Source organism: Nicotiana sylvestris, chromosome 6 (genome assembly GCF_000393655.2).
Source record: "Nicotiana sylvestris chromosome 6, ASM39365v2, whole genome shotgun sequence".
Taxonomy (NCBI): Eukaryota; Viridiplantae; Streptophyta; class Magnoliopsida; order Solanales; family Solanaceae; genus Nicotiana; species Nicotiana sylvestris.
Window position 1 is genome coordinate 108,803,559 of NC_091062.1, and position 72,089 is coordinate 108,875,647.

The 72,089-nt window shown below is 39.6% G+C and overlaps 2 protein-coding genes across 2 annotated transcripts; both read left to right on the plus strand.

Annotated features, from left to right (window-relative positions):
• Nucleotides 1-3,667: 3,667 nt before the first annotated feature.
• Nucleotides 3,668-6,077, plus strand: LOC104234849 (high affinity nitrate transporter 2.4-like). Its single transcript, XM_070149386.1, has 3 exons — nucleotides 3,668-4,580; nucleotides 4,733-4,848; nucleotides 5,230-6,077. The coding sequence occupies exons 1-3, from the start codon at nucleotides 3,771-3,773 to the stop codon at nucleotides 5,894-5,896; spliced, it is 1,593 nt and encodes a 530-aa protein (XP_070005487.1). The 5' UTR covers nucleotides 3,668-3,770; the 3' UTR covers nucleotides 5,897-6,077.
• A 25,266-nt stretch (nucleotides 6,078-31,343) lies between these two features.
• Nucleotides 31,344-33,752, plus strand: LOC138871079 (uncharacterized). The gene is made up of 3 exons (XM_070148932.1): nucleotides 31,344-32,422; nucleotides 32,570-32,711; nucleotides 33,576-33,752. The coding sequence occupies exons 1-3, from the start codon at nucleotides 31,344-31,346 to the stop codon at nucleotides 33,750-33,752; spliced, it is 1,398 nt and encodes a 465-aa protein (XP_070005033.1).
• Nucleotides 33,753-72,089: the final 38,337 nt, after the last annotated feature.

Genomic DNA, 72,089 nt, shown 5'->3' on the forward strand with positions numbered 1-72,089 from the left:
GGAGGCTTATGTAAGATAAAGATTAACTTAAAATTCTTTTATAATGAATAATGATTGTTTATATATAAAATTTCACTTTTAATGTAGAACCGGTATAGAGAAGCAGTGGAAGAGCTCGCTAGGAGTCAGCCGACCGATGAGCAAGGCCAGTCAATCATGCCATCGGAGGAAGAAACTCTCCCATTGTGGTTGAACGTGGTTGGAGGCGTGCATAAAGGTAGAGCATACGGCCTTTCCTCCGAGCGCAATTTTCATTGCCTCGCGTGTGGACTACAAGGTATATACTTTTTGGTTAATAAGCTCTTCTTTTTGTTAGCTGTATTTCGGAGTCAGTTAAAAGAATAACACATTCTGGAAATACAACCTTTTGATTTCATGTGTTTACATGTATGGTTCAATTCGGTTATCAAAAAATATATGGCTTAGATAATTGTAATGTCTGTTACTTCAATCAGGTTTTTTGTAAAGCAAATATTGTGAATTAAACCATAATGGAGAAGATGCTGCTATTATTGATCAGTTTCATAGTAGGACTCTGACCGAGAACAATTGATGTAGGATATATTTTCTGTAATGATAACGATGACAGTGATATAACATTGTTCGACAACTATTTATATGTATTGACTAGATGATCTGAGGAGCTCAATGTGGTGGTCATATTGATGGCTTGCTTAGTTGAAGTACAGTTTGCTAACTTTCTTTAGGCAAAGTGGTTTAGGAAGATACTATCCTCCTTTAACTAGGCTTCACTATTTTTGGTAGTAGTAGTAGTAGTAGTAGTAGTAGTTGAATGGACTGTCTCTCTATCTATTTTCAAGAACCTCTGTTCTCGGTCTGTCTTTTTTGGTGATTCTGTTTAGTAATATCAGTTTTATTGACTTCATTAGACATCTGGTTCCACTCTACATGCATATAAATTGACTTCCAATGAATTTACTCTGAATCATCAAGAAAGATGACCCTTTTTCGCCTACAATCTGGAATGGTTTGCTCAATTTTTTCGATATTTGCTTTTAATCCATGAATTTGGATTTCCCTTTCTTGAATTCTTTTCCAACTTGCTTAATATTTTACGAATTCTGATGCGGAAAAAGATTGACTAACTACGAATTATTTTTGTGATGCAAGTCGTTAAAATGTTGCTTGGATAATGTTATACTATAGAGGTTATGGGTGAGGCAGTGATTCTTCTTGAATATGTGGAGATCTCTTTACAGATTTTCAATCTACACTTAACCACATGACTACAATTATTATGACTTATCTAAATGCCTTGTTCTGCACTCTTTGAATTGTACTAGTTCTGTGATATGCATTGCTGTAAAGTGTTCTTCCCATATCCTTACCGAAAGGAAGGTTGGAGATTCAAATGAGATCCTTATCTGCCTGGAGAGGTTCTTTCAATTGTGGAGTTAATACATTAGAAGCTCTTCACAATATTTTGCCACATATTTAGTCTCTTCAAGATAATTATGAAATTTAGGGCATTCCTCTATTTTTTGTTTCTGTTATCTCCAATTATTTCCAGTTCTCACTTCCCTGAATTACTCTAGGAATTTGACCTTGCCATTTTGTACTAACTTGGGTCTTTATGCTTGTCTGATAGTATGTTCCTTGGTTGAAAATGCTCATGTTTTCTGTTTTTGATGCTTCCGTGTAGTGTAGGAATCAGGAATGTTTAGTCCAAAGTCATTGCATTGCCTTAAAATAGTGTTATTCAATTCTAACTCTTCGTGTATCTTTTTCACTTCTCTTTTGTGGATTACAAGGTATTGGTACATCCGCCACCGTGCAAAATGAGGACCTTGAGGAGATGCGTCGAACGATTCAACAACTTTCTAGGAACTATGCGGATGAACGAGAAAAAAGAAAGCATGAAGAGAAGATTAGAGACGCACTTAGGAATGACATTGACTCCCTCAAGGCTCAAGTGAACCACTTAATCGGCCTGCCCCGCTCTCCGCCAAAAAGCCACATTTATGTAGAGGATGAAAGTGATGGAAATAATACAAATGATAAAGAAGATGAGGGGGAATCCGAAGATGAGTGATTTTATGTTTGGTTGGATTGTTGTTTAGTTGGATGTTAACTTTGAATGTTGCATTTTGATGTTTGGTTGGATAATTTTGATGTTTGATGGGATAATTTGGATGTATGATGGGATAATTTGGATGTTTGGATATAGTTTATAAAGTTTTGTTGTTGTTAAGTTGAGTTTTATTGTGGTAGCATTTTAGTTTGTATTGTAATATTCTGCTGGTAGGTGGTGCAACAAAAAAATAGGCATTGCTTGCCAAAAATGTACCAGATTTATCGCGGGACCTACCGATAGAGTCTGTTGGAATAACTATTCATTTTCAATCCAGAATTCTTAATTAGCGAGGGAGTTCGTCGGTAGACTTGAACCAAAATTTCAGATTTAATTGAAAATACCGACGGATAGCCATCGGAATATGAATTTATTCATATTTTTAATTTTTATATTACTAAATTAAAATTCTAAACTTACCGATGGTGTTCGTCATTATTATTAAATTATTATTTTTAATTTACCGACGGATATCTGTCGGTATTGATATTATTAATATTATATTATTTTATAATATACCGATGAATATCCGTCGGCAAGTAAAATTATTTGACCAATTGCTGTCAGAAATGTACCGATGACTTTCCGATGTGGTCTGTCGGTAAGTTACCGACGGATTCTGTCGGTACATTTTACCGAGGAAGGATTTACCTACCAACCACTCACCGACGGACTTCCGTCGGTAAAGCCTTGTTACCGACGGACATCCGTCGGTAACTTACGTCGGTAAACAGGTGATTTTTAGTAGTGTATAACGTCCAAGTTTTCGTTATAATATATATTTTCTACATGTAATAACACTTCATTATAACAACCAAAAAATATCGGAATAAACAAGACTGTTATAAAAAGGTTTGACTGTACTACCTTAGCGCATATTATATGCATGTCTTCTAAGATATTTTCAAGTCCCATAAATAAATTTAATAGTCTTATCTCCTTAGATGATTTACTTAATCCAGATGCCAGTTATTAGAACAATAAAGGTAGACTGAAAGAAAGTAATAAATGACTTTGCTTTTCTAAAATGTCAGATATTACTAAACTAATTCAGTTTGTCAAAACTATAACTATTTCGGACCAGAGCTAATTAGGAATGAAAGAAAGCCAGGAAGATATTGTTTTGTTGGTAAAACAAGAAATATTGTAAATATATATTACAATAAATCATGAAAGCTTAACAAAGCACAACGGTAAAGATTTTACAATGAGTGTTTTTAGTCCATAAAATCTCAGCACCTGCCTTTTGAGGGAATAATTAGATGAATTAAAGTATGATTGATTTGCATAAGAAACCCTGCAAATTGCGAAAGATTGGTTTGATACTTGTACGCCAGAAGGGTAATAGATGTGGTATATAGCACTCCAGCTAATTACCGAAGATACCAAGAATGGTCAGCGAACCTTTGGGATATACCATAAGGTCGCACTATTCATATTCAAATGCGGCGAAATGGATTCCTTAAAATTAATTAATCAAATATTATATCATCAGTTGTAGCCATTGGCAGTCGCTAATCAGTTGGCCTTAATTACATAATCTCAACGCTTTGATACCTATATAAACACTCCCTCTGCATACTTTCCAGGAACCAAACCAAAGTAATACACATCAATTTTACTTTTAACATTTTAATCAATCTTTGTGCTATCAGTTTTTTTTCCTTAAGAAAAAAAAATGGCTGATATTGAGGGAGAACCAGGGAGTTCTATGCATGGAGTCACTGGTAGAGAGCCAGTTCTTGCTTTTTCAGCGGCTTCTCCGATGGTGCCAACCGATACCACGGCAAAATTTTCAGTACCAGTTGATACTGAACACAAAGCCAAGGTTTTTAAATTTTATTCATTTTCAAAGCCTCATGGTCTTACTTTCCAGCTCTCCTGGATTTCTTTCTTCACTTGTTTTGTTTCAACTTTTGCTGCTGCCCCTTTAGTTCCTATCATTAGGGACAACCTTAATTTAACCAAAATGGATGTTGGTAATGCCGGAGTTGCTTCCGTTTCCGGAAGTATTTTATCTAGGCTTGTTATGGGTGCAGTTTGTGATATGTTAGGGCCAAGATATGGTTGTGCATTTCTGATTATGTTGTCAGCCCCAACTGTATTTTGCATGTCATTTGTGTCGTCCGCTGGAGGATATGTTGCTGTCCGGTTCATGATTGGATTCTCGCTAGCAACATTTGTGTCGTGCCAATATTGGATGAGTACTATGTTTAATAGTCAGATTATTGGACTTGTCAATGGAACAGCTGCAGGATGGGGAAATATGGGTGGTGGTGCGACTCAACTTATTATGCCAATTCTGTATGATATAATAAGAAGAGCAGGTGCAACTCCATTCACTGCTTGGAGAATTGCATTTTTCATTCCTGGTTGGCTTCATGTTGTAATGGGTATTTTGGTATTGACTCTTGGCCAAGATTTGCCTGATGGGAACCGTGGTGATTTACAGAAGAAGGGCAATGTTTCTAAAGATAAATTTTCCAACGTCAGTACTCCGATTAATTACTCCTTCCATCTCTTTAAAAAAGAAAATCTAATATATATATATATATATATATATATATTTTTTTTTTTAATTTTTTAATTTTTAAGGGAGAAGAATTTTAGCTAACATACTTCATGTTTCTGCTATATCAGATATTGTGGTACGCTGCAACAAACTACAGGACTTGGATCTTTGTCCTTCTCTACGGATACTCTATGGGAGTTGAACTGTCTACGGACAACGTAATTGCGGAGTACTTCTTCGACAGGTTCTTTTCTTATAGTATATATTTAACTTATGAGTTTAACTCTATGTTACTCGGACTCTTCAAAAATGTTGTTGGGTGCGTGTCGGATCCTCCAAATTTAGTGCATTTTTGGAGGATCCGATACAGGTGCGGCTAACACTTTTGGAGAGTTCGAGCAACATAGATTTAACTTCTATAGACAGTAAAAGATATGTATTAGATCCACAATTACAATATAATTGTCCATATGAAGAGAAATTAGTAATCTGAAAAATAAAACACTTTACTTGCTATATCGAAAAAATGAATTACTAACTAATCGTATAAATTTTATTAATAAAGTAAATATATTTACCTATATATAGCTCCCTAACAGAATTTAATTTGTGGAAAAACCTACAGATTTGATCTAAAGCTTCACACAGCGGGAATTATTGCAGCGACATTTGGTATGGCTAATTTATTAGCTCGTCCATTCGGAGGATTTTCTTCAGATTACGCAGCCAAAAGATTCGGCATGAGGGGTAGACTTTGGGTCCTTTGGATACTACAAACACTCGGAGGAGTATTCTGCGTCCTGTTGGGCCGTTCAAATTCTCTGCCCATAGCCGTCACATTCATGATCCTTTTCTCTATTGGTGCTCAAGCTGCTTGTGGTGCAACATTCGGTATTATTCCCTTCATTTCTCGCCGATCATTAGGTATAATCTCAGGAATGACTGGAGCTGGAGGAAATTTCGGTTCTGGATTGACACAACTGTTGTTCTTCACGAGCTCAAAATACTCGACAGCAACAGGGCTAACTTACATGGGACTAATGATCATAGGATGCACTCTTCCTGTGACTTTCTGTCATTTCCCACAATGGGGAAGCATGTTTTTCCCACCAACAAAAGACCCCGTTAAGGGAAGCGAGGAACATTATTATGCCGCAGAGTACACCGAAGCTGAGCGGCAGAAAGGTATGCACCAAAACAGCTTGAAGTTCGCCGAGAACTGTCGATCAGAGCGGGGCAAGCGCGTGGCATCGGCACCTACTCCTCCAAATTTAACGCCTAATCGTGTCTGAGTTTCTCTGATTTGATAATTTTCTCTAAGGGGATGGATGATTGTCAATCTCTTATTGATGGTTCAATGAGTCTCAATAAGTAGAGATTTAAAGAATGTACCCTGAATTTTCTTCTCTGTCTTTTTTTTTTTGTGTGGTTACATATCTGGATTTGAAATTATATACGAAAAATTTTCAAGTACTATAAATTGGCTTTCGCAGGTATGAATTTTTTCTTATTCACATATTTCTTCACGTAATCCTTAAGTTACCTTCTAAAATGGTTAAGCTACAACTCCTGGTATCATTTTTCTTCTTACATTATATGCGACAGAATAAGTCATCTCAAGGTTATATTGTATTCACTTCCTTATTTCTCATACCAACCGAGGAGAAGTTTTATTTTGTGTCTCGTACAACTTACACTAGTTGTATGAGGTTCATTTTTGTCTCACAAATTTGTGGACCCCAATCTTGCACTTCTGGGTCCACAAAACTGTGAGACAAAAAAAATTGCCTCATACAACTAGTGTCAGTTGTATGAGACACAAAATAAAATTTTCACCAACCCACAAACATTTACGTTATAAAAAAAAATAGTTTGCACGCGTTCACTATGAAATTTATACCATGGACATCCAAAATTATTGTATTACTACCTCTTTTCCCAGAGACGATATTTTTCAATATTATATTATACTTTATTTAAATCTAAAGTATTTTTTTAGTAGTAAAAGTGGTTGAAGGGGTCAAATGTAGAAGTTGCCGGAGCAACTGTGAAGGCATAGTGGAAGATACATTATAAGATAGACCAGGTGATTCACTGGATTCTGAACATATTAAATTCAATTGCAATTTGAAATTTAATCCACAATGAGTTGAAGTCTTATAGATAGTGATGTATTGGTCAAAATCTGATCGCTACGGTCAGCCCATCAGAAATCCCGTCCAAGCAATGAGATAGTGGACGACAACATGGTTTGCTCCAAACCCCGCGCTCACAAAACCCGACAAGTTGAAAAACAACAGTCACGGAACGACAAAGGCAGACGTGGTATGAAAGTCTGAAGACCCGAGAACAGAGGCGGATGTAGTGTGTTAGTTATGTGTCACGCCCCAACTTTGGGAGGCGCGACCGACGCTCAATCGAGTGAACCCAACTGAGCAAGCCTTACCATACACTTCCTACCCACCTCGATATGAATAAAGAAACCATACTTTAGTTTATCCATTTAGACGGGGAAAGACAACACATTCTACATTGATAGTTCATTTTAAATACCACATTAAATCGAAGATGAGTTAGTTTCCAACATCCCCATATAGTTACATTTTATAGGCAACATAAGTTTAGAATTACAACATGGTTCGTAGACCCATCCAACCCCCTTACATAACCCACACATATGTCTACGGAGCCTCTAGGATACAAAAGATAAGTTTGACAACGCTGGCAACAAGGCCCCGACTATACCTCAAAAGTGAAAGTCCACAATACAAAGATATATAATATAGCCCCTTGAAGGAGAAAGGGGCTCACCAAGATCTTGAGAAGAGGGATGCTGAGCTACACACGACCGACACTATCCGCTATGGAGCCACCTACTTTCATTTAAAAAAATGTTACGCCCCCGGCAAAAGGGACGTTAGAACCATGGAATAGTACTAGTATGTATAACTAAATACCATCAAATTAGAAAGAACTTTCATACACAAATAAGGAAATCACATGTATCACTCCAAAGCTTTAAACGATCACAACATTATCAACATGAAAGAACTACACAACCTTCACATCATGTTTTCATAGCCTTTAGTTGGGCATTTCATACTGTTCCACATCGTTCACATTACCACCGCTATCTTGAGCAGAGTCCGATATCGACCCGATCGGCTAGGCCGTCTCCCGGAAACGTTACCAATATTCTATTCACACTTTCCAGTTTCAATCATCAATGCATAACCGTCATGTGTTTATGTCATGGCGTCCGATCACGGCCCGATCAGCTAGGCCGCCTCACCGAGGCATTACCATTTTCCATTATTCATCTCACTCCAATCTTTGGTTACACATGTATTAGTTTACCGGCACTTGGGGCCACAATTTTCACATTCCGCAATTCACGTTTCACATTGTTCTCATTTTCAACATTAGGTTTGTAATTCAAGAGAGTATGGCACACAAGAGCAAATAAGGTTGTAGGCGTAGATGAGACTTCATGTAAACGGCACAACAACGCACTTCAATTTCAATCTAAGGTCTAAGCATTTCGATACATGATTCATAGTCTTTGCACCTTTTCAAATTATCAAGAATAGCACGTTGATCAATTTGAGACACAGTTTCCATGCATATAAGGTTGCAACACCAAGTCAAGTGAAATAGCAATCAATACAACAATTCAATTAAATCTTACCGTACTCACACAACCAACGATGAAGCTCAATTTCTAAAAGACGGGGTTTTAGCCATACATACCTCAATAAAGCTTTCCTTATTCCTTACAAAATTTCGGAACTTTTAGCACTTCGATCTATTGTGTAAGAATTACAAATTAAACCGAGAATTAGAGACGAGATTGAGATTCTAGCTTGTTTTGAGCATACTATAAAATACTAAAGGTGCATTGTGATCTTAGGCCCTTTTGAGAGAAATTTCTATCATTTTATACCCTAATTGCTTTCTTTTCAGTTCACTACCTCCCAATATTCTATAGTGTGATATGCATGCAAGAAATTCATTTTTATACCCATGAATTATTTTACAAGTGATCCCTTATTGCTAAGCATAGGATTAAGAGCTGAGGTAACGAAGTCTTACCTCTTGGGATGAAGATTTAGGTGCCCTCACTTGATTATCTTCAAAGATTTGGCAAGATTTCATGAAGTAATTTGATGGGAAGCACTTCCCTCTCTATGACCCCCCCTCTCTCTCTAAAAGCATCAGGAAATATGCTCAAAATGAGCTATAACACCGAATATATCGATAAAGGGTCGGGTTTAAAATTTAGAAAATTGGAGCCCCGAGTCAGGTCTGTGATCGCAAAGTGGAAATGCGGCCCACAGAATGGTCCGCAAAAGTGCTCCCAAAATCTGAACGTTCTGTCTGGGTATAAGGCAGAAATGCGGTCCGCATACCCGTTCTGTGGTCGCATAATGCACCACAGAACTGCTCATTGCAAAATCCCAAGGAAATTATGCGACGACTATGTGGTCCGCATATCGGTTATGCGATCTCATAATAGACCACATATTTAACCTCAAATTTGACTAATACACTAACTCACTTTGCGGTGAGTATGCCCCCTATGCGGTCTGCATACCTGATATGCGACCGCATTCTCGACCGCAAAATCGCACTTCTCTGGAAAACATTATTTCTTGACTTTTTAATGCACTGTTCAATCCAAAAGGGTCCACACATGCTCCTAACTTGGCACCATGGGATTCGGGGTTCTGAGTAGGAAATTCACGGGGCCTTACATTATGGGTTCAATTGAACCCATAACTTTCGACGCGGGGTAGAAATTTATATGTAAAAATTCATTAAAATTACAAAAATAATAGATTTGAACCCATAACTTTAAAAATATAATGTGTTCAATGTTAAAAATCTTAAAAGTTGAACCCATCGAGTTTAAATCCTGGATCCGCCTCTACCCGAGAACGCAATAAAGATTCCATAACTATATATAGGGAGGGAACCTTCCTAGAAAGGGGGGGGGGGTGGTTTCTTCTCTTCCTCTTTCTTCTTCTCTATAATCTTCTTAGCAAAAATAAGACAAAGCAATCTCCCATGGAATATGTAAAATAGTTATCTCCACCGATTAATGGGAGGAAAAATGAAAAGCATCAATAAGATTGATCGCCTCTATTTTGTCTTATGCGTTATTTTCTGATTTGCTTATAAATCTAGAGTTTATTACGTTTGACTAAGATTTACCTCTTCATCTTCTTTAATTGATTTAATCAAAAAGGTTTCAATATTTTTTGGGTCAAATAATTTGGCGCCGTCTGTGGGGATTTTTTATTGAAAACTTCCTAGTCTCCTCCAGATCAGAAATCGGAAACACGATCACCCACCGAAACGAGTGGTAAGTAAACCTCATACGCCAACCCAGATCATGATGCTATACACAAGCAGAAGTTTCAACCAACATCCTCCCTTACACGCCGGGCAGCCCACGAGCTAGCCAAAACGAGCCTAGCCCACACAGGACGAAGGCACAAAAGAAAGGGGAAGGGAAAAAGAGCTGAATACGGCTACTGAGTTCAGAAAACATCACCCCCATCAACCATTGAAACTCCAAAGCAAAGCGAGCAACGCAACAGATCCACCTTCTGCTGTTTGCTCAAACAAGAAAGCAGCATCGGCGGGCAAGCAAGCAAGGAAACATCCCAATTGAAGAATGGGAAATTGCTACAAAACGATCGAAATATCGTGCGCCAGACAAACCCAAATCCTAGGAAATGATACCCCTTGAGCGATACCCCCTATCCCTCACCAAGAAGGTGTCCCGAGAAAGCCCTCCCAGGCACTTGAAGAGCGGGCCGACGAGGGAGAACTCACCAAGATCAAAAGACCGTCGAGGAGAAACTCCAATAGGTGCACGAAACAAGTGTGAGCAAAGTAGCAGCGTTTTCTGCTTTCCAACACCACATTCCCCGACGCAAATAAAATCAGGTGAAATGGGAATCTCCCAGAAGATACCCAACTCTCGGGAAAACCGGGACTAACGACGGGTTAATATTTTGATGAAAGTTCGAAATAACACCTTTCAGGCCAAGGGCCTTCGCCTTCCACCTCGATCGAACGACGACGGGTTAGTATTTTGACGAAAGTTCGAAATAACACCCTTAAGGCAGTTAATATTTTGACGAAAGTTCGAAATAACACCCTTAATGCCAAGGGCCTTCGCAAAAAAGAAGAGTTCAACCTTGATCGAACAATGGCGGGTTAATATTTCGACGAAAGTTCGACATAACACCCTTAAGGCCAAGGGCCTTCGCCAAAAAAAAAAGTTCGACCTCGATCGAACGACGACGGGTTAATATTTCGACGAAAGTTCGAAATAACACCCTTAAGGCCAAGGGCCTTTGCCAAAAAAAAAGAGTTCCGACGAAAGTTCGAAATAACACCCTTAAGGCCAAGGGCCTTTGCCAAAAAAAAAGAGTTCGACCTAGATCGAACGATGATGGGTTAATATTTCGACGAAAGTTCAAAATAACACCCTTAAGGCCAAGGGCCTTCGCCAAAAAAAAAGAGTTCGACCTCGATCGAACGATGACGGGTTAATATTTCGACGAAAGTTCAAAATAACACCCTTAAAGCCAAGGGCCTTCGCCAAAAAGAAAAGTTCGACCTCGATCGAACGTCGACAGGTTAATATTTCGATGAAAGTTCAAAATAACACCCTTAAGGCCAAGGGACTTCACCAAAAAGAAGAGTTCGACCTCGATCGAACAATGACGGGTTAATATTTCGACGACGGGATAATACTTCGGTGTAGGCTAAAAAGTAACATCCCTGCGGATAAGGTCACTATTAGAAATAGAATTAGATACCTTTCGGACTATGATGGGATAGTACCTCGACATAAGCCCAAAAGTACCATCCCATCAGTTAAAGCCGTTATCAGGGCCCTACTCAACCCATGTGACATTAAATTCCCTAAGAGTCGGGAACTCGTCACACGAAAATCTACTTCTTTGCACCAAAATTATGAAAAGAAAAATGGGAAAAGAAATACAGAAAGCACATGACAATGGAAAATCCCTCTTTATACAAAGCTACGACGCAAACAGTCGCAGATTACTTATGGCTAAAATCAACGGAGTCCAGGAAAAAAAAACAATAAACAACAACAAAAAAAAAAACAAATAAAGATATCAATTCTTTCACTCGGCACCATCTCCAGGAAGTCCCCCCTCATCGACCGCGCCCTCATCAGCTTTTGGCATCGTAGAGTCATATCCACAGTTAACACGAGCCTCTCGTGCCTTCGCCTGTGCTCCTTCATATGCGGCCTCGGTAACATTGCCCGCCTCCCACAAACTCATATATATGTACCGCTAGGCTTCAGCATGAACCCAAAGCTCATGCAAGTGGCGGGGAACAACTGTAGAGGAAGATTCTATTTGAGCCAACATTTGCTCCTTTTCGGCCTCAAGAGAAGCGACCTGGTCCCCTAAGGTTGATGCTTCCCGATCGATCTCTCCGATGCGTTCCTCGAGCCTCGCCTCCCTTAGTGTGGCCGTCGCCCTCTCTGACTCCTGCTCGGATTGGAGTACGCGGATAGTGTTCTCCAGAGCCGCCACCCTTGTCGAAGCCGATGAGCAGGCACTCTCGATGTTCTCCAACCCGACAACCATTCTCTCCAACTCGGCCAATTTTCCCATCCACCTGCGCTCATCGCCTCGATCTGGATAAGATTCTGATCCATCTCAGACTACATTGACCTCAGCTTCCGCTGAAAATATTCACACTCTGCAGCAACCCCTTTGCCTAACTCAAGCTCTTCGTCCTTTGCACGAAGTTACTCCTCGAGCACGCTAATTCTGCGAATGGCCTCCATCAATTGATGGTCCCTCTTCTCTAATTCCTCGCCAAGGGATCGAGCACCAAGATTTTTCTTTATGCCCTCATGCATTACACGACACTTATTGCAATAGCACCGATATTTCTCCAACACATTCAGGAAAATCTTAGCCCGAATGTCAGCCCTACGAGCGCTCTCAATCTCCACCATGTACGTCTGAAAAAAGAAAAGATGGGCTAAGACCATATCGTCCAGAAAAATAAAAGCAACATGAAAGAAATGCGAAACGTACCCTCAAGCCCATAACGGCCACTTCATCCATCAAGTCAATATCACGAACGTTCCGAAAAGCCTCTTTCTCGGCAGCAGAACACGAAATGTCAAACTGCGGCACCAGGTCCTCTGTGTCCCCTTGAAGATTAATATCCAATGAGATCTCAAGAATACAGGACGAGCCTCCCGCATGAACCACCGAGCGGGTAAGACCCTCTTCAAACATCCTAACATCATCAAGATCAAGGTCAAACTCAGATTCGTAGTCATCGACAATGACACCCTTTCCCCTTCCAGCGGCCAAAGAGGAAGCACGACCAGGTACCGAGGATGAAGGCCCGTCAAAAACAGTAACAGCGGCCTAAGAAATATGACCCCCCATCGCAGCAGGTTGTTGATCGATCATAGCGGCATAGATCTCCGTCGATGTGGTAGATACACGTCTGGCTCTGTCTCTACGGGTGGAGTAGTATCAATACCCGCCTCAGACCCCATCAAAGGAAGGTCTTCGTCCAGATGTATCACGACCGGAGGGGCCGATTCGGACTCCACTCACCGCCTATTAGATGGCCCCTCTCCTTCCTTGGCACGGGAGGATTCACCTGATGGATAGGCAACATGGGTCGAAATCTCAGTTTGAGGGGTGACCTCCATGTATACAGCCACAACCGTAGACTCAACTGAAGCGGCTCTCGATGAAGGTCAAGCAGTAGGCACTGAAGTAGGGTGAGCGAACGATGTAGACTGACGAATAGCCAGTGGAGGAGCCCTCTCTCTCCGAACTCTCCCTGGCATCAACGAACATCACGTAAGAAATTGAGTAAAAAGGAAAGGGAAAAAAAATAGCCAACCAAAACGGTCTCACTCACCAGTAAGAGGCTTGCGTCTATATCTCTCATAGAAGGATGACGAAGTGTGGATCCCCGCTATATGAGGAAGGATGACGCTCACCCACTCATGGACACCATCAACAGGTGCAAGGGGTAGTTTTGCGGCTGTAAAAACGTAAACAGTTTAGTACTACCCTATAGAAAGCGGTCGGACATCACTCCAACAAAAAGTATAGAGACTTATGTGTAAAGTTCCATTTCTCAGGGAACCCCGTAGGATCCGCTACAAGGTGCCCCGTCCGCACATAGAAGTAATTCTCGTAGAAGCGACGGTTCGCCCTGTCATCCATCTTCACTACCAGACTCTTCGACCCTCGGTGACGCATGTGAATCATTATGCCACGAATGAGTTGAGGGGCGAAGATAATGAGCATATGATCCAAAGTGATCTCATGACCGGCAAGTTCCGCAAGCTTGAGCAGCATGAGGAACAATTTGTACAGGTACGACGAAAGTTGAGTTGGGCATACCTCATAAAAGCGGCAAAAATCTAGCACCAAGAGAGGGAGAGGAAGCGTGTATCCCACAATAAATGGGTAGGCGTAGAACGCGCAATACCTTAGGTGGTCAAAGTGGACTATGTCGTTCCCCACCGCCGGCAGTATTTCGACATAGGAAGGGATTCCCCACCTAGCCTTCAATTCTGCGATCCCCTATTCATTTATAATAGAGGGAGTAGGTTCCAGCTCCTCCCCGGCGGGACTGTGGAAATCATTCCATGATTTCCCAAGGCGAGGCAAGATCTCAGCCACTGACGAGACCTTCTTATCTTCCACCACTTTTGCTCCTCCAGTGACCAGAACATCGCTTTCCGGCACCGAAATTGTGGCAGGGAGGTCAGCACAAGAAGAATCACCAGCCATTTGTATCAATTTGATAAAACAAAGAGATAAAGAAAGGGAGAGATGAAAATTCTTAGCTAACCGGAGAAAATTAAAAATCCGAAGTATTAGGAGAAAAGGAGATTCGCAAAGTTCTTTCGAGTAAAAGGCAAAGAAGTGTGTCAATCAAATGGTGCATTCATTCTATTTATAAGAGACATAAATCCCCCAAGCACGAAACCCAAGAGTCGCCAATCGAATTTGATAGGGCATGAAACGGTTCAATCCCTTGGGAACGTGTGTCATAATGGCGGTAACCACGAACAACGCTTCAAGTTAAACGATGCTTCGGTTCCGAAATGGCCGCAACGGTCCAAGGATATCGAAAGGGAACTGTTACGTCATTTGAAACCTAAGGACCATACCCAAGGGGTAGGTAGTCAGATTTCTCTCAGGTATGTAGCAATCATAATCCATCTGCCAGGCCCTACAAGGGACGACCCTGGCGACGGAGGGACTAACTACGGCCGGCCCATCCGAGATCCCGTCCAAGCGGTGAGACAGTGGACGACGACATGGTTTGATCCAAACCCCGTGCTTACAAAACCCAACAAGTCAAAAAACAACACTCAGGGAACGACGAAGGCGGACGTGGTATGAAAGTATGAAGACCCGAGAATGCAATAAAGATTCCATAACTATATATATGGAGGGAACCTTCCTAGAAAGGGGGGCTTCTTCTCTTCCTCTTTCTTCTCCTCTGTAATCTTCTTAGCAAAAAGAAGACAAAGCAATCTCCCATGGAATATGTAAAATGGTTATCTCCACCGATTAATGGGAGGTAAAATGAGAAGCATCAATAAGATTGATTGCCTTTATTTTATCTTATGCGTTATTTTCTGATTTGCTTATAGATCTGGAGTTTATTACGTTTGACTAAGGTTTAACTCTTCATTTTCTTTAATTGATTTAATCAAAAAGGTTTCAATATCTTTTGGGTCAAACAAATGAAAAGTTTGAAACTACAGTAGCAAGTGGTTGCAATGTATGCGGAAGAAATGCCCCAGATCAAGAAGATGTAGTTAGTCCTTGTCTAGGTTTTGAGAGCCTATTTTGGCTTAATTAATTAAAAGTAGTTGATAAGTATCTATGTACTGAAAAATAGTACTTTTAGGTAGTGAAACTAACGTACCATTTAGCAAAAATAAAAATAAAAATCAGTGAATTAATTAATTAATTCTGAGACAAACGTAATGAAGCCAAGCAACTTTCCTACCACTTGGGAATTAAAAGTGTACCCACAATGATTCAAATTAGCTTATCTTAATACTAGAAAGAGGATTTATCAGGTAGTGGAAAGTATCCTGCTCTTGTCAGGGAGAGTATTCTAATATTACAATGATTCATTAATTAGCCCCACAAACGTAAGAATATGGATTTCAGTTGCGAATGAAAGCTTTGAATGATAATAGAGAAGGCTGTGACAGAACTCGCTACTCAGTCATGATTCATGATGATGAAAAGATGAGTTTAACTTATGTACAACGATATTGTAAACTATGTTTTCTACTTTATCAGACCGCTCAAAAGATATTTATAAGCTACGGTCTATAAAAGCGAAATTTATAATCTTAAACATAAGCTAGGTTAGGTGTTACAACAATAAGGCTGACCTGTAAATCTATATATATATATAAACTCGAAAATACCATTAATCTAAAAGCTTAATTTCATTCCCTTGTTTTTGTTTTATCTGAAAAAGGAATACCATTCTTGCTGAGATATTCACTTTCGGTCGCTATTGTTGAAACTCTTGTACATATTGTAATTGAGCCATGGTCTATTTATTGTGAAAACATTATTGCTGTTGACTTCTTTGGTAAGCTGTGATTTTGAGCACTTGAGGTGCGATTTGTGATATATTGTGATATTGATACGCATGCGGTGGTATAAGAATTGGGGTTGATATGCCTGCAGTGAGATAAAGTGGGCTTGATAAGCGTGTTGCTGGTAGGAAAATTACTTGAAGCCACGCGATGTGATAAAGTGGGCTAAAACGTGGGTAGCTATTTTGGAAAAATAATTTTCAAAACTAAATGCAAAGTTCCTGCGGTGGTATGAGGAAGGACTGTGAATTTGATTTGTGAAACAAGGCTATGAGGCGGTACCTCAATAGTGATTCTTGTTGCTATCTTTCATTTACATCAATTGTATTTGTCTGCATCATTTCCTTGGCATTCTTATTATGTGTTTCTTCCGTGATGTCTTAATTGCCTTAATTTCAGTGTAGCTATTATTGTTATAATTCTTCATTGCATAATTTCCATTGTTTCCATTATTATACTGTACTATACATGTTCGATTTCTTTATATGTTCCTGTAAGAATTGGGGTTGATACGTATGCAGTGAGATTAATACACGTGTTGCTAGTATGGAAACTACTTGAAGCCACGCGGTGTGATAAGGTGGGCTAAAACGCGGGTAGCTATTTCGGAAAAATAATTTTCAAAACTAAATGCAAGGTTCCCGCGGTGGTATAAGGAAGGCCTGTGAATTTGATTTGTGAAACGAGACTACGAGGCGGTACCTCGATAGTGATTCTTTTTTCTATCTTTCATTTACATCAATTGTATTTGTCTGCATTGTTTCCTTGGCATTCTAATTATGTGTTTCTTCCGCGATGTCTTAATTGCCTTAATTTCGGTGTAGCTATTCTTGTTATAATTCTTCATTGCATCATTTCCATTATTGTACTGTACTATACCTGTTCAATTTCTTTATATGTTCCAGTAAGAATTGGGTTGATATGCATGCATTAAGATAAGGTGGGCTTGATACGTGTATTGCTAGTAAGGAAACTATTTGAAGCCACACGGTGTGATAAGATGGGCTAAAACGCGGGTAGCTATTTTGAAAAAATATTTTCAAAACTAAATATAAGGTTGACCTGATGGTATAAGGAAGGACTATGAATTTGATTTGTGAAACGAGACTACGAGGCGGTACCTCGATAGCGATTCTTGTTGCTATATTTCATTTAAATCAATTTTATTTGTTTGCGTCATTTTCTTGGCATTCTTATTATGTGTTTCTTCCGCGATGTCTTAATTGCCTTAATTTCAGTGTAGCTATTCTTGTTATAATTCTTCATTGCATCATTTTCATTGTTTCCATTATTATACTGTGCTATACCTGTTCGGTTTCTTTATATGTTCCAGTAAGAAATGGAGTTGATACGCATGCAGTGAGATGGGATAGACTTGATATGCGTGTTGCTAGTAGGAAAACTACTTGAAGCCACGCGGTGTGATAAGGTGGGCTAAAAGCTATTTCGAAAAAATGATTTTCAAAACTCAATGCAAGGTTCCCGCGGTGGTATAAGAAAGGGCTGTGAATTTGATTTGTGAAACGAGGCTACGAGGCGGTACCTCGGTAGTGATTCTTGTTGCTATATTTCATTTAAATCAATTGTATTTGTCTGCATCGTTTCCTTGGCATTCTTATTATGTGTTTCTTCCGTGATGTCTTAATTGCCTTAATTTTAGTGTAGCTATTATTGTTATAATTCTTCATTACATCACTTCCATTGTTTCTATTATTATACTGTACTATACCTGTTCGGTTTCTTTATATGTTCAAGTAGGTGTCTTGACCTGACTCGTCACTACTCTACCAAGGTTTGACTTGATTCTTACTGGGTATCGTTGTTGTGTACTCATACTACACTTCTCTACATCTTTTTATGCAGATCCAGGTACTTCATACTAGCCTAGGCATCCGTGAGTTGAGCCTGGATCAGAGACTTCAAGTTCAAGGTATACCTGCTGGCATTCACAGGCCTCAGAGTCACCCTCTATCCAATTTCTATTTCATTCTTCTTTTATAAATACTGTTGTATAGGGATGTTTCAGTATACTCGTGTAAAGCTTGTGACTCGGTCTTACCAGATTTTGGGTGTTGTATTCAGTTGTATCGTGGAGTCCTTTTTATGATTGTTGTTGATTTAATTGGGAGTTTTATTATTATTTCCATTAATCATTCATGCATATTAGGCCTACCTAGTCTTAGAGATTAAGTTCAATCATTACATCCTACAAAGTGAGATTGGGGTCGTGACAAGTTGGTATCAGAGCTCTAGGTTCGTAGGTGTTATGAGTCATAAGCAGGTTGAGTAGAGTATCATGGATTGGTACGGAGACATATGTACTTATCTTCGAGAGGCTATGGAACTATTAGGAAAATACCACTTCTTGATTCCTTATCGTGCGAATTTGTTGACTTTGAAATTCTCAATCCTTGTCTTTCTATTCTCTCACAGATGGTGTGGACACGCACCGCTGGATCCGATGACCAGACACCGGTGCCCCCCCTGCTATAGCTGTGAGAGGCCGGGGTCGGGGCAGAGGCCAAGGCCGAGGAGGGGCACGTGGTGTAGCCAGAGCACTTTCCCAAGCTGCGACAGAGGAGTGACCAGTATCTCTAGTTGGGGGGCAGGCACCTGAGGCGCCTGTTGCTACCCTTGCACTTCAGGAGACACGCGCACAGTTCTTGAGTATGTCTAGCTCATGAGGGGTTGATTCCACTTGCACCAATCATATTTCAGCCTGGGGGAGGAGCTCAGACTCCCACAGCCCGTACCTCAGAGCAGCGAGTCCATGTTGACCAAGTCCCAAAGGTTATACCAGTGCAACCGATTATCCCAATTAAGCTCGAGGTTAGGGCATCAACATCTGATGAGGAGCAGCTCAAACTTGAGAGGTACAAGAAGTACCATCCTCCTACTTTTAGCGGCCTAGCTACAGATGATGCACATGGTTTTCTGGAGAAGAGCCATCGTATTCTCCATACCATGGGTATTATGGAGATGAGCAGGGTTTCTTTTACTACATTTTATCTGTCGGGACCAGTGTATCAATGGTGGCACGCTTATGAAGAGGGTAGCCCAGCCGATGCAGCTTGACTCACATGGGCTTAGATTTCAGAGAAGTTCTTGAGAGAGTTTGTTCCCCAGAGCCTTCGGGATGCATGTCATGCGGAGTTTGAGCAGTTGTGCCAGGGTTGTATGATCGTGTCAGAGTATGCTGTCAGATTCAGTGAGTTGTTGAGACATGCACCTACCTTGGTTTCCATAGTCAGAGAGCGAGTTTGTCGATTTATTGAGGGGGTTCAACTATGGTATCAGATTTAGCATGGATCGAGAGTTGGAGACAGATACCCCATATCAGCAGGTGGTATAGAATGCACAAAGATTGGAGGCTATGCAGGTCCGGGAGAGAGAGGACATGGGGCCAAGAGGCCTTAAGATTCTGGTGGATATAGTGGTGCCCGTGCCCGAGTTGCATCTCGTCATGGTAGAGGTTGTGTGAGCCATCCAGTTCATTTAGCACTTCTAGCTTCTAGTTGTCATGACCCAAATCGAAGGGCCACGAACCTTACTCAACCGAGTACCAACGTAACATATCTTTCTTATTGTACTATCATTGGTAAATGGACCAAAAAGAACCGTCATGAAATAATCAGAATAAAACATAAGGGAATACTAGACATAGGATGACCCAACATGATATAGAAACTTATACATGTGACATACCGGTCTATAAGGCTGACATAATCATTTGTAAAATCAAAACGTAGGCCGACAAGGCCATACAAGTATCTATATACCTGACATCTGTCTACCAGCGTCTAAGAGTACATAAACATCATAAAGGTTGGGACAGGGCTCTGCCATACCAGTCAATACGTTTCCAAATCATACTGATCAAATAGGCAACTCCGGAGCAAGTGAGGTGCACCAACACCTTTCACTGAACTGAGCCTACTAGGAGAACTGTCAACCTATCTTTCAGGACTTGCGGGCATGAAATGCAGTGTCCCCGACAAAAGGGACATCAATACAAATAATGTACTGAGTATGTAAGGAATAAAAAGTAGTATATAAAAGACATGAAAGAAATATGGAGTAAGTACTTAACCTGTAAGTCTGAGTAGCTCTGTGAATCATAAAATATTTATAATGTCATGCATGTGCATGTAAATATCATATCATGCATAATTATATGTGTACATATGTCATGACCCAAACTTATGGGTCGTGAAGGGTGCCTGAGTCCTACATGTTAAACACCCCTAAACATACGTCTAAGATATGATCTTGAATAACATCTGCTGCATTACGAAAATAACATACGTGAAGGAAACCTGCCATCCAGGCATATGTACGTATACATGCAGAATACATTGGGCGAGCCGGCAAGGCTGCTATAGATAACTATACATCCAAAACTAAAAGCCGACAAGGCCACATATAACCCAACTAGACATACTGTCCACAGACCTCTACCAGAAACATAACTGTACAAAGACAGAACTGAGCCACATCATACCCATATACAAACGTATCGTACCAAAATTAAAAGCAGCTCCGGATCAAATGGAGCACGCCAACTCTCGCTGATCAGGGATCCTAAGAAGGGGGACCGTCAGCTTGTCTATCTGCACCTGCGAGCATGAAATGCAGGCCCTGTGAAATAGGCCATCAGTACGAAAAATGTACTGAGTATGTAAGGCATGAAAATTAGTACGTAAAAGACATAAATGAAACATGGAATACAGAAACATATCTTTAAATCTGAATAACTTTGTAAATTTTGAAACGTTTATAATATCATGCACATGCGTATAAAATATCGTGCCATGCATAGGTATGGGTGTACATAATATCATCAAGCCACTAAGGGTATCCCATCATATCGTCTCGGCCACTGTGGGCAACATCATCAACATATACCAGCTAATCAGGTGGTGATACGTATATAACATCGTAACCTTTTTCCATATACCATATACATATATTTACATATATATGCGTATAAAACACCATCTGGTCATGGGTCAATGCACATGTATAAATGAGTGAAATGCATGAAAAATACGTAATTATCTCAATATTCCTTCCGCATAAACTTTTCCAACTGCGTATTATTCTGAGACTCATGAACAGAGGATAATAATAATTCTTATGGGGAATCAAGAATATAGACACCCCTACTATTTCTATGAATAGAGTAATTTATGAAAACTGTGTGTTTGCTCGTTTCTTCAGTATAATTTGGACCATGCCAAAAGAAAGAAGGGAGGACCTTAGCATACCTTTCCCTGAAATTATTTGAACGGAATGAAGCTACTGCTTTTGAATCCTTGAACGAAATTTTACACTTGGATCCTCTGAAATTGAAACGAAATTGGCTTGGATTGAAATCTTGGACGAAATGTTTCCTAATCAACGTTTTTGGTTTCAAAACCAAGAACAAATTTGTTGGCTTGAATCCTTTACCAAGAAATGATGCCCAAGTTTATGGACAATAACAGAATCAAAAAGGCTATTTGTTCATATCCCTTTTTGGATTATTGAGTTTTTTGAATGGATTATCACCTTGGTTATTTTAAACCATAAAAGGTGTCTTCCATCCAAGACATTAAGTTGCCACCTAGGTTAGTAGACTAAAGAGTCATTATTTTTGGTAGGGAGGGCTGCCACGTGGGGGGGAGTAAATTATTAAATTTTTATCCACTTATTAGTTAATCGGGTAATGTCCCGTTACTCGGTAATTAACCAATTACCCGCATAATTTAAAAATTGCTCCAAATTACTTAAAATTCAACTTATTTTTAAAATACTTCATATACACTTTATATATTATACTACCGTGGTCATATGGTACCTTTCATGGTACTAGTTCATAATTATCGGGTGTTTTCGCTCGACCCGTATTTTATTCCAAATTGGCCACTTTCAACGAAACTCGTTTTCTTTAATTCGTGTACCCCTTTTATCCTTCATAACACTTATTTATCGCTTGTTATAAGTAGCATAAGTACGTTAACGTCAAGATGATCTCACCCCCGAGTCTACGTCGGTTAACTGAAAACAAAATTTTAAAGTGCGAAAACGCGAAATGTAACAACATATCATTATCAAGCCTTTGAGGGCATCCCATCATATCATCTCGGCCTCTGTGGGCAAAATCATCAATATATACTAGCTGATAAGGTGGTGATGCATATATAACGCCGTGACCTTTTCCTATATCCCATAAACATATATATATATATATATATATATATACGCGTATATAACGCCGTTTGAGTCATGGGTAAATGCACATGTAAATAAATGCAATTCATGAGAAGTACGTTAATAAAACTTCTCAGAACATTATAAGACCATTATACCGCTGATTAATATCATAAAATAAACTTTTTTCAACTTATGTATTTTTTTGAGACCCATGAACAGAAGATGTAATAATAAGACACATGTGAATTCAAGAGCATAGGCACCTCTAATACTTCTATGAATAGAGTTATTTATGAAAGTTGTGCGTTTGCTCATTTCATTTGTATCATTTGGATCATGCCAAAAAGAAAGAAGGGATAGCCTTAATATACATATATGATATCTTCCTTATTACTCAACCAATCTCGACACAATGTCTTGCATCTACAACAAGTGAAATGATATTGCCGTTAACGTATAATGTCGTACCATCGTATTTGGCTAGTCGTATGGCTTAAGGAAAATTGGGCAGAACCTATCCTATTTTTAATTCATCTCAAAGACCACTAAGTGTCATCAACAACCCAACAACAACAACTATAACCAACAATAGCAACAACAACAATGCAATTTAATATGAGTTTCTCCGATTATCTTAACAATCATATTGGGCGGCAAACTCATTTTTACTCATAGAAAGATATGAATTGAATCCAAATCTTATTTAATAAATTAGTTTACAACCTTCGGAACATCATACTTATATTTACCATATTATTTCTAGTTTAAAACATCCACAAAATGCCCTCCAAAATAGCCCCATACGTCTAGCACCTTAATTTTTACCGTCAATCACTTGTTTTTCATCTTTTCTTCTTCAATCAACTTAATTAACACCTAAAAAAGTTTAACAAAAGCAGTCACAACATTATCAAATTATCTCACAATTTCCAGCCACCACAAACCATATATTTAGGCACAAAACAGCCCAACCAAAGAGACAACTATATCTCATATTCTTTCAAGTGCTATCTTATGGTTTTTCACTCAAACAACACAACCAACACACAATTAGCCTTAGGAACAATCAAGAAGATGTTATACTTACCATGTACAACATTTACAACTCGAAACCCTATCTCAACTTAGCTCACAATAGCCCTCAATCACACCACAACATCATAGAAGCATTCTCTTGTAGTCTTTAACACCTTAGATGATAATTTGAGTTGATTTTTTTTTGGTTTTGTTCTTTGGATCTTGGACCAGCTCTTATAGAGAATTGAGAGTGTTTTGATGTAAGTTTTCTATGTATAATGACGAGATATACAAGAGAGAAGATAACTTATAAGCCCACCGCCTCAATTCTCTAAGTAGGTGGGTAAGTTGCATGATTGGCAGCTTGAGCAGTGCAATTTCGGATGCTTGTATCTCTCTAATACGATATCATATTGACAAATGGTTTGCAAAGTTGGAAACTAGACACATAGGGCTTTAATTTCATATAAATATTTCTATGTAACTCTCAATAGATTGAGAGAAAACTGTGTCGCAATTGGCCTATAAAACTGCCAGTTTCTCCGAAGTGCGGCGACGCGACTTAGTGACCCTACTATATAAATTCATATTTCTCTACCCCGATGTCATATGAATATATGGTTTGTACCATTTAAAACTAGGTTCCAAGACCTTCATTTTAGTATATAATATGTCCCAAAACAACCTCAGATAACAGATGAAATATATTGCTCAAAATGCTTCATTACAAGGCAAATCCTTAGTCGGTTCTTTTCAGCAACTTAAATTTGATTTTTCCCAAACTTTATATTTCATATCTAAAGATAATATATAGTCATATATTTACTTTAAACTCATTTAAATCATGATTAACAAGTCTCATATTCATCTTAACTTGCTTAAGACTTCAGTAAACCTTTCTTATCCTTGTAGAAGGATTTCGTCCTTTTTGAGTTTACATTAGATAATCCTATAATGGCAGTGGCGTTTGAAGTACGGGGTGTAACAATATTAAATCACTTTATATACTTTCAAAGAAGATCTCATTTTCAAGGTTAGATCAATTGACTTATGACAAACTTTCACGTACAAAAATATGGAGTGTAACATCATTCCCCCCTTTGGAACATTCGTCTTCGAATGTTAACTGATGTGCTTATTAGTCTCATATCCTATAGATCTCATGAATACTTTAATATTTTCCACCATCTAGGCAATTGTTCTTTGAATAAATTCAAACACCAGGGCATTCCCCCCTTTTGGCTTCTTCTCACATCACGACTTCTGATCGGAATTCTTCCAATCCCATAACTTTGACAACATTCTATGTTGCAGCATGTACAACTCTGTCCTTTATGTGCGGATCTTCTCTCTTTTTTTCCTAGTTTTCTGCCAATCACTTTACATCATTTTGTGAACATATACAGAACTATGACAAGATATCCCTCGGAGCATAAATAGGTGTACTGAAGTTTTTCGCTTGGTACTTTGCCAAAATTACAACTATTGCTATATTTTGTTTCCTAGTCTTGGTTATCTGTCCTTATGGATTTAGTGCATCTAAGTAGGCCATACCGTACTATAACACTTACTTAGGTTTATTATTACCGAGGTGTGCTACACAACTCTAGGTTACTTTCTCACTGCTTATCCCATAACCTGCTGGCGCAACCCTCCCACATTAGGAACACATAATCGACCCCGATATCTGAGGACTCCATCTCCTATAATCTCAAATGGTGTCTTCTCCTTTTGAGGGGTTATATCTCTGTAATGATCTAGAACAGGATCTTCATACTGGCATTCCTTCACTTCAGCTACTAAAGAGGATGTTTCCATGTCCTAAATAGTAACTCCAGTACCACCTGAATCTAGCAATTGAATTCCAAGATTAGCTATCCGATGAATCTCACAAGCTATGTCACTCTTCTCTGGCTGTAAATATGATAGGCTACCCATAGGTCTACCGCTGGGGGCGTCTACTACTACATTTGCCTTCCTTGAACTGTATAAAATATCAACATCATAGTCTTTCACTAGCTCCAACCATCTCCTCTAACTTAATAAATTGTCACTAGGGCTCACGTTTGGGGAACATCTGAATTGATTTTCCTGATCCACCTAAGGGTGATACTCACTACAAAAAAAATTGGAATTAGCTATGAACATCGTCGCTAATCTGTCGCTAAAACGCTCATAGCTAGCAGACTATTATGATAATCCATTGCTAATCCGTCGCTAAATGAGATTTGCGATGGATTTTTCTATTTAGCTACAGAATTTGTCCGTCGCTAAAACCTGATTTTTTAGTAGTGACTATACTTCAATAACCGTACTTCATATCATCCCAACGTGATTCATCTTATGGGGCTATTCTAATACCTTACCATCCATAAAATCCATTTTCTTTAAATCATTACTCAATTGAAGGTCCAAATGTCATCCTCTTATTTATCACAATTACACCATTATTCTACTACCAGGGTAGCATTTCATCTCTTCTAATTGCTCCTATTCTTAGACTCCTCTGAGTTCATTCAGACTGTACCATGCTTTCTATAGCTTAGGGAACCCATCAGCTCTCTTGTTTTGATAGGCTTAATTTCAAGGCCTTACCTGTTCTCGCCACCTTCTCACTCACCATTCCACACCTTTACTCCTATCTACATAAAACCTTGTCGCTATAGGATACTTTAGCATGCGACCTACACATATCGATTCATACTACTCAAAACCTTCCTTTACTTGGTAGCATCATAGATTTCCTTTCATGCTTTCTCAGTTGTCTTTAAATGTAAGCAATAACTTTTCTGGGTCGTTCTGCCACTTGTTGCATTAATACTTGGCTTATCTTAGTGCCCTCATATGTTGGAATTCCATGCAACTCATATGATCTTGAATATCACCTTTTGATTTTTTTTATTCTTGTTGTTCATTAGCCACCATAGGTGCCACTTTCTTATAGAGTGCATACAATGTTGTTACAAGACCATATCTTCTTTATGTCACAATGCTTAAGTTGAAGCCTACTTCCTTATTTTCTCAACTAGTCTTAACTTACCTCTCGCACTGGCTCCTTATGTATCAAGTGTTCATTTGCACTTATCTATCAATAACATCTTGTGCTGGAACCCTTACTGCCTCTCCCCGGCTTCGTGCTTGCATAATGTTCTGGAGTCATATCTTATCTGTAGGATCTGAATAGATGCAATCTCATTCCTTTCACCTTTTTATCGCATTCTTTATTTATTATTCCATCATACATCTTAATCTTTGGATTCTTTTCACATCTTCATGGACTCTTACTCACCTTGCGGTAACCCTTCTATACCAAGGATAATTGAATTCTTTAGTCATGAGGGTGATACCTAGTGTAACTGGCATACGTAGTCCCTTAAGCATAACTTTGCTTACAGTGCTCGCTTTAAGGAAGCATCTTCCTGAATGACCTTGAAAGGTTATTCTTTTGTTGTCCATTTTACTATCGCTGGAATGTAATCTCTGAAATTCTCTTGTTGCTGACTATTATCAAATCATTTGGTCCCTAATTTATGTTCAACTTAGCTTGTTCACTAGCCCATACTGATTTCTATTATTCCGAGGGTCTAACTTTTCCTTCTAGTAATCCCGTTGGAGTCACCAACTCATTTTTTTATGAAATAGGGATATGACTTTATGGCTTATACTCTTTTATTGCCTCAAGGCCTGTCACATCTTGTCTTTTCCTTCACTGACTATAGACTTTGTCACTGTGTCATATTTTGATTTACCTTTATCATCCATTTATCACATCTTACTCATAATGCTTCATTCACTCTCTTTTTATTCTCGGGCTAATATTTTTGTCTATCACTTTATTCTAAAAACTTCAACAAAATATTCTTTCACTTTTAGCTCCCCTTACTTCATCTCACTGGTCTTCGGAATGCCTAACATTCTCCCTTTCTTTTTTTACTCGGGGATGGAGTCATACTAAGGTAAATATTTATCCCTTCTAGGATTCACTGCCTATCTTTTGAAGTTTCTAAATATTCTAGTATTCATATCTGATTATACTATTATAGAGTTCACCATCTGGGTGTCTCACAAAGATATCTATTACAACTTGCACTATCATTCGAAAATATCAACTAATGCTAACAATCCATCCATAATTTTGGGTTACTCTAACCCCAACTTGATCCTGATATCCCATCCTTCTCTTAAACTATATTTGTCAGCTACCATAAGCCATAATTGAGATGGGTGTGGATAATTGTATATATCTCCATTGCTGTTGAAAGTAACTCAGAATGCTTATATTTATCTGCTAGAATTGTAAATATTGTTAATCTTCATTAATTAGGTACCTCGTACCCTTCTTCACCTTGCTTCATTTACTTGTTGAAACTTGTGTATACCTTCCATTTTTTATTCCATTTTACCATACGAGTGGATAGATATTCTTTCCTTAGGGCTTATTATCAAAAAGCTTAGACATCTTAGTACACAAGCTTAGATATCATAGTACACACATGATCTGCTGAAGACCTCACATTTACTCGTTCCTCTAACTCAACTCTTCTGCAGCCACCTTCAATCTCTTACCAGCTATCTTTCTGAATGTAGATATCGTTGTATTACAAATAAAATAGAAATTAGGAGTTTGAATTCTTACAACTGAGATCTACCACACGATCTAGAGTAAGAAGAATGAGTGACAGTCCTAAATGCCCTGTAGCCTCTTGCTTATAAGTTTGGTGCACAACACACCCATAAATAAGACTCTACTAGACACAGCTTGTAGAATCCCTAGGACAGAATTGCTCTGATACCACTTTTGTCACGACCCAACTCGAAGGGCCACGACTGGAACCCGGTACCTTACTCAACCGAGTACCAACGTAACATATCATTCTTATTGTACTATCATTGGTAAATGGGCCAAAAGGGACGTCATGAGATAATCAGAATAAAACATAAGGGAATACTAGACATAGGATGACCCAACATGATCTAGAAACTTATACATGTGACATACGGGCCTATAAGGCTGAAATAATCATTTGCAAACTCAAAACGTAGGCCGACAAGGCCATACAAGTATCTACATACCTGACATTTGTCTACAAGCATCTAAGAGTACATAAACATCATAAAGGTTGGGACAAGGCCCCGCCATACCAGTCAATACATTTCCAAATCATACTAATCAAATAGGTAACTCCGGAGCAAGTGGAGTGCACCAACACCTTTCACTAAGATGAGCCTACAAGGAAACCCGTCAACCTGTCATTCAGGACTTGCGGGCATGAAATGCAGCGTCCCTGGCAAAAGGGACGTTAGTACAAATAATGTACTGAATATGTAAGGAATGAAAAGTAGTATATAAAAGACATGAAAGAAATATGGAGTAAGTACTCAACCTGTAAGTCTGAGCAGCTGGGTGAATCAGAAAATATTTATAATGCCATGCATGTGCATGTAAATGTCATATCATGCGTAAGTATATGTGTACATGTCATCATCAAGCCTCTGAGGGTATCCCATCATATCATCTCGGCCTCTGTGGGCAAAATCATCAATGTATACCAGCTGATCAGGTGGTGATGCGTATATAACGTCGTAACCTTTTCCCATATCCCATATATATATATATATATATATATACGCGTATATAATCCCGTCTGAGTCATGGGTAAGTGCATATGTAAATGAATGCGTTGCATGAGAAGTACTTTAATAAAACTTTTCGGAATGTCATAAGACCATTATACCCCTTATTAATATCATGAAATAAACTTTTTTCAACTTAGGTATTTTTCTGAGACCCATGAACAGAAGATGTAATAATAAGACACATGGGAATTCAAGAGCATAGGCACCTCTAATACTTCTATGAATAGAGTTATTTATGAAAGCTGTGCGTTTGCTCGTTTCGTTTGTATCATTTGGATCATGCCAAAAAGAAATAAGGGATAGCCTTAACATACCTGCATAATATCTTCCTTATTACTCAACCAAGCTCGACACAACGTCTTGCATCTACAACAAGTGAAATGATATTGCCGTTAACGTATAATGCCGTACCATCGTATTTGACTAGTCGTATGGCTTAAGGAAAATTGGGCAGAATCTCCCCTATTTTTAATTCATCCCAAAGACCACTAAGGGTCATCAACAACCCAACAACAACAACTATGACCAACAATAGCAACATCATACTTATATGTACCAACTCGTATTTCATAAATCAGTTTACAACCTTCAGAATATCATACTTATATGTAACATATTATTTCTAGTTTAAAACATCCACAAAATGCCTTCCAAAACAGCCCCATATGTCTAGCACCTTAATTTCTACCATCAATCACTTATTTTTCATCTTTTCTTCTTCAATCAACTTAATTATCACCTAGAAAAGCTTAACAACAACAGCTACAACATTATCAAATTATTTCTCACAATTTCCAGCCACCACAAACCATATATTTATCCACAAAACAGCCCAACTAAAGAGACAACCATATCTCATGTTCTTTCAAGTACTATCTTATGGTTTTTCACTCAAACAACATGACCAACACAAGATTAGCCTTAGGTACAATCAAGAAGATGTTATACATACCTTGGAAAACATCTACAGCTCGACACCCTATCTCAACTTAGCTTACAATAGACCTCAATCACACCACAATATCATCGAAGCATTCTCTTCTAGTCTTTATCACTTTTGATGATAATTTGAGTTAATTTCCCTTTAGTTTGGTTCTTAGGATCTTGGACCAGCTCTTAGAGAGAATTGATAGTATTTTGGTGTAAGTTTTCTGTGTATAATGATGATATATAAAAGGGTGAAGATAACTTATAAGCCCACCGCCTCAATTTTCCAAGTAGGTGGGTATGTTGCCTGCTTGGCAGCTTGAGCGGTGCAATTTCGGACGCTTGTATCTCTCTAATCCGATATTGTATTAACAAATGGTTTGTAGTGTTGGAAACTATACACATAGGGATTTAATTCCATATAAATATCTCCATGTAACTCTCAATATATTGGGATAAAACTGCCAGTTTCTCCGTAGCAATGCGACGTGATTTGGCGACCCTACTATATAAATTCATATTTTTCTACCCCGATGTTGTATGAATAAATGGTTTGGACCTTTGGAAACTAGCTTCAAAGACCTTCATTTTGGTATATAATATGTCCCCAAACAACCTCAGATAACACATGGAATATATTGCCCAAAATGCTTCATTACAAGGCAAATCCTTAGTCGGTTTTTTTCTGCAACTTAAATCCGATTTCTCCCAAACTTTATATTTCATATCCAAAGATCATATATAGTCATATCTTGACTTTAAAACTCATTTAAATCATGATTAAAAAGTCTCATATTCGTCTTAACTTGCTTAAGACTTTAGTAAACCTTTCTTATCCTTGTTGAAAGATTTCGTCCTTTTTAAGTTTACATTAGATAATCCTATAATAACAGTGATGTCTGAAGTACGGGGTGTAACAACATTAAATCACTTTATATACTTTCAAAGAAGATCACATTTCCGAGGTTACATCAATTGACTAACGACATACTTTCACGTACAAAAACATGGGGTGTAACACTAGTGGTACTCCAGCTACTCCTAGATCTCAGGTTGCCCATTATGCACCGCCACTGTCTAGTGCACCTCCTGCATAAGGTGCTTTTAGTGGTCAGTCCAGTCAACCAGGCCCGGACCAGTTTTAGCAGCCCGTCCTCCGTGAGCTTGTTTTGAGTGTGGTGATGCTCGTCATTAGTGAGGGACTTCCCCAAACTCAAGAGGGGTGCACCTCCATTGACTACTTAGGCTCCACGTATTCCACAGGTCCCCATACTTTGCAGGCCATGGTTACTACTCCAGTTGCCGCTCCACCTGCAGAACCAGCTAATGGTGGAGGTCAAACGGGTAAGGGTCACCCTAGAGGGGGAGGCCAAGCCAGAAGTTATGCTTTTCTGGGTAGGACAGAGGTGGTTGCATCAGATACAGTTATCACTGGTATTGATCCGATTTGTCATAGAGATGCATTAGTCTTATTTGATCAAGACTCAATTTATTCATGTGTATCATCTTACCTTGCGCCGTATTTGGGTATATCTCGTGATTCTTTGAGTTCTCCTGTTTATGGGTCTATGCCTGTGGGAGATTCTATTGTTGTTGACCATGTATATCGATTGTGTTTAGTTGTCATTGGTGATTTTGAGACCAAAGTTGATCTATTGTTTCTTAGTATAGTAGACTTCGATGTTATCTTGGACATGGACTGGTTATCGCCCTATCAGGCTATTCTAGATTGTCATGAGAAGACTGTGACATTGGCTATGCTAAGTTTACCTCGGTTGGAGTGGAGGGGTACTTTGGATTATATTCCTAGCAGGGTTGTGTCCTTCCTTAAGGCACAACGGATGGTTGGGAAGGGGTGTGATGCATATCTAGCCTTTGTCAGAGATGTCAATGTTGATACTCCTACAGTTGAGTCAGTTTCGGTAGTAAGAAACTGTCCAGATGTATTTTCGGCAGATCTTCCAGGCATGCCGTCCGATAGGGATATCGATTTTGGTATTGATTTGTTGTCGGACACTCATCCCATTTCTATTCCACCTTATCATATGGACCTAGTGGAGTTGAAAGAGTTAAAGAAGCAGTTGCTAGAGTTGATTGATAAGGGTTTCATTTGGCCTAGTGTGTCACCTTGGGGTGCTCCAGTTCTATTTGTGAAGAAAAAAGATGGTTCTATGCACTTGTGTATTGACTTTCGATATTTGAAAAAGGTTATATTGAAGAATAGATATCCATTTCCACACATTGATGACTTATTTGATCAGCTACAGGGTTCCAGAATGTTCTCAAAGATTGATTTGCGATCATGGTATCTTCAGCTAAAGATTTGGGATCTGGATATTCCGAAGACTACTTTCAGGACTTGGTATGGTCATTTTGATTTCCTTATGATGTCATTTGGGTTGACCAACTTCCTAGCAATGTTCATGCACCTGATGAACAATGTATTCTAGCCCTATCTTGATTCATTCGTCATTGTATTTATTGATGACATTTTGGTGTACTCGCGCAGCTGGGAGGATCATGGACATCATTTGAGAATTGTGCTCCAAACCTTGAAAGAAAAGAAGTTGTATGCAAAATTTTCAAAGTGTAAACTCTGGCTTGATTCAATGGCATTTTTGGGCCATGTGGTGTCGAATGAGAGGATCAAGGTAGATCTAAAGAAGATTGAAGCGGTGTAGAGTTGGCCCAGACAGTCTTCAGCTACTAAGATTCAGAGTTTTCTTAGTTTGGTCAGGTATTACCTTCGTTTCGTAGATAGATGAAAAGGGTGTTAAATTCTTTTTCCTCTCACGAATGCCGTCTTATCTCTTTTTGGATTCTTCAAATTGGTGCATGGTTCAGACTTTTAGTAACAAGAATCAAAATTTTTTTGTGAAAGAAAAACAAGAGTTACAATTTTAACACATTTGACTAAAATCTTAACGCTTTCGTTTTTCCAATCAAGTTACTGGCATGAACAAAACCCAGCCAACGCTTGATTATCCTCATCTTCATTATAAACCATCCTTGCAATCTTAAATGAAATTAAAAAAGGGAAGCAAGGAAATGGTCATTTACTCATATTATCATTCTAAAGGTAAATGCATATACACAAGTGCAAGTAAAATTTACAGGGCTTCTCATCTATTGTTGCACCTAGACCAGATTGACTTACAAGGGTGCTCCTTTCAAATGGTCCGAAGAGTGTGAGGAGAGCTTTCAAAAGCTCAAGACTGCTTTGACTACAACCCCAATATTTGTGTTTCCTGTTGGTTCGGGGTCTTACACTGTGTATTGTGATGCGTCACGTGTTAGCCTTGGCGCGTTGCTGACGTAAGACGGTAGGGTGATTGCCTAATTGTCTAGTTAGTTGAAGGTTCATGAGAAGAATTATCTTGTCCACGACCTGGAATTAGCAGCTATTGTTCATGCCTTGAAGATTTGGCGGCACTATTTGTATAGTGTCCCTTGTAGGTCTATACCGACCACTAGAGTCTACAACATCTGTTCAAATAGAGGATCTTAATTTGTAGCAACATAGGTGGTTAGAGTTGCTTAAGGACTATAATATCACTATTCTATATCATGCCAGTAAGGCCAATGTGGTGGCCAATGCCTTGAGTCGAAAGGCGGAGAGGTTAGGCAGTTTAGCATATGTACCAGCAGTAGAGAGGCCATTAGCTTTTGATGTTCAGGCTTTGGCCAACTAGTTTGTTAGACTGGATGTTTCGGAGCGCAGCCGAGTTCTGGCTTGCTTGGTTTCTCAATCCTCTTTATATGATCGTTTCAGAAAGCATCAGTACGACGACCCCCATTTTATCGTCCTTAAGTACATGGTACAACACAGCGATGGCAAGGAGGTTTCTATCGGAGATAACAGTTTGTTGCGGATGCAGGTCCGGTTATGTGTTCCCAATATGGATGGTTTGCGTGTTGAATCTTCAAGAGGCCTACATTTAGCGATACTCCATTCATCCGGGTGCCACTAAGATATACCAGAACTTGAGGCATTACTATTTGTAGAGGACAACGAAGAAAAACATAGTGGAGTATATATCTCTGTGCCAAAATTATCAGCAGGTGAAGTATGAGCACCAGAGGCTATGTGGGTTGCTTCAGAGACTTGAGACTCCCAAGGGAAATGGGAGCGAGTTACCATGGAATTCGTTGTTGGGCTCCCACAAACTCAGAAGAAATTTGATGTTGTATGGGTGATAGTGGATAGGTTGACCAAGTCGGCTTATTTCATTCTGGCGGTGACTACTTATTCTTCAGAGTAACTGACTCAGGTCTATATCTGCAAGATTTTTCGACTTCATGGCGTGCCGGTATCCATCATCTCTGACCGAAGTATGCAGTTTACATCACTCTTCTAGGGGTCGTACAAAGTGAGTTAGACATACAGGTTGTGTTTAGTGCGACATTCCACCCCCAGACGGATGGACAATCCAAGCGCACCATTTAGATATTGGAGGATATGCTTCGTGCCTATGTCATGGAGTACGGGGGGCTTTTGGGATCAGTTCTTGCCACTTGTGAAATTTGCATACAACAATATCTGCCAATCGAGTATTCAGATAGCTCCTTATTGGGCACGGATTTGGTTCGAGATAACTTGTAGAAGGTCAAGTTGATCCAGGATCGGCTTCATACAACCCAATCTAGGCCTGAAGAGTTAAGGATACTTGAAGGTTCGTGATGTTGCATTTATAGTTGGAGAGCGGGTCTTGCTCTAGGTTCGCCCATGAAGGGTTTTATAGGTTCGGGAATAAGGGCAAGTTAAGCCCTAGGTATGTCGAATCTTTGGAGATTCTTGAGAGTATTGGTGAGGTGGCCAACAAGTTTGCATTACCACCTAGTCTATCTACAGTTCATCCGATATTCCATGTTTTTATGCTCCGAAAGTATCACGGTGATCCGTCCCATGCATTAGATTTTAGCTCAGTCCAATTGGACAATGATTTGTCTTATGTTGAGGAGCCGGTGGCCATCTTGGATAGGCAGGTCGAAAGTTGAGGTCAAAGAACATTGCTTTAGTAAAGGTTTAGTAGAAAGTTCAACCAGTCAAGGAGGCAACTTGGGAGACCGAGAATGATATGCATAGCCATTATCCTCATTTTTTCACCACTTTAGGTGTGTCTCTATACTCGTTCGAGGACGAACATTTGTTTTAAGATTATTCGTATGTAATTACCTAGCTGGTTAATTTGAGTATTTTGGCCCCATTCCCATATTTATTGTCTCCTATATGTTATATTGTGGTTGTGTGACTTGCCGGGGTGGTTGATTTTAGTTTCGGTAGAGTTTCAGAGTGAAATGGAATACTTAGTCCCAAAGTTGGAAGCTCAAGTTGAAAAAGTTGATCGGAGTTTGGCTTTTGTATAGATGACTCTGGAATGGAGTTTTGACGGTGCCGATAGCTCTGTATGGTGATTTTGGACTTAGGAGAGTGTCCAGATATTGATTTGGAGGTTCGTAGGCCATTTCGGTTTGAACTGGCGAAAGTAGAAAGTTGAAGATTTGGAAGGTTGAGAAGTTTGACTGGGAGTTGACTTTATTTATATCGGGTCCGGATTTCAGTTCCGTAAGTTGTAAATGGTCCATTGTGTCAATTACGACTTGTGTGCAAAATTTGAGGTCAATTGGAGTTGGCTTTTTATGTTTCGACATTAGTTTTAGAAGTTAGAAGTTCGTAAGTTCGTTAGGCTTGAATCGATGTGTGATTCGTGGTTTTAGTATTGTTTGATGTGATTTAAGGTTCGAGCGAGTTCGTACCATGATATAGGACTTGTTGGTATGTTCGGACGAGGTCTCGGTGGCCCCGGGCGTGTTTCGGATTGAGTTCAGACCTTTGTTCTTGAAATACGACTGCTGGTTTTTCTGTTCTGGTTTCCTTCTATGCGTTCGCGAAGGTCCTCCTACAGTCCCGTAGAGTCCTTGAGGGTAGATAGAATTTTACTCTTCGCGTTTGCGAAGTAAAGGACATGATCGCGATGTTTGAGGAGTTTGTGAATCGCGTTAGCGTATAAGGAATGTGAGACTGAGCTGAGGCACACGATGTTCTTCACGTTCATGTGGCTAAGAACGCGATCACTATCTTTGGGAGGGACATTCTCCACCTTCGCGACTGAGCTTACACAATTGCGAAGAAGGTTTTATGAGTTGAGAAGATTTGTTCTCCGTGATCGCGAGTGTTTTTCATGCGATCGCGTAAGGCAATAATAGGGCAGCAGTATTTAATTTCCAAATCGAGAGTTTTGTTCCATTTTTCATCTTTTGAGCTAGAGACCTCGGTTATGGGCGATGTTTGAAGATATTTTCAAGGAGGTAATTGGGGTAAGTTTTTCTAACTTGAATTTGATTATTTTACATGAACCCATCATTATTTTTACCATTTAGTTAATGTTTTGGGTTAGAAAAGTTGAGAAAATTATGAAACTTTATAGACAACATTTTGAGGATTTGAAGGTCGATTTGAGATCAGAATTGAGTAATTTTAGTATGCTTGGACTCGTAATTGAATGCGATTCGGATTTTGTAAGTTTGGTCAACTTCTGGAACGCGAGCTTAGGGTTGACTTTTTTAGTCGACTTTTTATTTTTCTTTAAAGATTACAACTTTATTGTCCATAATAGTTTTCTATAATTTGTATTTATGGTATAATGTTATTTTGGCTAGGTTCGGGCCGTTCAGAGTTGGATATTCACGAAAAAGGCTTTGTAGCGGATTGAGTTAGCGTATTTTGAGGTAAGTGTCTTGCCTAACTTTGTGTGGGGGACTTACCCCTTAGTATTGATATTGTTTTGTGTTAATTATGATATGTGAAAGCCATGGAACCAATATGTAATGAGTCATCCTCTTATAAATGACTACTGAGCAAATTCTCTCCCAACAACAACCTGCTTCTTTAAAGTTCATACCCCCCAAACCCCTAGATATCCATTCCAATTCAGAAACCACACCCACTCCTAATCAAAATCCAACTAACCACATGATTATTGATACGTACGATACCACTCACTCTCCTACGCATTCTACGCCAAAGTCATATCTTCATACCCTAACCTCTACTACTGAAACTTATACACCTAATAACAATCATGATCCTTCAACCCATGGATTGGTGATTGATGATGAACTGGAGGCAGCAGTTGATGCCTCTAATTTCATTCCACTGTCTATGGAAGAAAAAAGTCGGATTTACAAACCTTGGAAAAATGTATTAATTATTAAGGTTTATGGTCGTAAGGTATAACATCAACTACTTCGGTAAAAAATTTATACCTTATGCAACCCACTGAAAATCTCCCTCTCATAGATTTAGGTTCAGATTTGTTTCTTCTTAAGTTTCATAAGGAGGAAAACAAAAATCGTGCCTTAAATAATGGACCTTGGTTCATTTTAAATCACTTTCTATCCGTTCGACAATGGGAACCAAAGTTTATGGCTTCGGAAACAAAAATCAATTACTCTGCTATCTGGTTACGATTACTGGAATTACCCACTGAATTTTATGATTTTCATATCATTCAGAAAGTTGGTAATAAAATTGGAAAATTACTTACAATGGATACTTGAACCTCCTCAACAACCAGAGGTAGATATGCTAGGTTATGTGTAGAAATACTGTTGGATCAACCATTACGAACATATATCTACATTGGACATCATAGGCAAAATATCATGTATGAAGGATTGAATTTGCGATGTACTAAATGTGGTCGGATGGGACATAATCAAAAAGTTTGTTCCTACCAAGTTCAAGATGTCAGTCATACGATTACTACTAATCTCAACCAATCAAGCATTCCTGACTCTTCTCACAGTCCATCCACAGAAGAATGGAAAACAGTGCAATTTCCAAAACGAAAAAATCTTATGAAACTCAATCCCAATATTACAAAGCAATTACAAAAATTGTCTCCTTCAGATATTAATTTTACGAGCTTTTCAGGTAAGACTGCATCAATTACTCCTAATACGCTTCCTTTTACAAAATTAACCATCAATAATCCTAAGCCTATTCTCAGTAATCTCACTAGCTCTAAACAGATTATAACACCCCTATTAACCACTAATCAATTTGCTACACTTATTCCTAATGTTGTTGATGAGCCTAATCTTTTGCCTCATCAAGCCGAAAATACACAATTGCACTCTTCAGATTCCACTCAAGTGCTTCCTCACTCGGCCCAATTAGAAAATGGTCTTCACTCAATACCTCTCCAAAGCCATTCAGATGGCTACATAAGCCAATCACACATGCAAACACACTGCCTCATACACCTTAATCACTGCCCAAACAAAACCTAATACAACCCCTACCACACTATACCACAATACCATCATATTTGCCTAACCCTAAATTGGTAGTTCCCATGAAACTGGGCAATAATGTTTTCCCCACCTCTTCAAACCAGTCCAACACATAACCACAACATTAGTCATTCCAACCGCCCATCTCTTCCATTGATATACAATCTCCTATAGTTATCTCAAATCCGGATAAAACTAATCCAATTCAAACAAACACTCCAATTACACCATTATCCAAGTCTCTTCACTCACAAGATGTTCTCCCCAAACCTCAATTACCTATGCAGACAACAACACTCAAACAACCAGTCCACTCATCGGCTACAACACAACCACACTCCACACTCCATTCCTCCACCACATTTGATAATGGAACCCAACACTATTGTCTACACTACTCAAACTTCTCGTGCACCAACCCAGCTCACCTCTTGGCTCGAGACAGGATTATAGAGTCACGCGCTTACCTTCACGATGGAGGTCAACTGTCAAGAGGTGACCATTCTTATCAACCACCCAAGGGACCTTGCACAGATAGTAATGGAGGGCATGCAATTAGGGATGGAGATATATGGTCGGTACCACTGGTCAATGACACAGGCTCCATATCTTGCTCCCTACCATCAACCTCCTTTCCCAACACCATATTGGGACCGTCTTCATCTTTACCCATATATTCTTCAGATGCCCTATTACCCTACCCCCAGTTCTGCCACTCCATGGATCCAACCATACTGGGATCCTCAACCACCCCCAACCCCAGTTTCATCACCCAACCACTCACCACCACACAGTCCCAATCTAGTAGAACGAGACCCCAACTTTCAAGCAAAACTAGATGCATCAATCGTTTACAACAGAGAAACTCGTCCAATTCATGAATGTCTAGATGGAATGTCAAGAAGGAGGAGTATGAAAGAATGATATACATAAGATGTCCTCCAAATCTATCGACAACATCATTTTGTCTAAGGCCAACTACAAATCCAGAAGTTGGAAAGTATGCCATGCTTCTACTGCCCACATTTCTTCTTCGACCAGGACAGACAAACACTTAAAAGAGTCAAAGGAGCAGTCCATTGCTTGAACTAACTGACCATCATATGAATTTTATTATTTGGAATTGCAAGGGTGTTCAGTCAATAATTTCAGAAGGAATTTTCGTTCTTTACTGGATTACAACCGCCCATCTTTGGTAGTACTGCTGGAAACACATAGTCAAAATCACCAAACTGTCAAGGAGGATTTTCATTTCACAAGCATGATTGAGGTTGCTACTATTGGACAGTCTGGAGGAATTGTTATTTTATGGTTGTCAGACGTTTTGCATGTGGAACTAGTGGCCACCACTGCGCAGGAAATACACTGCCATGTTCAGGTGCTTCCTTACCCTTTTAAATTTTTGTTCAGTTCCATATATGCTAGTACTAACTTAACCAATAGACAATCTTTATGGCATAATTTAATGTGTGTATATGATACCTATAAGGGCCCTTGGGTAATTGGTGGTGACTTTAATGAGATTCTACATGCAGATGATAAATTTGGTGGTTTGTCTATTAACAATTCCAGATCAAATAAATTTTTAGACTGTATCAATTATTGTCATCTTACTGATTTGGATATAAAGGTAGTCGATACACCTGGACGAATGGTAGGCATAATAGTAGTAATATACTTGAATATATTGACCGTATTCTGGCTAATTATGACTGGCTTAAACAATATCCTAATGCTCTAGTTACACATCTTCCCCGTACCCATTCAGATCATTGTCCTGTTAAATTAGAACTACAACACTGCCCTTTACCGCGAAAAAAATATTTAGATTTGAAACTATATGTATTTCACACCCTGTTCTTCCTTTTTTAATTCAACAAGTATGGCTAGACAATTTACATTTGATACCTGCTATTACTCAATTCATTACTACAGTACAAGAATGGAATAAATCCACTTTTGGTAATATTTTTAAACGTAAAAAAAATTATGGCTCATCTAAGTGATATTCAATTCTCCAGTAGTTATTCAACAAGCATTTTCTTACATAATTTAGAACATTCTTTAACCCTGGAATTCAATAACTTACTAAAGCCTGAAGAGGATTTTTGGAAATTAAAGTCACGTATTGACCGGTTAAATGATGGTGACGCAAATACAAAATTCTTTCAACTTACTACTCTCAATCGTAGGAGACAAAATCGTATTACTGCACTTCAAGATCAAGAGGGAAATTGGATCACTGACCCTATTCACATAAAGGATCATATTACAAAGTACTATCACTATCTCTTTACAATTCACCAAATCACTTCTTTTAAAAATAATAGTTTACAGCCTTGCAATATTTTAACATCAAGTGATCAATCTCATCTAACAAACCCTTTGCAAGATTGGAAAATTATAAGTGCTCTTCAATCTTTTAAACCTCTCAAGGCACCCAGACCGGATGGACTTCATCCTTTATTTTATCAGAAATATTGGAACATAATTGGTAACTCAGTAAAAGCTTATTGCCATAAAGTTTTCAATGACCACCAGATTGACCCTTCTATCAATACCACTTTCCTTTGCTTGATACCCAAGAATAAGAATGCATCCACTATCTTACAATATCGACCAATCAGTCTTTGTAATACAATTTATAAGATTATTACAAAAATTATTGTTAACAGATTAAAACCTGTTCTGGAACATATAATTCATCCAACCCAATCTAGCTTCTAGAAAAATAAAAGGGCAGCAGACAATGCTATTATTGTGCAAGAACTCATTACCAAATTCCAAAAAATAAAAGGTAATAATTTAAACATGCTTTTAAAATTAGATTTGGAAAAAGCTTTTGATAAATTAGAGTGGTCATTTATACATAATACTCTAAGCTCTCTTAATTTTCCACCCTCATTTATAAAACTAATTATGTCATGTGTTACAACTAGTACTACTTCAATTTTGCTTAATGGGAATCCTACTGACTACTTTACACCCACCCGAGGTATTAGACAGAAAGGCCCATTATCACCTTATTTATTTATCCTATGTTTGGAAATGCTTTCACGAAAAATTAATACTTCTGTTGATTATCATGCTTGGCTACCAATTTCAATAGGTCACAAATGACTTCAGTTATCCCACTTATTTTTTGCTGATGATATTATTCTAACATAAAAAATAACAGATAAATCCTGTCAAGCTATTGTCAATACTATTACTCATTTTACCTATTATTCAGGCCAAACTATCAATTTTGATAAATCAAAGATATTTTTCTCTAAAAATTATTCACCTAATATAAGAACTACTATACTACATATCTTCCACATGAATGAGGGGAAGAGTTTTGGGAAATACTTAGGCTTCCCAATTTTTATTAATAAGCCTTCTAAAAGAGATTATCAATTCTTAATTGACAATTTTAAGAATAAATTAGTAGGATGAAAAATAAATTTTCTAACAAAAGCAGAAAGGACTACTTTAATTTGTTCAACTTTAAATACACTTCCTAAAAATATTATGCAGTATATTAAAATACCTAATTATATACTTACCTATCTCAATCGATATCAATATAGTTTTCTTTGGGGCACAACTCTTACTCAGAAAAAGTTACATTTAATCAAATGGGCTACCATCGCACAACCTCTTGATAAAGGAGGGTTAGGAATACAGAATCTTGCATTAAAAAATCAAGTTTTGCATGCAAGTCTTGCATGAAGACTATTTCAAAATCCTAATCAACTATGGGCACAAGTGTTATTACATGCTTACTTACGACCATCTCGACTGATCAAAAAATAAATTTCCACAACTTGCGTAATGTTATGAGAGGATGGTCCTACTGCAAATTAGGGTTTAAATGGAATATCACAACAGGACAACATGTCAAATTCTGGACGAATCCTTGGATTAGTCAGAATTACTTATTTCGTAACTGTATATATGGACCACTTCCCAAACATGAGGAAAATAAAACTGTCTCAAATTACTACTACAACCACACTTGGCATTTCACTCTGTTACCTTTCAATTTACCAACTCATTTACACTCTTTAATCAAAAATATCTATATGCCTCTTGTACCTTCAATATATGACCAAATATACCGGGGCCTCACACAAAATGACATATTTTCAGTGGAATCAATGTACAATTCTTTTAACAATAGTATGAATTCTACATTAATTTCTCCAATAGATAGCTACAGCTGAATTTGGAAACTCCACATCCCTCCAAAGATATTATTTTTCATATGGTTACTTTGCTATGATAGGCTTCCGACAGCCGCTTATCTCAGAAGATTAGGTATTCTTAATTCTTCTACATGTTCTCAGTGTCATATGGCCCCTGAAACATCACATCATATTTTTCTAGAATGTCCACCTGCTAGACACCTCTGGACTACGCTTAATATATCCACTATCAATACCAATTCTCCTCAATGCCATAATTCTACCCTAAGCTGGTTTTACCTCTTCATACATCAACAATTGCTAATCACCCAACATAATATTCCAAATACCACTCTTATACCTTATGCGTTAAGGGAACTATGGCTTATACACAATAAAAATATACTGGATCATAAAAAATGCCGCTTAAAGATTTCTTCTATCTTTATAAAGGCTGCAAAATTTTATCATCTTTCTAATCATAGATCCAAGAGTTATTCTTCAATACCGTTATATTTAAAATGACACCCTCCAAATTTACATTCTTATAAGCTTCACATTGATGGATCTTGCTCACTCAACCAAACCAAGAATGGTATTGGAGGTCTTTTTTTTATCAACAAGGACATTGAATCATAGGCTTTGCAGGAACATCAATACCTGGGACAGCTATTCAAACTGAACTTTTAGCCTTGCTCATGGGACTAACAATTGCTGTCCAAAAGCAGCTCAAACCTCTCATCATTGAAATAGATGCACAAGCCATTTTAGGTATGTTTAACTCCACTACAATGCAATACACTAATATTATTAACGATTGCAGGTTATTACTACTACAGCTGGATAGCCCACCTCTTCAAAATATCTACAGGGAGCAAAATTGTGTGGCAGATAGTCTAGCTCCTTTTGGAGCCATGCATGCAAAAACAACCTGTCTACTGTTTGAAAGTCCACCACCTTTTGTATCATCATTATACCAACAAGATCAAAATGGGCTGTTAAGAAGACGGATGATTAAAACTAGGTTTAGTATATGTAATAGTCTTGTAACTAGCACTGTACCTAGTACTTCTAGTAGTTTTTTGGGTAGTTCTTCTTTTGCTTCTAGTACTGGTTCCTCTACGGGAGCCTTAACTACCTCTATTATTGTAAATCTGATGCCTCTAATGCATCTTTTTAACTGCTCTTCTGTAAGAGCTTGCTATATATATATATATATATATATATATATATATATATATCCATCCTTTCAACCAAAAAAAATGTGAAAGCCATGCATGCGAGGTGAAGAGTGGGTACACGGGCTAAATGTGGTAATACACTAGTTTAGTCTATGTAGATTCTTTTTATGCCTTTAATTGAGTTGTCATAACATGTGATATCCATCATCATTAGTCTATCTTCACATGCTTCACTTGAAATTGTTAATACTTGTCTCATCTCTTACTTGTTTTTTGCCTTTCCATGCTTAGTTAAAGTTATTGTTCTCTCATTTCCTTGTTAAATATTTAACTGTTGAGTTACCTTACTTGAAGTTGTTATTTTTTGGAATCTCTTATTGTTGAATTTATAAAGGCCGCGATTCACATTGAGGCAAAGTTGTAAATTGTTATAATACCATTCTAGTTTAGATATTCACTTTCGGTTCCTATTATTGAGACTCTTGTATATATTATTATTGAGCCATGGGCTATTTATTGTGTAAACATTATTGCTGTTGACTTCTTTGGCAAGTTGTGGGTTTGAGCACTTGATATGCGATTTGTGATATGTTGTAATATTGGTACGCATGCGGTGGTATAAGGATTGGGGTTGATACGCATGCAATAAGATAAGGTGGGCTTGATACGCGTGTTTCTAGTAGGGGAACTACTTGAAGCCACACAATGTGATAAGGTGGGATAAAACGCAGGTAACTATTTCGGAAAAATAATATTCTATACTAAATGCAAGGCTCCTGCGGTGGTATAAGGAAAGACTGTGAATTTAATTTGTGAAATGAGACTACGAGGCGGTAGCTCGGTAACAATTCTTGTTGCTATCTTTTATTTACATCAATTATATTTGTCTGCATCGTGTCCTTGGCATTTTTATTATGTGTTTCTTCCGTGATGTCTTAACTGCCTTAATTTCAGTGGCTATTCTTGTTATAATTCTTCATTGCATCATTTCCATTGTTTTCATTATTATAATGTACTACCCCTGTTCAGTTTCTTTATTTATTTCAGTAGGTGTCTTGATCTGACCTCGTCACTACTCTACCGAGGTTAGGCTTGATACTTACTGGGTACCTTTGTGGTGTACTCATACTATGTTTTGCACATCTTTTGTGCAAATCCAGCTACTTCATATCATCCTAGGCATCCGCGCAAAAGGTATACGTGCCGGCGTTCGCAGGCCTCGAAGTCACCCTCTATCCAGTTTTTATTTTATTCTCCTTTTATAGATACTATTGTATAGGGATGTTTCAGTATACTCGTATAGAGCTTGTGACTTGGTCTGACCAGATTTTGGGTGTTGTAATCAGTTGTATTGTGGAGTCCTTTTTATGATAGCTGTTGGTTTAATTGGGAGTTTTATTATTATTTTCGTTAATCCTTCATGTATGTAAGGCTAGGTTAGGGTCATGACATTAGGTGTTCAATTGAATTTCACATAGATGTTGTTCCAAGGTATACACAAATGTGCACTTAGATGCGACAATTCTTACCTCTACGATGAACTCTAATTTAGACGAGGAATTGTCAGGGGAGGAAAGCGATGTTGAGTGATTTGAAGGCTCAACAAGTGTGATTCAGGTGCCCGAGGAAGTCCCCAACGAGATCCATCCAGCGAGCTCAGCCCAACTGCACTTATTGATTCATTGGCGATTCCTTTTAGTCGTTCGAATGTTGTATTAATTTTATGTATTCGAAAATGGATTCTGCAACCTCTAAACAGAAATAGAAAAAGAAATGTAGACGAAGAAGAACATAAATCCAAGACCACTAATTTTACAGTGTATCCTTAATGAACTTAATTTCCTTCTAGCACTCAAGGTTTAAGATTATTTTCTCCCAGGATAAAATGGATTACCTACACTAGTATAGCGGTACTTCAAACACTAATATTCAACGAACGCAATAAGATTGCAACAAATCACACTTATGTTTTGTTTTGTTAGAAAACAATGTAGATAGAAATGAGTCAGATTTTTTGTAAGAAAAATATGAGGAAATGACTAGGTATTTATAGTCAATAGGTTGAGTTAAACAGAAGAGTTGCAACTCTTCCTTTAACGCTGGAACTCAAAAGTGGCTATTTACGAAATGATTATTTATGCAAAATTACCAATTTCAAATTTTAACGAAAAAAATGGAGGAATATTAAATTATAATTACAAAAAGGTCATAAGACGTTAATAAAATATTAATATTAATGAATAAATTTATTCCAGTAAATAAATAAATCAATCGTCGGGTGACAATGACAACGTGAGACTTGCCTTCTTCTCAACTCTTTAATAACCAGAAGAAATACACTCCTATATATGCCCAACTAATATCTTTCCCCCTTCAATATGGGGTAATATTTCTTTGTAAAATAGGGAAATCCAAAATTTTTATTTTTTCTTCTATTTTTCATTCACACAACTCAAAGCAAAAAATGTTTAACCCAAAAATAATTTCAGGAATAAACTATTAAATTTATTTTTAATAAGGCCACTAGCAATCGGTTCGAATTAAAGTTGTGAATAATGGAATAAAAGTAAACCGAAAAAAGATAAGAATGATCTTATCGATCTCTCTCGTGTGCCACAATGCTTGCAAAATAAAAGAAAAATTGCCCAAAAATAGTACAATAGCCTTTAATAAATAGTAAGTTTAATAGATTGTGAATGGATGTACATGTAAATTGAATGGGGATATTTATATCCTAAATCTAACATTCACATGATCATCCGACTTTTGCATATTGTTTGGATGGTTAGTAACTGCCGATATACTCGCTGGTTGTGGGTGAAAAATCTAGCATAGTGGGTGCGACTGCATTCTTAACATTTCGGGGACAGTTGAGGTCCAAGTCAAGTTCTGGGCTATGACTTTATCGATAAATCCTCGGAACCATATTTGGGACGCTTCACCAAGATACGACACTTGTATCCCGGGGAGGAGTCATCGAACTGTGTATATTTCCTGTGTGGATCAAACACCGTTGCTATCTTGTTCCTAAGATATAACTTATTTCAAGTGATATTGTGTCATCTTGCAATCTATGCACGTATCAGTATCAAAATCGAATATTACCAATAGAGATAGTCTCCCTACTTTTTGGATAATTTTTAGAAGTGTCCGAAAAGTGACATGATCTTTGGTGTGTTGCAGAAAGATTTTTGGTGGGATTTATCACACAACCATCACTACTTTTGAATTTGAGAACGTCCAGTCAGTTCCATTTATAGCTATGGACGTGGCGGGCATCGACAAGTTCTGACTCTACAGAGAACCGTCCTCCTTCTCTGTCTTTGTTATCTTGTATTTCAATTTTCTTTCTGAAAAATTTCAAACTCCATTGTTGCTTTTCTCTAAAAATCTTCAATCCTTTTGCTTCTTGTTTCTTTCCTATATTCCTATCACTATCTTCAAATGGCTTCTCCAAATTCTTCAATCAACGCTCAGGAGACAATCTCCACTATAGAGGTCGCTGTCGTCGTTCCTCTTTATTCGACCACCGCGGCTATGGATGACATAATGGTGGAGGAACTACCTGTCCTCACAAGAGGGAATAGTGGCAAAAAACCTTCTACGATGGTGGAAGAAGGACCATCAGCCCCTATCGACGCAAATAGAGCAATTCCGACCACTTCGTCCTTTACGATTTTGGCGCCAGCCCCTGCTAGGAAAGGCAAGGCTGCCAAAGCCTCAGGCAAAGGCAAGAAAGAGCAGGAAGAACCAACAACTTCAGAGGTTCTTCTAAAAATGCTCCATCTCATCTGTCTTGTCCGCTGCAGGAACAATACTCCAGAAAGGCTGATTGAAACTTTTCTGTTTACCTTACAAATAAAGCATCTTTTGGAGGTGTTGATAGATTGTGCCTGGGAGGGCAAGGTACGAACCTCCCTTCCTAAAGTAGGAGAGAACATTACCACACACCAGGAAGATTTCTCATTCATGTTCATCCACTTTCAAGCCGGCCATTAATACTGTAATCAAGGACCTTTGCAAGGCATTCAATGTCTGTTTGGGTTAGCTGGGACCAAGTATTGGCAGTCAGTGGCTTGCCTAAGGTTCCTTGCCGAGAAGGTAGGGTAATATTTCTCCTTCAAGAATCTTATTCAAATTTAATGCCCCAAGCTTTACAAGGGGTCAATGTTAACATTGATGAGTCGTGGCACTCGTGCTCTTCGGGCCAATACGAAGGACGATTTCAACTTCCGGAGATGCTGATTTGAGTCCAACTCGTGAAAGAATTTGTAAGTATACCTTGGGATGACTTTTTATCCACTACTCATCGGAGATGGTACGAGAAGTTTGTTAAAATATATACCCGTGATATATTAAGCGAAGGCGATCTTTCTTTCCGGAAGAAAAGAATTTCAAGCGTAAGTGCTCCATTTCTTACTTGTTTATCATAAACCCTTTTTGAGGGAGAATTTCTGATTTGTACAATAAACAACGACTCTAGATTCCGTTACTGGCCTGCTCTCAAATAAGGAGGAGTGGTTTGATAAAGTTGACGATCATAGAGGCGAGGATGTGGAAAGTGATTTCTCTTGTCAAGGGATGACAGTTGAAGAATCACAGTATGAGTGCTTTAACCAAGTGATATTTTAACCTATTTGATGGTATTCCTAACATACCTCTTTTGCTGTAATAGGCATTGGATCTAGGAAATAATCAGCTTAGGATGAGGGCCTAGATCTCGAGATGCCCCAAGAAATTTTACATCAACCATCCTTACCCAAGAGAAAGCCAGCGAAGACGTGCCTTCTGCCCGAATCTCAAAAAATAGAAGAAAACAAAGAGCTCCAAAAAGAGGGCTCAAGAGACTAGGGAGGAGAAAAGTCCCTAAGTTTTCACCCTAAGGTCCCTTTCCCAGGCACAAGATGAGCCCGAGGAAGAAGGCCTTCCACTTTCGTCCAATTCTCGGTATGTTTTGGTTAAGGATGATGACTTGCCGGAATCTCCCCTGAGGCGGAGGTTCAGCAAGGAGCTGATGGTACCAGAGGAGGAGGATATGATGCTTCTAAGTGATTATTTTGACGAGGTAGCCACAGTTTCTCAAAAAGTGTTATAGCTCTCAGAACACGATTCCAATGGGTGCCTCCATGTCCAGAGCCTGAAGAATACACAGCCCCTAGAAAAACAGGTGTTGGTAGAAATTCCTACTGACGGAAACATCTTTTGGAGGCCTAAAAAGGTTGTTTCGTAGTTCAAAGGCTTTATCGGGCCCTTGGAATGGTAGTACATGGAGAAGGCTTCAACAACGGCCGTTGCTAATCATGTGGCGTACTCGAGTTTTAAGGTACGGGCCTAGACATTGTCTTCTCTAACTGGTTCCTGGTTTCTTGAATTTTTAAGAGCCTGTATTTTGTAGGTTAACTTTGTGGCCATAGAGCTCCATAGTAGAATCATGAGGGGTGATGCTGATCGACGTGCACATGTGCGCGAGATCAAAAGGTTGACGCAAGACTTGGCAAAGAGAGATTCAGAGAAAGAAACATTGTCCGTAGAAGTCCAAGAGGCTTCCGAGAGGGTCAGCCGGTTGGAGCAAGAGAATGAGGCCTTGGGAATCGAGTGTTTCCGTCAATTCGGCAAGCTAGACAGAAGGTGTAAAGTCTCGAGATTGCCCTTAAGAGGAAAGAAGATTAGCATGAGTTTGGTGAAGGAACAAAGTAGAGAAGAATATGTTCTGGGCCTAATAAACTGACGCAACCTTAAAATCAAAGAAGATTAAAGAGGGCGACAGAAGGCAAATAGTACGCCTACCTGCTAGCTTGCCAGGAGACCCTTCGTGAAGTCCATCCTAGGCTTTCTCCTTGGACACAGAAATTCCTAGGATAGATGCCCTTGTTGATGGGGCAAATCCTTCAAGTTCCTCTGCGTCCGGCGACTCCAATGAATCTAGGGATGAAGGGTAAAAAGAGGATGGGGACGAGGCCCCTACTGAAGTCCCCAAGGATGAGGGTGATGAGACACATTCTTTTTCCCAAGCTTCTGCAATGAATCCTTCTTCATCTCTCCCTTCTTCCTCCCAATCGTCATTGCTGGGAATATGCGATTTTCCGAGATCTTCTTTGTGATAGTTTTTGAATGATGGGCCTTTTTTGCATTTTATAATAGCGAATTTATTTAAGCTTTTTTTTAAAACTTTTGCACACTTATGTGTTATTATTGTTGCAGTCTTATTGTCTAAGCCTAAATGAATTTATTAAAACTTGTGAAAAATCGATTAAGCATGCCTTATACGGCTTTTTTACATTATTTCGGCGCCTGTGAAGATGTTGTTTTAGGGCGTAAGTTGTTAGGAGATATCAACAAGTCTTTGCCATTTTGGATTATTTATCCGGGTCGGAAGACTTATAGAGGTTTCAGATATTACATGTTGACTATATTTTTTGATGCTGAATATAGCAACTTATCGCAAGAGTTAGTTGCCAACTGTGATTTTTTGAACAGTCCCCTATCTTAGATTCCGATTTGGAAACTTATTGATAGAGTTTGTTACCGACTGTACTTTTTAAAAAAATCCCCGGTCTTAGGTGCCAGGTATGGCAACTTATCAAAAGAGTCTTCCGCCAAGCTATACCTATTAAGATCTCTCCAACAATCGTGCAAGTTATTCATATACCATAGGTTTATACATTAAATAAGTTTGTTTTACGGATATCGTTGTCACGATCCAAAACCCATTGTAGGTCGCGATGACACCCACCGTCGCCGTTAGGAAAGCCAACAGTGAACTACCAACTTAATTGTTCGTTTTATTGTTTTTGAAATCATGAATCTTATTAGATAGAGAGATCGATGCATCAAAAAATCGTAGATACATATGGTTTAAGTAAAATTTAAATTAAAAGTGTCTCAATGGTAAGCCAAATCACAAACAAATTCTAGAACACCCCAAAACCTGGTGTCCCAAGTGAATGAGCATCTACTAGGAAGTATAATAATAATACAATATCTGTCTGGAATACAAGATAGACAGGATAGTGCAAATAATTATGATGGAGACTCTGTATGCTGCGGATCATAATATGGGATGCAACTCACCGTAAAGTCCCCACAATAGCTGTGCCTTTGCGCCCTAAAGACCGCCGGAAATATATACCTGTACAATAGGTGCAGAAGTGTAGCATAAGTACGTAAATCAACGTGTACCTGATTGGGGCCAACCCTACACTACTATAGAGTAGCGAGAGTGGTCGAAGCAGCTTTTACCCGAGAATGTCGGGATCGATTTCCACAGGGAGCTAGAAATGAGAATTGAGTTTCTATCTAAATTGGAGATGCGTAATTGCTCTTAATTGCACTTCAAATCATAGTTGGTTTTGATATTACTTCTAAATTTATACTAATAAGATGCTAAATTAAGCTAAGTTAAGCTAAGAGTAAACTACTTGAAGGTTGTCTAAATAGATAAAAAAGCACTAGGGAAGTGACTTTCTCCTAGGTGGACACTTGACGGGTTCTTGAGTCTAAGGCTAGGTTGTCTTGTTGGGGATTACGATATAACTATTGCACGATACTACTCACTCTATACCTCTCGGTAGCTTGAGTGATTTTGCCCTAATCGACTTTCTCAATACCAATTGGGTATAATAATTTGTGCAAGCAATTGAGGTTTAAGTCGGGTATTACTATCTCTAGGTTTAACCCTTTAATTGGGGCTATCAATCTCTTGAATACGCCCCAATTCCTTGTTGGACTAATTTTTCTAGACTTATGCTCTCTTTCTCAATAAGAGCCCAAGTCTAATAGGCACAAATTAGTGTTTGCAACCACTAATTCAACATTGAAACCATAAATTAGTCCAAATATCAAATACTCATAGACATTCAAGCCTTAAAACACAAGACCCATCAAATGCCCACACTAGGGTTGAGCCACAACCCTAGCTAATGGGTCTAGCTACTCATGATAATAGAAGAAAACAAAGAAATAGAAGAAGAAAACCCCATAATATTTAATTACAAGCTAAAACTTGAAGATTCAATGATAAAACTATTGTAAAATTACTCAAAATGGTAAAGGAACACTGTTCACGATCGCAGCTACTAGTTAGAATACATTGGATGACCTAAAAATGGAAAAGAAACTATTTATACTAGGCCGAATTTTCTAGACAAAAATACCCCTGTGGGGGTAGTGCGGTCCGCACAAAATCGAGTACGGCCGCACTGAGGCTCTTGGCTTAAAACTTCTGCTCTCTGAACTTGGCCATCGCGGGCCGGACAAAATGCACCGCAGCCGCGGTGGCTTCTATTGCGGTCCACACAAAAAGGACCGCGGACCGCATTGACAATGATTCCCCAAATTGGCAACTCTCTAAACTTCAGCTTTGCGGACCGGACAATATCGAGTGCGGTCGCGATGAAGATAATGTGGTCCGCACAATTGGCCGCATTGCTTGAGTGCCTGAAATGAGCACCTCTCTGAACTTCCTCACTGCGGACGGCACAGAATGGAGTGCGGCCGCATTGGACCTGTTGCACTGTGCTTGGACTTGTTCTTGGTACTTGTGCATGTTTCAATCCTTTTTGAGCTGGTTTTGACGAATTGTCACCTTATTGACCAAACGCTGCAAATAAGTACAACATGTAAGCCTTTTGAACTATTTTGTACACATTTTTAATCAAAACTCAAGTAAGAAGGAGTGTAAAATGTATCACACTCCCTAGTTATCAACTCCCCCAAAATTAAGCTTTTGCTTGTCCTCAAGCAAACAAATTAATACCCACCCCTTAAGAGTAAATCCAAGAAAATTCAGCTGACCTAAAGTGACCCCATCTAGCCTCAATTGGGACTAACAATTGCCCTCAATTCAAATGAATCAATAACAACATTCGACCTTTTAAGCACCATGGATTTAGTGCGACACAAGAGCATCAAGAGTTGACTCAATACATCAAAGAAACTCTTTCTACTACCTTGGTCATTGTGAAACCCATAATCACACATCCTCAACTCTCCCTAAGCAAACTTCACCTTTAGGATTGTAGCACTCAGAACGAGGTTAATGAAAATACACTCATCTCTCTAAAAGAAAAGTCACAAGTCCGGCTCTTAGTACCATATGGTTGCCCCTTATGTAAGTCACCACTAATGTAAGCTTTATTCAACTTAAGATCATATAAGGCTTTTGTGGAGATATAGTGAAGTCTCTTTGGTTCAGGGTATGAAATGTTTGGTCTAAGTAGGTTCCATCTTCCCTTTAGCTTTTCTTTTGCTTCATTTTGGTACATATTCTCTTGACTTTTTAAGTCATTTAACTTCTTTCTGAGGGGTTAGAGAGACACACGGTCACTCTTTCTTGTTAATTTCAAATCTTTTTCTCTTTTCTCAACTTTCCACACCTTTCATCTCTTTACTTTTATTGAATCCCTTCATTCTTTTCTACATTGATCATTCTTTTTGTCTTTTTTGATTTTCTTTCTTTTTCATTGCATTTCCTTTTCTTTATTTTGTACCTTTTTACCACTTTATTGCATTCCTCGTCTTTCCCCCAGAACTTATGCTTTTGACATATGCTAAGGAAAGATCGGGTGCCAAGAGAGGGTATTTTTAGAACGGGTAAAGGCTTGTATCGTGATTTTTGAAAGAAAAAGGTCTAAGGCTCAAAAGAGTTACCTAGGGATTTTATCATTGGTAGGCTATGGAAGTGTTCAAGTTATTATTCGGATCAAGGAGAGCCTATAATCACATCTTAAGTCAAATTACACTTAAGATTTAGCCTAGACAAACATTCAGGGTAAGTTCTAGAATAATGGCTCGGGACTTGGACTTGCAATTCAAATTCTCACCACACGAGCTATGGGATTGCTAAAGAAATAGAGTCGGGGGCCCACAACAACCTTAGTTGAGATTTGAGCAACACAATGGTCCCGAAAAATCACTTGATGATTATCGGTCAACGCAAGAGTCTCAAGGTCACCACTTTCACCATCCTATACACAACAATTTATTTTTGACCATAGGATCAAAGGCTAATGTTCTAGACCCAAGTGAAGCTTTGCTTGAGGCACCCTTACCAACTAGCTACTAAAAAGCAAAAGGAAAACTGACTAAAATCCTTAAGAAGGTTGTCATGCCATTCATCATTGGGAAGAGCCACCCGGTTCACACAAACTCCACCTTTGGAAAGAATCGCGACATTAAGAAAACTAAAGGCTTATTGCACGCAAAAACTCAAAACAAGAAACTATGAAAGGAAAAATGCGGAAAGTAAAAATGAATATATACAAGAGGGAAATTAGTCAAATATACAATAGGGAGAATGAATATATACATAAGAACGTAACTTTATATACAGACCCAAAAGTAAAAAGTACAAAAAGTGCAATAAAATGATAAAGTTATATACATACCAAAGGTAAAAAGAAAGCATAAAGAAAAAATACTGTCATATATACAGTCATCCAAATTGGGCTACCCTCTCAAATAAAAGCTAGCATTGTCCTCAATGCCAACTAACCAAAATAAGCATGAAATAAGGAAGAGAGGAAAAAGAAACTCCCTATGGGCCCTCCGTCTGCATAGGATCTTGAGTCTGGATCCCTGGGTCCTCTATCTGCTCGAGAACCTGTGACTGGCTCCCTATGATCTGTGGTTCAACTGGGACCTGGGCCTAGACCTGGACTGAGTCCTGGGCCTGTACTGGAATCAGGGGCTGGCAAGAGGAACCTCCCTGCGGGTCCTCCAACTCTATGACTGCATCGTCAGTACAGGGAATCACCCTCTTCCTCTTGTGTGGCCTCTCTAACTCCTGCTCTGGCTAGGGCTGGGATGCTGGCACTGGGTCATGCAACAATAGATCCAGAGGCAAGTGATCCGCTTTCAACCTCTCTACCTCCACACTAAGCTCCTTCATCGACTCTTTTGAAGCCTAAGTCTTTCTCATTTTCTTTGCCTCCCTAGAAAGCTCCTTCAATGCCTTTCCATAAGAATCAACAACATCTATGAGCTTCTTCTATTTGTCCAGAATCTCTTTTAGAGTGTCCTCTACGGACTATGGGACCTGTGGCAAAAGAGGTGCTGACTGGGCTGCCACCATAGTAGATAGTACAGACAACTTAGAAATAGCTGTCTGCATCTAGTTGTTGATGCTGGCGAGGGTCTGGCTCAGGCGATGGGCAGTCAAGGGGTATGTAGTGGATGATGGAATCTCTAAAGCTGAAGAAGTAGAGGGTCCTGGGGCCATGTCTGCTATGGTGGAGGGAGGCTGAGTAGGAGCCACTACTACTACTGGCTCTTCAGACTAGCCAGTAGAAGCAGTGGATTTGCCCTTGTAGTTCTTGCATTTAGGGTTGTCATCACCCTGTAGGTTGTACCAGGAGAACGATGCCTTTGCTTTCACTTTCATATCAATTCTCCGCTTATCCACATCTAAGTTCTCAAGGTACATAGTCAGGAAGTTAGGGAAGGGATAGGATATGTCACCTTTGTTCACCACCTGTGTAATTACCTGGGAGATCACATTCTCGATGTTAATCGGGTACCCCACCATGATCAATTCCACCAATATAGCCCGGTGCATAGGAAGTGAGTTGTCGTGAGTGGTGGGGTCTAGCCTGCTACACACAAATATTTCCCACCCTTTAGTTTCAAACATTAGTGTCCTCCTCAGAATCCTCACTCTCGCAGTCAACCAATCTGGGGTGGTACCTAGGATTTCCAAGTACTCGGCCAACCAAGGACGACCAGCCTCACCTAATGCCACCTTTTCTAAGTACAGTGCCTCATCCTCCTGCGGGAAGTCCATGGCGCCAAAAAGTGATCGGTGCCAAACCTGCACTACTACAAAGTAGCGAGAGTGGTTGAACCAGCTTTTACCCGAGAAGGTCGGGATCTATTTCCACAGGGAGCTAGAAATAGGAATTGAGTTTCTATCTAAATTGGAGATGCGTAATTGCTCTTAATTGCATTTCTAATCATAGTTGGTTTTGATATTACGTCTAAGTTTATACTAATAAGATGCTAAATTAAGCTAAGTTAAGCTAAGAGTAAGATACTTGAAGGGTTGCCTAAATAGTTAAAAAACACTAGAGAAGTGACTTTCTCCTAGGTGGATACTTGACGGATTCTCGAGTCTAAGGTTAGGTTGTCATGTTGGGGATTACTATATAACCATTGCACGATACTTCTCAGTCTATACCTCTCAGTAGTTTGAGTGATTTTGCCCTAATTGACATTCTCAAGACCAATTGGGTATGATAATTTGTACAAGCAATTTAGGTTCAAGTCGGGTATTGCTATCTCTAGGTTTAACCCTTTTATTGGGGCTATCAATCTCTTGAATATGCCCCAATTCTTTGTTGGACTAATTTTCCTAGACTCAAGTTCTCTTTCTCAAGAAGAACCCAAGTCAAATAGGCACAAATTAGTGTTTGCAACCACCTAATTCAACATTTAAACCATAAATTAGTCCAAATATGAAACACCCATAGCCATTCAAGCCTTAAAAAACAAGACCCATCAAATACCCACACTAGGCTTGAGCCACAACCCTAGCTAATGGATCTAGCTACTCATGATAACATAAGAAAACAAAGAAATAGATGAAGAAAAACCCATAATATTTAATTATTACAAGCTAAAAGTTGAAGATTCAATGGTAAAACTATTGTAAAATTAGTCAAAATGGTAAAGAAACACTGTTCACGAGCGCAACTGCTAGTTAAAATACAAGTGATGACCTAAAAATAGGAATAGAAACTATTTATACTCGGCCGAATTTTCTGGATAAAAATACTCATGCGGGGGTAGTGCGGACCGCACAAAATCGAGTGCGGCCGCATTAAGGCTTCTTGATTTTAATCCTTGCTCTCTGAAATTGGCCACTACGGACCGCACAAAATGCACCGCAGCCGCGGTGGCTTCTGTTGCGGTCCGCAGAAAAAGGACTGGGGACCGCATTGGCAATTATCTCCAAATCTTCAACTCTCTAAACTTCATCATTGCGGACCGCACGATATCGAGTGCAGCCACGGTGGGTTCATTGTGGTCCGCATGAAATGATTTGCGGCCGCAATGCTTGATCTCTTGAAATAGGCACCTCTCTGAACCTCCTCGCTGCGGACTGCACAGAATGGAGTATAACCGTAGTGGACCTGTTGCATTATGCTTGGACTTGTTCTTGGTACTTGTGGATGTTTCACTCCTTTTTGAGCTGGTTTTGATGGTTGTCACCTTGTTGACCAAACCCTGCAAACAAGTACATCATGTAAGCCTTTAGGACTATTTTGTATACATTTTTAATCAAAACTCAAGTAAGAAGGAGTGTAAGATGCATCATAATCCCTAGTTATAAACTCCCCCAAACTTAAGCTTTTGCTTGTCCTCAAGCTAACAAAATAAGACCCACCCCTTATGAGTAAATCCAAAAAAAATTAGCTGACCTAAAGTGACCTCATCTAGCCTCAATTGGGACTAACAATTGCCCTCAATTCAAATGAATCATTAACAACATTCAACCTTTTAAGCACCATGGATTTAGTGCAACACAAGAGAATCAAGAGTTGAGTCAACACATTAAAGAAACTCTTTCTATTACTTTGGTCATTATGGAACCCAAACTCACACAACCTCAACTCTTCCTAAGAAAACCTCACCTTTCGAATTGTAGCACTTAGAACGAGGTTAATGGAAATACACTCATCTCTCTCAAAGAAAAGTTACAAGTCCGGCTCTAAGTACCATATGCTTGACCCTTATGTAAGTCACCACTAATGTAAGCTTCATTCAACTCAAGATCATATAGGGCATTTGTGGAGATATAGTGAAGGCTTTTGGTTCATGGTAGGAAATGGTTGGTCTAAGTAGGTTCCATCTTCCCTTTAGCACTTCTTTTACTTCATTTTGGCACATATTCACTTGACTTTTTAAGTGCTTTAACTTCTTTCTAAGGGGTTAGAGAGACATACTGCCACTCTTTCTTGTTCATTTCAAACCTTTTCTCCTTTCTCAAATTTCCACACCTTTCATCTTTTTACTTTTATTGAATCCCTTCATTCTTTTCTACATTGATCATTCTTTTTGTCTTTTTGATTTTCTTTCTTTTTCATTGCCATTCCTTTTCTTCATTTTTGTACCTTTTACCACTTTGTTGCATTCCTCGTCTCTCCCCCAAACTTATGCTTTTCCTTTGTGCAAAGGAAAGATCGGGTGCCAAGAAAGGGTATTTTTAGCATGGGTAAAGGTTTGTATCGTGGGTTTTGAAAGAAAAAGGTCTAAGGCTCAAAAGGGTTGACTAGGGATATTATAATTGGTAGGCTATGGAAGGATGCAAGACATCATTTGGATCAATGAGAGCCTATAATCACATCTGAAGTCAAATTACACTTAGGATTTCAACTAGACAGACACTCAGGGCAAGTTCTAGACTAATGGCTCGAGAGTTGGACTTGCAATTCAAATTCTCACTACACGAGCTATGGGATTGCTAAAGAAACAGAGCTGGGGGCCCACAATAACCTTAGCTAAGATTTGAGCAACATAATGGTCCCGAAAAACTACTTGATGATTATCGGTCAACACAAGAGTGTCAAGGTCACCATTTTCACCATCCTATACACAACAATTTGTTTTTGACAATAGGATCAAAGGCAACTGTGTTAGGCCCAAGTGAATCTTTGCTTGAGGCACCCTTAACAACTAGCTACTAAAAAGCAAAAAGAAAATAGACTCAAACCCTTAAGAAGGTTGTCATGCCATCCATCACCGCGAAGAGCCACCCGGTTCACACAAACTACACTTTTGGAAAGAACTATGGCATTAAGAAAACCAAAGGTTTATTGCAAGAAAAAACTCAAAACAAGAAGCTACTAAAATAAAATAAGAAGATATGAAAGGAAAAATGCGGAAAGTAAAATGAATATATACAAGAGGAGATTTCGTCGAATATACAATAGGGAGAATGAATATATACATAAGAACATAACTTTATATACAGACCCAAAGTAAAAAAAAAGTATGAAAAGTGCAATGAAATGATAAAGTTATAGACATACCAAAGGTAAAAAGAAAGCATAAAGAAAAAACTATTGTCATATATATAGTCATCCAAAAGGCCACCCTCTCAAATGAAAGCTGGCATTGTCCTCAATGCCAACTAACCAAATTAAGCATAAAATAAGGAAGAGAGGAAAAAGAAACTCCCTATGGGCCCTCCGTCTGTATAGGATCCTGAGTTTGGGTCCCTCGGTCCTCTATCTGCTCGGGAATATGTGACTGGCTCCTTGTGATCTGTGGCTCCACTAGGACCTGGGCCTGGGCCTGGACTGAGTCCTGGGCCTGTACTGGAATCTAGGGTCGGCTGAACCTCCCTGCGGGTCCTCCAACTCTATGACTGCATCGTCAGTACGGGGAATCACCCTCTTCCTCTTGGATGGCCTCTCTGACTCCTACTCTGACTGGGGCTGGGCTGCTGGCGCCGGGTCATGCAACAACAGATCCAGAGGCAAGTGATCCGCCTTCAATCTCTCTCCCTCCACCCTTAGCTCCTTCACCGACTCTTTTGAAGTACGAGTTTTTCTCATTTTTTTGCCTCCCTAGAAAGCTCCTTCAATGCCTTTCCATGAGAATCAACATCATCTATGAGCTTCTTCTGGTTGTCCAGAATCTCTTTCAGAGTGTCCTCTTTGGACTGTAGGACCTATGGCGGAGGAGGTGCTGACTGGGCTGCCACCGTAGTAGACAGCACAAACAACTTAGAAGTAGCTTTTTGCATCCAGTTGTTTATGCTGGAAAGGGTCTGGCTCAGGCGGTGGGCTGTCAAGGGGTATGTAGTGGATGATGGAATCTCTGGAGTTGAAGAAGTAGAGGGTTCTGGGGCCATGTCTGCTGTGGAGGAAGGAGGTTGAGTAGGAGCCACTACTACTAATGGCTCTTCAGACTGGCCAGTAGGAGGAATGGATTTGCCCTTGTAGTTCTTGCCTTTAGGGTTGTCAACACCCTGTAGACTGTACCAGGAGAACGGTTCCTTTGCTTTCACTTTCATATCAAATCTCCACTTCTCCACATCTAAGTCCTCAAGGTACATAGTCAGGAAGTTGGGGAAGGGATAGGATCTGTTACCTTCGTTCACCACCCGTGTAATTACCCGGGACATCACATTCCCAATGTTAATCAGGTACCCCACCATGATCGATGCCACCATTATAGCCCGGTGGATAGGAAGTGAGTTGTCGTGAGTGGTGCGGTCTAGATTGCTACACACAAATGTTTCCCACTCTTTAGCTTCAAAGTTCAATGTCCTCCCCAGAACCCTCACTCCCGTAGTCAACCAATCTGGGGTGGTACCTGGAATTGCCAAGTACTCTGCCAACCAAGGACGAGCAGACTAGCTTAATGCCACCTTTTCTAGGTACAATGCCTCATTCTCCTCGGGTAATCCCATATGGGCAACACTCATGTAAAACTCCTTTACCAAGTGCTCGTTGGCATCCTCCACATGGCCTATGAAATAATCCCATCCCGCTCTTTCTCTGAACTGCCTCAACACATTGGGGTTGTGAGGCAAGAGGTCCCGGGTGATGAATTTTCACTCAAATATTAGCTTCCTCTCGGGCCACCACTCTCTGAATTTGTGGTAGGCCACTTCACTCACGAACCTGTCCTGCCAGGCCTCCAGATTTCTGGTTCTCTCTACCCCTCCTACTTGGGGCTCACCCCCTTCTACTTCTTCCCCTTCTTCTTCTACGAGTCCCTCCCCGGATAGTGAAGCTGTAGGAGAGGTGGAATATTCATTGCCACTGCCTGCAGCTGAGCCCTCAGATGACTCAGAAGATATGCGCACTGATGCTTGGGCAGTGGGAGAGACTGGAGGTGTATCCCTTAACCTGTTTCTCTCCGGCACCGCGGACCGCACAAAATACATTGCGGTCGCAGTCCTCACTTGTCAGCATTTAGAACTTTTACCATCGCGGTCAGCAGAAAATAGTACTGCGAATTGTACAAAAGCACCGCGGACCGCACAGAAGTACCGTAGACCGCACAAAATCCACCGTAGTCCACGTCGAGTGACTAGAAGCAATACCAACCTAGGGTTCAAGTTTTTCACATTTTTAGTCCAAATTTTCACCTATTAATCTTTCCTTAGGTGTTGCATCAGTGTTGTAACTAATTAGTCCTAATTAAAACATGATTAAACTAACCTATACTATAGAATTGAAAGAAAAATGGGAAGAAAAGGAAGAAAAACTAAGGGAAATAATTGTTCAAAGAAAATAACAAAATTAAACAACTAAGAAAGAATTAAAGTTACCAAAAGTGAGATGCAATGTTGATTAATCGAGATTTAGCAGATGAATTCGTGCAATTACGAGTGATGAATAGTAATTTTTCAAGCTTCTAAGAGTTAAGGGTCGAAAAGTTTGAATTGAGGGCTTCAGGTCCTATTTATAGAAAAAGGATTGGGGGCCCATCTAACCTACCCATCGCAGACCGCACAAAATGGCACCGCGGTCTGCGATGCTAAAAAACATGAAGGACTATGAGGTTGGCCACTGCGGACCGCAAGAATTCCAGTGCGACCGTACTGGTCCACCGCGGACCGCACAAAATGCAATGCAGCCGCGATGAAAAACTTAAGAGACTCCTCACTTTAGACAAATCACTTTGCGATCAACATTGAATTTTTGCCCCCGCACAAAGACCTTTGCGGCTGCACAAAATGAAGTGCGGTCCGCATTGCAAACTTCAGAGAATGATCATTTTTCAACTTGGTCCTGTACTGCATCAAAACAATCCTACAGCATCTCAGAACCAGTCAGTCCAATAATAAATCCTACACTACAAAGAGAATCAAAGAAAAACAAAAAGAAAGACACATGAGTTGCCTCCCAAGAAGCGCCTGATTTAACATCGCGGCACGACGCAGGTTACCATCAAATCACTTTAGATAAAGAAGTGCCACTATGTGGCTGTCATCAATCTTGCCCAAGTAGTGCTTGACCCTGTGCCCATTAACTCTGAAAACCTCCCCATTTTTGTTCTTCAAGTCAAGTGCACCAAACGGAGTCACAAACACCACTTCAAAAGGTCCACTCCATTTCGACTTAAGCTTTCCCAGAAACAGACGTAACCGAGAGTTGAGCAAGAGAACCAAATCACCCATTTTGAACTCCTTGCCAATAGCATATTTATCATGAAGGTACTTCATCTTATACTTGTACAAGGACGAACTAGAGTATGCATGGAATCGGAATTCATCAAGTTCATTAAGCTGTTCCACACGAAGATTTGCTGCCATATCCCATTCAAGATTCAACTTCCTCAAAGCCCACATGGCCTTGTGCTCTAACTCAACCGGTAGATGGAAAGCTTTCCCAAACACCAACCGATACAGAGACATACCAATCAGAGTCTTGTAAGCAGTCCTATAAGCCCAAAGAGCATCATCCAACCTCTTTGACCAATCGGTCCTATTTGCATTGACCGTCTTTGACAATATACTCTTGATTTCCTTATTTGAGACTTCAACTTGGCCACTCGCTTGAGAATGATAAGGAGTAGAAACTTTGTGATTGACACCATACTTTGCAAGCAAAGTGTCAAAAGCTCTATTGCAAAAATTAGACCCCCCATCACCTATGATTGCACGAGGAGTGCCAAACCTTGTAAAAATGCTCTTCTTGAGAAACACAACAACACTCTAGGCCTCATTGTTGGGTAAAGCCACGACTTCAACCCACTTTGAAACATAGTCAACCGCCATAAGAATGTATGTGGTCCCACACGAGCTAACAAACGGGTCCATAAAATCATTGCCCCATACATCAAAAATATCAACTTCAAGAATGGTACTGTTGAGAGGCATCTCATCTTTCTTCGAAATTCCACCCGCTCTTTGACATTCGTCACACCTCTTCACAAGTTCACTTGCATCTTTGTATAAAGTTGGCCAATAAAACCCACAACTAAGAACTTTGGAAACCGTCCTCGCCCCGCCATGATGGCCACCATAGGGAGAGGAATGACAAGCTTCTAAGATACTCAATTGCTCCTCCTCCGGGACACACATTCGGATCACCCCATCTGTGCAAATCTTGAACAAGTACGGCTCATCCCAGTAGAAATCCAAACTATCCCGTTTGAGCTTCTTCCTTTGGTTAGAAAAGATCTCACACGGGATTATACCGGTCACAAGGAAATTATCAACGTCCGCAAACCATGGCATACCATTCACCGATACCGAAAGGAGTTGTTCGTCGGGAAATGAATCATTGATCTCTAGGCCACCACGAGGCCTCCCTCCTCCTCCAAGCGGGACAAGTGGTCCGCCACTTGGTTTTCACTACCCTTCCGGTCCACAATCTCCAAATAAAACTCTTGAAGTAACAAGACCCATCGCATAAGTCTAGCTTTGCAATCCTTCTTCGTCATCAAGTACTAGAGTGCGGCATGAGTAGTATGGACTATGACCTTGGCACCCATAAGATATGGCCGAAATTTCTCCATTGCGAACACAATAGCCAAAAGCTCTTTCTCGGTCACCGTGTAGTTCACTTGAGCATCATTCATTGTCTTGCTCGTATAGTACACCGGATGAAACATTTTGTTCACTCTTTGACCCAAAACCGCCCCAACCGCAACATCGCTCGCATCAAACATGAGCTCAAAAGGCAAGCTCCAATTAGGTGCGGTAATAATAGGAGTGGTGGTCAACTTGTGCTTGAGAAGTTCAAAGGCTTGCATACATCTCTCATCGAACACGAACTTGGCATCTTTTTCCAATAACTTGCATAAGGGATTCACTACCTTGGAAAAGTGTTTGATAAATCTCCGGTAGAACCCCGCATGCCCAAGAAAACTTTTAACTCCCTTGATAGAGGTAGGGGAGGGAGCCTTGAAATCACATCAATTTGTGGTTTGTCCACCTCTATACCATGCTTTGAAATTTTATGCCCAAGAACTATGCCCTCTTCCACCATGTAGTGGCATTTCTCCCAATTAAGAACAAGATTGGTTTTTCACAACGAGCCAACACTCTATCAAGATTTTTCAAACATTCCTCAAACGAATCACCCACAACATCAAAGTCGTCCATGAACACCTCCAAGATATCTTCCACTATATCAGTGAAAATGGCCATAATACACCGCGAAAATGTAGCCGTTGCATTACACAACCCAAAAGGCATCCGAGAAAAGGCAAAGGTGCCATATGGACAAGTGAATGTGGTCTTCTCCTGATCTTCCGGAGCAATCAAGATTTGGTTATATCCAGAATACCCATCCAAGAAATAGTAGAAGGCATGCCTAGCAAGTCGATCTAACATATGATCAAGAAAAGGCAATGGAAAGTGATCCTTGCGGGTCACTTTATTCAACTTGCGGTAGTCCATGCATACCCTCCACCTTGTGACGGTCCTGGTAGGAATCAAATCATTTTACGAATTTACAACCACGGTCATGCCACCCTTCTTCGGCACACATTGCACCAGCGAAGTCCAAGAGCTATCAGAGATGGGGTACACAACCCCGACATCCAACTACTTGATCACCTCCTTTTTAACGACTTATTGCATTGCCTTGTTCAACCTCCTTTGATGTTCCAAGGAGGGCTTTACATCATCTTGCAGATTAATCTTGTGCATACAGAATGCGGGGTTTATCCCCCAAATATCAGCTAAGGTCCATGAAATTGCCTTCTTCCACTTTTGAAGCACCAGCAATGTGGCATCAACCTGTATGTTAGTAAGACAAGAGGAAAGAATAACTGGCAAAGTAGAACTAGGGCCTAAGAACTAATACCTGAGGTGTGGAGGCAACAGCTTCAACTCCAACACCAGAGGTTCCTCAATTGAAGGTTTTGTTGGTGGAGTCTTCCTATTTTCAAGATCCAAAGATAGTTTCCTAGGATCATAAGAGTAAGAGCCCATCCCATGTAAAGCATTTACATACTCCACTCGGCCTTCATCATCATTTACATCAAGATTTAACAATACAACCTCTAGAGGGTCCTCCACATTGATCATTGCACTGGTATCATCCACTATCACTGCCGTGACAAGGTCCACAAAAGAGCACACCTCAAACTGTTGGGTTGCTTCATTGACTTGCACATATGAAAGACCACTTTCTCATCACCCACCCGGAAGGTGAGTTCCCCTGCTTCCACATCAAGGAAAGGTCTTCCCAGTGGCAAGGAAAGGTCTTCCCAATATGATTGGAACTTCATAATCTACATCATAATCCAAGATTACAAAATTAGCTGGCAAGATAAATTTGTCCACCCAGACAAGGACATCATCAATAATACCCAATGGTCTCTTCATAGTTCTATCCGCCATTTGCAATCTCATGGAAGTCGGCCTCGGTTGCCCAATACCCAAAGTCTTGAAAACTGAGTAGGGCATCAAGTTGATACTTGCCCCCAAATTACATAGAGCTTTAGCAAAGTCCGCATCCCAATGGTGCAAGGAATGGTGAAAGCACCGAGATCTTCAAGCTTCGGGGCCATTGAATGCACTATTGCACTAACCTGGTGGGTCATCTTGATAGTTTCACAATCCATGGATCTTTTCTTTGTCACCAAGTCCTTCATAAATTTAGCATAGCCCATCATTTGTTCAAGAGCCTCCGCCAAAGGCACATTAATGGATAAGCTCTTCATCATGTCAATGAACTTTTTAAACTGATTCTCATTTTTTTGCTTCACGAGCCTTTGAGGATAAGGTGGATGGCAAAAGAGCCTTGACTTTAGGCACAACCGTTTCCAGCATGTCTATTACGTGTTCCCTAGACGTGTTCACGTCATTCTGAGTCTCCACCTCAGCATATTGAATATCAATCCTCACTTCTTCATTCGCGTTCTCATCAATCACATTTTCAACTACTAAAGGAATTTCATCTTCTTGCAACTCAACTTCATCACTAAAAACTGCTTTTTGCTTGGAGGCATTCACATCACTGCCTCTTCCACTTCTCGTAGTCACCGCCATCACATGATTATTCCCCCTTCAGGTTAAATACCGTATCACTTGGTAGTGCCCCCTTAGGGCGATTATTCAAGGATTGTGAGATTTGGCCTAATTGAACCTCCAAGTTTCTGGTTGAAGTATTGTGGGAAGACAACTAAGCATCAGAGTCTGCATTCTTTTTCATCATATGTTCAAATATCATTTCAATTCTCCCCATTTCATTATTGGAAGAACTAGGACCTTGGGATAGAAATGGGGGTGGATTGTTCGGTTGTTGGTACATTGGGGGCTTTTAAAATCTTTGCCCCCAATTTCCTTGATTGCCATTTTTCCAACCTCCCTGATTGTTGTTACCACCCCAGTTGTTGTTGTTGCCATTCCAATTACCCTGATTGTTCTGATTATTGTTCTGATTGCCCCAATTGGAATTTTGGTTGTTGTTCCCCAAATTACCATTGCCTTTTTGGTTGTTGATTGCCCCTTTGACCTTGATAGTTGTTCACATATTGCACCTCTTCATTCTGCCCATCATAACCATCATCTTGGAATCCACCACAATCATTGTCAAATTGATCTGAACTCCCTTGGTTTTGTTGATCTCTTTGTCTTTTTTTGTTCACTAGCATGTTGACACCCTCCATAGCATTTACTTGGCGCGGATTTTAAACTTGTTGCAACTGTACCTTTGCTAACTGGTTCATTGTAGTTGTCAGCTCTGCTATAGCCTGCCCATGGTCATGTAGCTCTTTGTGCAAGTAAGTGTCCGTGGGGTCACCCTGGGACACATTGGCTCTACTTTGCCAAACGGAGGATGTGTTAGCCATCTCGTCAAGAATGTCACAAGCCTCATCATAAGACAACTTCATGAAGTTACCCCAACAAGTTGGTTCACTATGCACTGGTTTGTTGTGTTAATGCCCCGGTAGAAAGTCTGTTGGATCATCACCTCAGTCATATCATTGTTGGGGCATTCCTTTACCATTGTTCTATATCGCTCCCAAATCTCATGTAATGGTTCAGTGGGCTCCTGCTTGAAAGCTAAGATCTCATCTCTCAATGCTGCCATGTGCCCCGGTGAGAAAAACTTTGCAATGAACTTATCCGCCAACTCATCCCAAGTAGTGATGGAATGGTTGGTAAGTCGCTCAAGCCAATCCAGTGCCTTCCCTCTTAGTGAGAAAGGGAAGAGTCTCAACCGAAGTGCATCCTCTGACACATTAGTTTGTTTGCTCCCCCAACAGGTATCCACTAAACTCTTGAGATGTTTGTAAGCATTCTGATTGGCAGTGCCCGTGAAATACCCACGCTGCTTTAGCAATGTCAGCATCACATTGGTAATTTGAAAATTACCCGCCCGAATCCGGGATGGGACAATTGCACTTGTATATCCTTGGTTGGGAAGCACTCGAGGAGCCACTCTTGGAGGTGGCGGGGGAGGGTTTGGAATATTATCAATTGGCCTGGCGGCCACTCCTTTGGACTTTAGGTACAATAGGAACCTCATCATCAACATTGTCAACTACCTCCTCCCCCGGCAGAAGATCTCCAAGAGGTGGGTTGTTTGCTGCCATTTTGTACCTGAAGTTGTGACACACACAGATTAGTAACACAGAAGGAAAGAAGAACAATACACAAAACTATTTAGATAGATAGACAAAACCGTTAGCTCCCCGGCAACGGTGCCAAAAAGTGATCGGGGCCAACCCTGCACTACTACAAAGTAGCGAGAGTGGTCGAAGCAGCTTTTACCCGAGAATGTCGGGATCGATTTCCACAGGGAGCATGAAATGGGAATTGAGTTTCTATCTAAATTGGAGATGCATAATTTCTCTTAGTTGCACTTCTAATTATAGTTGGTTTTGATATTACTTCTAAATTTATACTAATAAGATGTTAAATTAAGCTAAGTTAAGCTAAGAGTAAACTACTTGAAGGTTGTCTAAATAGATAAAAAGGCACTAGGGAAGTGACTTTCTCCTAGGTGGACACTTGACAGGTTCTCGAGTCTAAGGCTAGGTTGTCTTGTTGGGAATTACGATATAACCATTGCACGATACTACTCACTCTATACCTTTTGGTAGTTTGAGTGATTTTGCCCTAATCGACTTTCTCAAGACCAATTGGGTATGATAATATGTGCAAGCAATTGAGGTACAAGATGGGTGTTACTATCTCTAGGTTTAACCCTTTAATTGGGGCTACCAATCTCTTGAATACGCCCCAATTCCTTGTTGGACTAATTTTTCGAGACTTAAGTTCTCTTTCTCAAGAAGAACCCAAGTCAAATAGGCACAAATTAGTGTTTGCAACCACTAATTCAACATTGAAACCATAAATTAGTCCAAATATCAAACACCCATAGACATTCAAGCCTTAAAACACAAGACCCATCAAATACCCACACTACGATTGAGCCACAACCCTAGCTAATGGGTCTAGCTACTCATGATAATTGAAGAAAACAAAGAAATAGATGAAGAAAAACCCATAATATTTAATTACAAGCTAAAACTTGAAGATTCAATGATAAAACTATCGTAAAATTACTCAAAATGGTAAAGGAACACTGTTCACGATCGCAACTACTAGTTAGAATATAACGGATGACCTAAAAATGGGAAAATAAACTATTTATACTAGGCTGAATTTTCAGGACAAAAATACCCCTGCAAGGGTAGTGCGGTCCGCACAAAATTGAGTGCGGCCGTACTGAGGCTCTTGGCTAAAAACTTCTGCTCTCTGAACTTGGCCACCGCGGACCGCACAAAAAGAACCGCGGACTGCATTGGCAATGATTCCCCAAATTGGCAACTCTCTGGAATTCAACTTTGCGGACCGCACAATATCGAGTGCGGCCGCGATGAAGCCAATGCGGTCTGCACAAACTTCTTTACGGCCGCATTGCTTGAGTGCCTGAAATAAGCACCTCTCTGAACTTCCTCACTGCGGACCGCACAGAATGGAGTGCGGCCGCATTGGACTTGTTGCACTGTGCTTGGACTTGTTCTTGGTACTTTTGCATGTTTCACTCCTTTTTGAGCTGGTTTTGACGAATTGTCACGTTGTTGACCAAACCCTGCAAACAAGTACAACATGTAAGCCTTTGGGACTATTTTGTACACATTTTTAATCAAAACTCAAGTAAGAAGGAGTGTAAAATGAATCACAACCCCTAGTTATCAGTACCCAGTAAGTATCTAGCCTTACCCCGAAGAAGTAGTGACAAGGGGTCGACATTGACACTTACTAGTGGTCAAGTACAGTAGAAAGTAAACAAGTATAAAGCATGATAATTAAACAGTGAAAAAAAATATAGGTACATGATACGATCCTCAACTGAATAGTAAACACAATTCCTCAAATATCGGTTACCTCCTCAAATGGAGTATATAATATGGTCCCCATTAGAAAGATCATCAAAACACAAATAAGGACAACTCAAGGATACACTGGATTCTTGTCAAATATTATGCACGATTCTGCCGAGGTGAACGGCCTGATCCCATAAGAGTATTTCATGAAGTTGTCGAGGTGAACGACCCGATCCTATAGGAGTGTGATACATTATACTACCGAAACGAACGGCCCGATCCTATAAGAGTGTGTTACATGATACTGCCGAGGCGAATGACCCGATCCCATAAGAGTATGTTATATGATACTGTCGAGGCGAATGACCCGATCCCATAAGAGTGTGTTATAATATCCTCCGATACGGAAGGCCCGATCCCATAGGAGTGTCTTACAATATCCTGCCGAGGTGAACGACCCGATCTCGTAGGAGTATGTTACAATATCTTGCCGAGGCGAACTATCCGATCCGATAAGAGTATTTCATGAAGTTGCCGAGGCGAACGGCTTGATCCCATAGGAGTGTGATACATGAAACTACCGAGGCGGACGACTCGATCCTATAAGAGTGTGTGACATGATAGTGCCGAGGCGAAAGACCGGATCATATAAGAGTGTGTTACAATTTCCTACTGAGGCGAATAGCCCGATCCCATAGGAGTGTGTTACAATATCCTACTAAGACGAACGACCCGATCCTATAGGAGTGTGTTACAATATCCTACCGAGGAGAATGGTCCGATCCCATTAGAATAAGAAGCTTTAACGGGTCCTTGACCCCACTCATGAATATATGTGTGATTTATGAAATTAAGGGAACTTTCGGCGAATATGCACAACACAGAAGAAATTCATAAGGGAAGCACAATTTATACAGCTAATAAAGTAGCTCGTCAAATATCTAAAATGACGAGTCCATTACTCTACGTGAGTTTAGTCTCCGACCATAATGCGAATTAAAGCATTAAACAAACAAGAATAACTAAAATAGTACAACTAAGGCATGGCGAGAGTCTAAGTCTACCCGGACATGATTAGGAATTCTGGCATACGCACGGACACTTGTCACCTCACACCGTGGGTAGCTCCCACAACATGTAGCACATAATAGATATAACACCTACGAGGTAGATTCCCCTTCACAAAGTTAGAGAGGAGACTTACCTCGCTCCAAAGTTCCATAACTGGCTCCAACGCCTCTCTAACACCTCAAATCAATGCCCATCGATCCGAAACTAGTCAAACAATTTTCAAACCAATAAAAATATACTCTAATACTCATAATTAATCAATTTATAACAATTCCCAACTTAGCTTGAAAAGTCAACAAAGTCAACCCTCGGGCCCACGTGTCTGGATTCCAAAATTTTTGTAAATAAATGTTACTCATAACCTTACGAGTCCGTGCATACATTGTTTTTTTAAAATCCAAGATTAAATCGACTCTCAACACTCAAATCCTCATTTCTCAAAACATAGCCAAAGATTCTCAAAATTTCACTTTGATTCTCAAAATTTTGATGTTAAATCTTATGTGTAATCATATAAAATAGTTGTAAATTGAACAAAATTACTTACAAAAAGATTGTAGATGAAAATCCCTCTTCAAAATCGCCTCCTACCGAGCCTAGGATTCCAAAAATGAGAGAATATCTCCAAAATCTCGTCTCCCAGCTTTTTACTAGGTGCAGATGTCGCATTTGCGACAAATGCTGACCCTCACAATTGTGGATAAGTGTTCTCAATTGCGAACCAAGGTAAAAATCTACAGGCTTTGCAATTGCGATACCAGAGCACCAACAACACCAACAATCTTTCCCCATGCGGAAATGGGCATAACTCTCTCATACGATATTGGAACGATAATTATTGTTGTTGTGACTCCGTAATTATGATACGGATATAATGGTTCACTCAAATCACAAATCAATGGTCGTTTGCTCATTATATTATCCTTTATACCCATGAAAACGATGCTGAAACATCAAATAGGAGCGCGACACAACCCAAACACATCTAAGGCCCCCGAGACCCTGGCCAATCACACAGACCAGTCTAAGAACATAACACAAACTCGCTCGTGCAATCAAAATACCAAAATAACCCCCAGAATCTCAACTCAGATGCCAAAACGCATGAAAATCGCAATGAACTTCAAAAATTTCTAGAATTGCAACCAATCGTCCGAACCACATCAAATCAACTCCAAATGACACCAAATTTTACAGACAAGTTCCAAATGACAAAATAGACCTATTCCATGCCCCAAAACCAAAATCCAATCTCGATAGCCTTAAAGTCAAACCATGGTCAAACTTAGAAAAATTCCAAACCTTTAAATGCCATCTTTCCACAATAAGCGCCGAAATGCTCCCGGACTAGCCGATACTTAGCCCGAACATATACCCAAGTCCGAAATCATTATACGAACCTATTGGAACCTTCAAATCCTGATTCCGAGGTTGTTTACTCAAAGTTCAAATATTGGTCAATTCTTTCAACTTAAAAGTTCTGAATTGAGAATTTTTCTTCTAAATCAACTCCAAACTTCCCAAAATTCAAATTTGGCTATACGTACAATTCATAATGAATGAAATGAAGCTACTCAAGGCCTCAAACCACCAAACGAAGTTCTAGAGCTCAAAACGACCGGTTGTGTCGTTACATTCTCCCCCACTTAAACATACGTTCCTCCTCGAATGTGCCATGAACCGCTCCGGAATTATCCCAAACCACCTTTAACACCTCGTGCACCTACCCATTCTACCACGACCGATATGAGCACATTAGCTCGAGCTATACTGAGAATCCTTCCTTTTTCCTTAGCCCACAAGCTTTAGAGCCAAATTCCAACATCCGAAATTCTCTACAAGACTTGGTTCTAACATACGAACACCATATAAATCTCAACCCGTTGTACCTAATATGATCATGCACCCATGATGAAACCAGACAATGCATTGCATAATTCGTATGCCCGTAATAACATCCTTGAACCACAATAGATGTAAATTTACGAAGCCGATGTTCGTAATATACCTCGTAACACGAATAAGCCCAGTCTCAACCCTCACAATACTGCAACGATGA

Excerpts from the sequence above, each read along its gene's own strand:
- LOC104234849 (XM_070149386.1), top strand. The coding sequence starts at position 3,771 with ATGGCTGATATTGAGGGAGAACCAGGGAGTTCTATGCATGGAGTCACT. Across the intron at positions 4,581-4,732 it reads CTAAAGATAAATTTTCCAAC|ATATTGTGGTACGCTGCAAC; the intron begins GTCAGTACTCCG and ends CTGCTATATCAG. Across the intron at positions 4,849-5,229 it reads GCGGAGTACTTCTTCGACAG|ATTTGATCTAAAGCTTCACA; the intron begins GTTCTTTTCTTA and ends AAAAACCTACAG.
- LOC138871079 (XM_070148932.1), top strand. The coding sequence starts at position 31,344 with ATGGTTACTACTCCAGTTGCCGCTCCACCTGCAGAACCAGCTAATGGT. Across the intron at positions 32,423-32,569 it reads AAGACTACTTTCAGGACTTG|CTGGGAGGATCATGGACATC; the intron begins GTATGGTCATTT and ends GTACTCGCGCAG. Across the intron at positions 32,712-33,575 it reads TGTCGAATGAGAGGATCAAG|CAACATAGGTGGTTAGAGTT; the intron begins GTAGATCTAAAG and ends CTTAATTTGTAG.